The 72,089-nt window shown below is 44.2% G+C and overlaps 2 protein-coding genes across 2 annotated transcripts; one reads left to right on the plus strand and one right to left on the minus strand.

The window, feature by feature from the left end:
• The first annotated feature begins 19,447 nt into the window (after positions 1-19,447).
• LOC127332852 (probable amino-acid acetyltransferase NAGS2, chloroplastic) lies at positions 19,448-31,354 on the plus strand. Its single transcript, XM_051359191.2, has 10 exons — positions 19,448-19,854; positions 20,734-20,821; positions 25,321-25,529; positions 27,358-27,509; positions 27,747-28,134; positions 28,761-28,858; positions 29,367-29,478; positions 29,612-29,771; positions 30,550-30,622; positions 30,939-31,354. The coding sequence occupies exons 1-10, from the start codon at positions 19,546-19,548 to the stop codon at positions 31,090-31,092; spliced, it is 1,743 nt and encodes a 580-aa protein (XP_051215151.1). The 5' UTR covers positions 19,448-19,545; the 3' UTR covers positions 31,093-31,354.
• Positions 31,355-34,419: 3,065 nt separating this feature from the next.
• LOC127332853 (uncharacterized) lies at positions 34,420-36,023 on the minus strand. Its single transcript, XM_051359194.2, has 3 exons — positions 35,866-36,023; positions 35,569-35,758; positions 34,420-34,668 (listed from the first exon to the last, which is right to left on the minus strand). Exons 1-3 carry the CDS (start codon positions 35,900-35,902, stop codon positions 34,623-34,625), a joined length of 273 nt encoding a protein of 90 aa, XP_051215154.1. The 5' UTR covers positions 35,903-36,023; the 3' UTR covers positions 34,420-34,622.
• Positions 36,024-72,089: the final 36,066 nt, after the last annotated feature.

Consider the following 72,089-nt stretch of genomic DNA (forward strand, 5'->3'; position numbering starts at 1 on the left):
ACAATTTTAATTTTATAATGTCACCATCTACATCTTTATACTTTTGCATTTCACATAGTTCAACAAAATTATTGAGATGGGCAGCAGCATCATCAGAACTAACACCAGAAAATTGCTCTCGCATAACAAGATTCAAGAAAGGTGTTTAATTTCAAAGAATTCTGCTGTAGTAGCAGGTGGAGCAATAGGTGTGCATAAGAAATCATTATTATTTGTGGTTGTGAAGTCACACAACTTAGTATTTTCAGGAGTACCCATTTTAGCAGTAGTAAATAAAGCAAACTAGATAAAGTAAATGCGAGTAACTAATTTTTTGTGTTTTTGATATAGCAAACAAGATAGAAAATAAAGTAAAACTAGCAACTAATTTTTTGTATTTTGATTTAGTGCAGCAAACAAAGTAGTAAATAAAGCTAAGCAAGACAAAAACAAAGTAAAGAGATTGGGATGTGGAGACTCCCCTTGCAGCGTGTCTTGATCTCCCCGGCAACGGCGCCAGAAAAAGAGCTGCTGGCGTGTAGTTGACGTGGGAGTCAGAGATCTTTGTGATGTAGCTTTTCTTCAGATCCCCGGCAACGGCGCCAGAAAAAGAGCTTGATACGCGTACAGCACGCGTCCGTTGTGAACCCCAGGAGGAAGGTGTGATGCGTACAGCGACAAGTTTTCCCTCAGTATGAAACCAAGGTTTAATCGAACCAGTAGGAGTCAAGAAGCACGTTGAAGGTTGATGGCGGCGAGATGTAGTGCGGCGCAACACCAGGGATTCCGGCGCCAATGTGGAACCTGCACAACACAAACCAAGTACTTTGCCCCAACGAAACAGCGAGGTTGTCAATCTCACCGGCTTGCTGTAACAAAGGATTAGATGTATAGTGTGGATGATGATTGTTTGCATAAAACAGTAGAACGAGTATTGCAGTAGATTGTATTTCAGTATAGAGAATTGGACCGGGGTCCACAGTTCACTAGAGGTGTCTCTCCCATAAGATAACAACATGTTGGGTGAACAAATTACAGTTGGGCAATTGACAAATAGAGAGGGCATGACCATGCACATACATATTATGATGAGTATAGTGAGATTTAATTGGGCATTACGACAAAGTACATAGACCGCTATCCAGCATGCATCTATGCCTAAAAAGTCCACCTTCAGGTTATCATCCGAACCCCTTCCAGTATTAAGTTGCTAACAACAGACAATTGCATTAAGTATTGCGCGTAATGTAATCAATAACTACATCCTCGGACATAGCATCAATGTTTTATCCCTAGTGGCAACATCACATCCATAATCTTAGAGGTTTCTCTCACTCCTGCATTCACGGAGACATGAACCCACTATCGAGCATAAATACTCCCTCTTGGAGTTACTAGCATCAACTTGGCCAGAGCATCTACTAATAACGGAGAGCATGCAAGATCATAAACAACACATAGATATAAATTGATAATCAACATAACATGGTATTCTCTATTCAACGGATCCCAACAAACACAACATATAGAATTACAGATAGATGATCTTGATCATGTTCGGCGGCTCACAAGACCCGACAATTAAGCACAATGAGGAGAAGACAACCATCTAGCTACTGCTATGGACCCATAGTCCAGGGGTAGACTACTCACACATCACTCCGGAGGAGACCATGGCGGCGTAGAGTCCTCCGGGAGATGATTCCCCTCTCCGGCAGGGTGCCGGAGGCGATCTCCTGAATCCCCCGAGATGGGATTGGCGGCGGCGGCGTCTCTGGAAGGTTTTCCGTATCGTGGCTCTCGGTACTGGGGGTTTCGCGACGAAGGCTATTAGGCGGAAGGGTAGGTCAGGGGGCGTCGCGAGGGGCCCAGGAGACAGGTCGGCACGGCCAAGGGTGGGGCCGCGCCGGCCACCCTCCTGGCCACCTCGTGGCCCCACTTCGTTGACTCTTCGGTCTTCTGGAAGCTTCGTGGCAAAATAGGACCCTGGGCGTTGATTTCGTCCAATTCCGAGAATATTTCCTTACTAGGATTTCTGAAACCAAAAACAGCAGAAACAAAGAATCGGCACTTCGGCATCTTGTTAATAGGTTAGTTCCAGAAAATGCACGAATATGACATAAAGTGTGCATAAAACATGTAGATATCATCAATAATGTGGCATGGAACATAAGAAATTATCGATACGTCGGAGACGTATCACCCCACAATACCTGAAAATGGGTAAGCTTAACTAGAAATTTATGTATTTTAGTATGGGTTCCCTCTAAGCAAGCGTCATAGAGGTTACGCCGAGGCTGCCTCCGCGAAAAGTGAAATGACGTGAAAAAGAGATGAATGTCCTACCCAAACCCTGTGCAGTTCCTAGGAGGGCAGATTGCCATCACTAGGAGGCCAAACTCATAGAGGAGGTGCCTATACTGGATATGTAAGTGAAAGGTTAATGGTTGATGATCCGCATATTGAGTATGATGATTCAGGGCTATCCCTGACGGATGTAATCAAAAGTTGTGGCACAAGAGTACAACCTCTGCAAAGTGTTAAACTATTCGAATAGCCGTGTCCGCGGTCATGGACGTTTGGATGGCCATACTATTCCGTTGTTAGGTGTTTTCTAAAATGACTTGTGACTTGAAAGGTGAATTTGACTTGATCACAAGAGTTGTGGGAATGACACTAATGTTCCCACTTGAGTAAATGCTAGGTAAATAAAGAGTCGTTACTATTAAGTGTTTATGAAATAAAACTGGTTTTGTGCAAATAAACCTAGAAGCTTAGAATACCTATTAGAGCTACTAGTACTTCTATTAGTGTAGTTTGCGAGTACTTTATAAAGTACTCATGGCTTTGTCCGTGGCTATTCAAATGGCCAGACTATGAAGAGGAGAACCAGTACCAGGAAGATGGACATGAGTATGTCTATGATAACTAGGATCACCTCCCAACGTCAAGCGTTGCCTGTGGAACAGATGGACCGCTACTACGTATCTTCAGCTATGTGTTTTGTATCTGATCTTTAGATCAATTGTTGTTTTAAGATTGGATCATGAGATCCCTTGTTGTAAGACTATCATGGTTTGTAATGAATAATGTCATGTGATATCGACTGTTATGTCTCGCAAAAACAATCTTCCTGGGATTGCGATGTATGGTATAATAGGCATCTGGAATTAAAAATCCGGGTGTTGACAGAACCCGCACAAAGCTTGAAGCTATCTCCACAACATAATTGGAGGCTCCAAATAAATCGCCACATAATCCTTTCCCTTGAAGAATCCCCAGAACTTACTTGGAGTCCCCAAGAACACCACAAAGACCGCTAAGCCGTATAGGGTCCAAAGACCTAAGGGAAACAAGCTCCCGAAGTGAATATCTCACGAACTTTCACCTCAACGTATCACCGCAGAGAAGTCAAACCAATGCACCAAATGCAATAGCAAGAACATCACAAAGATGCCCTAATCCTTCACTCTCGAATCCCAACAAAGCTACTAAAGATATTGGCGGAATATGAGAGGAAAAGAAGAACACAAAGTTCCCCAAGATCTAGATCCCAAAGATTCACTCACAAAGAGGTGATTGTGTTTGGTCAAAGAGTGGATCTAGATCTCCTCTATATTTCTCTCAAAAGGATGCTCAAATCATTGGAGAGGGAGAGAGATTGCAAGATCGCCAAAAAGTTCACAATGGAGGGAGCCAAGAGAAAGAAGAAGCAACAAAACTAGAGGAAGAAGACTATTTAAGGGCTGCCAGGAATCTGCCCGTTGGGGCTAGCCAGCTTGGGGCCGGTAGTACCGGCCAGGTGGGTGCGGTACTACCGCACCGCCCGTGATCGAGCAGCACGGGGACACGGGGCAGCAGGCGCGGGATGCGGGCCTGTACCACCGGCCAAGGTGGCCCGTTACCATCAACCGAGTGTGGCCGGTGCCACTGGTGCCGGTACCGCCCTTGGTACCGGCAATGCTGCGGCGGCTACTGCAAGCAAGCGCGCGGGAGAGGTAGCGCGGGCGGCACGAGGGCGGTGGTGCCGGGCGAAAGGATCGTATACCGCACCTAGAGGGGGGTGAATAGGTGCTAACCAATTTTAAGTTCTTTTTCAATTTAGGCTTGACACAAAGGTAAATTCTCTAGATATGCAACTAAGTGAATTTACCTATATGACAAGGTCAACGACTAAGCAAGATATATCTACGCAATATATAGGGGGAGATAATAGGATAGAGGTAACTGAGAGTGGAGCACGCGGAGACACAGAGTTGATTCCTGTAGTTCCCTTCCTTTGCAAAAAGGTACGTCTACGTTTAGAGGAGTGTGGTTGCTATGAAAGCCAAACCAACACCACGAAGGCTTCACTCAGGTCTCCGGTGAGCAACGGCACGAAGGCTTAATGATATGGGCACGGAGGCCTATGTGGAGCCCAATTTCAAGACTCCACCAAGCTAGGTGGTACGCCATCGAGGATTCAGGAGTGACACGCTAGGACGACCTACGCCATGTAATAATTAAGTCTAAGGTTCTGTCATCCATTCTATGTTAGGAAATAATGTAGCCAGGTCATGTGGTGGGCCAATTAGGGTTAAATTAGTGTTGTGTTTGGCTTTGGGCCTGTCCAAGCCAAACCAGATCGGCCCATCAAGTGGGGCGCCCCAGCCTAGCAAGGCTGGCCGGCCACCTCCCTCTCATATAAGGTGGAGGCACGGCTAGGGTTTAGGATAAGAACAAGTTTAGTCTAAAGTTTAGGTTTTACCTAGTTGCGTGTGTTCACGTGTATCATCCCTCCGGGGGTACGGCGCTGCCGTTTATCTATATTATCTGCTACGAATGTTCTTGTGTTCATCAAGGATTGTCTAGCTCTTGGTTTGAGGCGGTCGTTCATCGATCCGTTGCTTGCTGGATTTGTTCCCTCTTCTCCAGGCTGCGTTCATCGCGTTTTTGGGAGGATTCTCTACCCCAGGTTCTCGCTGTGAAAGATCGGGCATCAACTAAGGAAGATCCAGTGGGTCGTTCCCTTATCATGTGGTATCAGTTTTCTGGGTTGCTCACGGCGAGGTGTTGTTGATCGATCTCTTTGATCGGTTTGCATCGGAGAAGATTAGCTCTAAGATCGGAGGAGTTTGGTTCTCGGTCGAAGGAGGTTGGTTGGAGGAAGTTTGGCGTTGTTTGGTGCAGTTTGGAGGTCATCCATGGCTGTTTCGGAGGTCAAAATGACGAAAAATCGCGACCAGAATCGGGAAGAAGACGAAATTTCGCGACCAGGAAAAATCCGGTCTGGAATCCGGTCAACCGGGCCAGTGACCGGGCCGGCCGGCGTGGCATCCGGTCAACCGGGCGGCAAACCGGAAAGTTCGCAAAATTTTGTCCGGTTTGGCCCCGGTGCGACGCATCCGGTTGGCGCCCGGTTAACCGGGCCAGGGACCGGGCTGGCCGGTCTGGAGGCCGGTCTAACCGGGCCCTGGGCCGGGCCAGCTCAAACTGCTGCGGTTTTTCCTCCGGCGGTTTCTCCTGTTGCTTCGGTGGTTTCTCCGACGATGCTCCTTGATGCTACTACCATTGTTGCTTCGTTTTCCGACGATGTAGCTGGCATACGGTGTTCACGTGGCACGAAATCCATTGATGTGATGTTTTCAATGATTACCTTGATATCCGCCGTTGGGAGGAAGTACCGCGTCCCGTGTCAGGACTAAAGTGGTATTTACGCTGTTCCGCGACAATTGAGCAGTACGAGGATTGGGAGAAGTACATGGAATTGGGTTTCCAACGATGTCGTCGCTACAAAGGGAAGTTCACTGGTTATGATGCCTGTCTTCTAGCTCACCGGCGTGTGGATGCGGAGTTGGACATATATTGGTATGATGCAGTTGATAGAGGCGAGTATGCTTATACTTGGGCGGACTTCAAAAAATTTCTTCGTGGTGGTTTCGGGTTACCATTGCAGGAGCGTAAGCAGTCATCCAGAGTTGTACATGCAATAGAGGAAGTGGACAAGTGCATAGTTCCGATTCAGTAGGTTGTTCCACTACCAACAGTCACTCCGGTTGAGGTGAAATCTTCAGAGAAGAGGAAACCTGGCTCTGATACCAAGAGCGCTACTGTGACTGTTGAGGCGGATGTACCATTGAGCGGGCTGAATATGCAACTCAAGAAGGTACAAGGTGATGCTTGCAAGACAGTTGACAAGGTTCAACGATGGAGTTTGTTTCAGACTCAGTGCTTTATCAAGGGCAAGGCTTGCAAGTTGATGATTGATGGTGGTAGCTGTACTAATGGCATTAGCAAGGCGATGGTGGCAGCATTGGGGTTGTCTACATGGCGTCTTCCTGAACCTAAACGTCTTGAGTGGTTGAATAGCTGTGGTATCAAGATTACTCATAAGGTGCGTGTGCCATTTACAGTTGATGATTATGTTGATGAGATCGATTGCGATGTGTTGCCATTGGAGGTGTGTGGATTGCTACTTGGGCGTCCTTGGCAGTATGATCGTAATGTGACACATGCTGGGCGAGCAAATACATATTCTTTTATGCATGGTGGCAAACAGAGGACTTTGAAGCCTATGGGTGATGATCATATCAAGTCCGATGTGGAGTGTAATTTTCCAGGTTTAGAGACGATCGAGGGGTAGATTTTAGAAAGGGATGTGCATTGCATCGTAAATTCCGGGGAAATTTCGCGCTTTTAAAACAAAACTGCATCGAAGGGGGACAGGTTTCTCTCTCGACATCTTACAGGGTTAGGGTTTCGAGAGTGCGACAAACTTGTTCCTACTCAACTACATTAGGGTTTTGAGAAGAGAGAAGAGATATTACATCACAATCTTAAGCTGCATGATTGAATTCCAAATTAAGTTGCAAGATTGAATTCAAACCAAATTTGAATTTGAATTTCAAATTCAAACATCAAATTGATATTCCATGATTCAAACTTAAGATAATTCAATACACAATAATAAGTAATCAAGATTATAAATAGTACAATACTTAATAAAGCTCATTAAGGAAAACTTGAGCTTTATTGATAATCACACATAATACAATGCCATTTACAATATCCAGAATAGTAATATGAAATATTACAACACATTACATAGATTGGCAAAATGGAAGAAAGAAAATAAAGAAAAATTACAAGAGAATGATTCTATCCTAAATACTACAAAGTAGACTCCACTTGATCTTGGACTTGATAATCTTCAGGTCCATCTTGATCAATTGCTTGATCCCTGCACACAAACAAAATTAACACCACATTATGCCAAGTGGCAATGCCACTTGGCAGGTTAGCAAAGAAATGAGAAATTGAGAGGATATGACCAAAGCTGTCGAGCTGATCCATCTCACAGCCAAGTCCCAGGCCTGATGCAAAGCATCAGGTTACACACACACATAGCCTGCTGACAAGGCTGTGTGCATGCAGCACACACACACACAGTGAGTCACCAAAGTGAAATGGTGGAGCTGTCGACCAGAGAAGCAAGGGCCAGGCATATAAAACCTTTTCCACAGTAAACCCTAGCTCATTCATCGACAAAGCAGCAGGGTAAGTCACCAGATAGCAAGAACACCTCAAGAACACCAAGAACAGGTGAACAGCTAGAGCTGTTTCACCTTTTCCCCAATCACCAGAAAGTAAACCAAGATATCAAGCTTGCAGGGAGGAGCAGGGCAAGCCAAGAACTCAATCAGCAGCTGAACCTCTACACCAACACCATTTCTAGGAGCTGGAGTGAGGTATACCCAAAGAATCATGAGCAAGCATCTGTCTTGCTCATAAATAAGCATGAGCGTCAATCACACACAAGCAAAAGGGTGTGAGTACCTAGTTTGTATCATCATCTGGCTACTAAGCCTTTTGGTGCAAGCAAACTAGAGAACAGTCAGAGGGAAATTACCAAGGGAACATTGGCATGTCAACAAGGTGACATACCAGAGAAATCCAACCTGGATTAATCCCTAACTAGCCATTCAAAATCATCTAGCACCTAAAGCCAAGCAAGCCATCAGACATTAGACAGATTATGTCTATTCTTGTTGTCAACAGCAAAGGTAACTGGAAAGCCAACATGGTTTCTTCCAGTGAGATATTCACCAAATCACAGCAAGCCAACAAAGGTGGGAGCTACCCTAACAGCAAAGCATGGCTGTCAGGGCCACCTCAACCACTATACCAAACCCAACAGAGAAGCCAAGCACAGATATCATCACCCGGATGGGTTCAAAAAGAAGCTAGGGACGTGATCAAGGTGGGCAACATGTACCTGTCGAAGTTTACACCAGTATCCCGAGATCATGTCCAGGGACGTGATCTTGAAGTAGGTTTTTGCGGATTGCCACTAGAGCAGTTAACTAGTACCTGATCCGTCAGATGAACTAGCCCCAACTACCATTATCCCTGTACAATATAGATATCAATGTCAAATAAAAATTGCAACGGCCTGGATTCGATAAAAAGAGGGGCTGCGCCAAGTTGTTTATCGAGTAGTACAACTTGAGCCTATGCCTAGGTGCAAGCACCTGCTCATAGGCTCGGGGGCTACTCTTATCGAGAGTATTGTTCACCCTCCCGATAAGAAAGAGGAAAAATTGTGGAGTCAATTACAAGCAAGTTGAGCCTACACCCAAGTGCAAATACTTGGCTGTAGCCTCGGGGGCTACTCCCATCGGGAGCGCTGGTCGCGCACCCGATAGAAAAATAACTTCGACATCATCTATGACAATCAAGGTTTGTGGACTCAACTCGATTCTACGACTCGAGTGGAGCCTACTCCCATCGGGAGCACATGGATTTCATCAAATCCTCCAGAAATATAGTTAAGTTCTTTATCGAGTAGTACAACTTGAGTCTATGCCCAAGTGCAAGCACTTGCCCATAGACTCGGGGGCTACTCCCATCAGGAGCGCTGCCGCGCACCCGGTAATTTCAAGAATCGTCGACATCATCTACGCTACACATGATCTATGACATGGACCTCGCCTTGTATTTTCTTCGACTCCGGAGATGGTTATGCTTGGAGTTTCTACGCAAGTCTTCGACTTCCCTATAAACTCGGGGGCTACTGACATGGGCATACCCTTCGGGTACCCATTATTAGTATACCTGGCTCGGCCCAATATGGAGAAGACCAAATATGGAGAAGGCCCAACAAGGCAACCCGAAGAAGTAGTCGACTAGGACTCTTGTAAAACCCTAGGCTGGTTGCATATATAAAGCTAGCCAGGGCACCCGAAATAGAGAGGCGAACATGTAGACAGAATATAGACAACATAGCTCCGCCTATGGCGACACGATGTAAACATATTATGCTCATATACTGGATTGCTAGCAGCACGTAGGGATCCTCCACCGAGGGGACCCGAAGCTGGGTACGTCGTGTGCCTAATCTTGCTCCCTGAATCTCCATCGTCGCTCTCTCCCGAAACCCTAGTCTACAATATGTAGGCATTGCCGAGGTGATCTCTCGTCACTAGGGTTCCCAACAGATATTGGCATCCCTCTAGCTAAATCAAATTAATTGTTAGATGATCACAACTGCAAGCAGTTCACATCATTTATCCACTTAGCCAAGCAAGACAACACAGATAAATGAATATTCAAGTAATCAATACAACAGAGCCTTGCAGTGGATCCAATGGATCACTGCAAGCAACAGCAATTGCTTGAGCCAACCACAGCACACACCAGTACTAATCTGTAACCACACACAGCTCAAATTGAGCACTGGTAAGGCACAAGATGGAGCACTACAACTTTTACAAGCAACTGATGATCACAGGATCATCAGCAGCTTGCTAGAACATGCTAGGGCATCACTGGCATCACACAGGAACTATATAAATTAAACAGCCACAGTTAAGCAACAATTGAATCACAGACTAGCACATAAACCATTTTTATGATTGTATCCAGAAGCATATCATCAAGGAATTGATGTATATGGACAACAATTAAGCAAGGCCAAGCCTACCATGAGCCAGAACTCAATAATCATCACACAAATAACACTATCTCTTGCTAAACAGCAAGAATCACTCACAGTAATGAACCAGGGGAGCCAGAGCATATCACAGCACAAGCAAGCAAGCAACAGCAATGGCTAGTGATGCTCAGATGAGCATCTAGCCAGATAATAGCATGTATAACCACAAGGGTGAGCAGAGACTAGAAACAAAGGAAGCACACGCCACAGTAAGATTTACACACGAGCATAGACTAGGGCAAGCTTGGCAGTAGCAGCACAGCAAGCAGCATACGCACAGCAGTAGAGCTCGGCATAGCATAGGCACAAGGAACAGCAGGCCAATGGCCAGAGCTAGCTCAGAAGGACAAGAGAGGAGGAAGAACAAGCAGTAGAGCAGAAGGGAGGCGGTGAGCACTTACCAATTAGACGGAGAAGGGCACGGCCATGGCGGCACGGCGGCACACGCCGGGCGAACGGCGGCGCCAGGCCATGGCCAAGCCAAGCTAGATCATCACCGAGGCGCAGGGGCTCCAACGCAACCACGGCGGGGCACGAGGCCACACCACGGCGCCAGGCTCGTCGGCAATGACGAGATCGCCGCACGGCCATGTCGCAGGAGGGTTGGGGAAGAACGGTGGCGGCGAGGGAAAGCAGATCGGCGCGGATCAATCGAAGCGCCGTCGAACGGCGGTTCGATTGGCACCAATCTCGCCGCCGGAGTTGGCCGGTGGTGGTCGGATTAAATCGGCGACGGCGAGGCGACCACGGCATCGCCAGAGCGTCGAGGAGGGGTTAGGGTTTCTGCGCGAAGGGGAGAGGAAGGAGCGAGTGGGCCGACCGAGCCGAAAGGGTGGCTCGGGTTCGACCTAACCCGCTGGGCCACCCTGACAGGTGGGCCCAGGGGCATTATTGTCATTTCACAAAATCACTTAATTACAGAAACTTTAAAATTACATAAGAAATGTTTAGAAGCTCTAAAAAATAAGTAAAAATATGAAAATTGATCAGCATAAAATTCTCTATCTGAATAAAATATCAAAGAGAATTTTTGAAGACAACCAAGAATAAGTCTTAATTTGATGATTTAAATAATCATTTAGATCACACATAATATTTTCAACAATGAAAATAAGTCCATTAATGCCTTTGGACTTTAAAAACACCTTGACAACATTTCAAGGTTGTATTTTACTTTAAATAGAGTATCTCCAATCCATTCTTAGTATTAACCTCTTACATGAAATAATACTGTCATCGGAAGGGGGAACAAACCCTAAAAACTGGAATCATGCATAATTGCCTCTTTAACCATTGCCCTTATCGGACAATGATGCTATTTTTCAGAAACAGAGGACAAGGGTCAGTCCACACCATCCAACTGCAAAACTTTGCAGTGTTCAGGCAAGCTCATCACTTGCTCATTTCATTTGAGCATCTTTATCAAATTACTTGCAAAGTACTATGATTATCACTATTGCATAAAAACCAAAACCACTACTTTCATAACTATGAATATGACTATGTGGTGGGCAATGGAACCATGGATTGTGTTGATATGGTGGAGGTTCCATTGCAAGGGTTTATATCCATCTAGGATTAAACAACAAATGTCGTCCAGTGATTCTTGTGCCGTAATATCCGTGTTAACCATAAGATCTGAAATGGGACGGACTAGTCAATCGTATTTCCACCTCTTGTACATCAATGGATGCACTTACCATAGCAGTTGTATCTTGCGGAGCAACTTGAGGGTGGGGATCCCACTCTAATTCCCCACGGTTATGCTGTGCATACCGTAGCGGTTGCGGCTTGCGGAACAACTTGAGGGTGGGGATCCCACTCTAATTCCCCACGGTAATGTGGTCTATGATGGGTTGCAGCTACCGGCGAAGGAGTTTGGTTCGATCCCGGCATCGTTGTCGTGGTCGGGGTCCGTCCTTAAGTGGTGTAAGTGGACCGACGAGGACCCAGGGTCGGGGTTTGCAACAAAGGGTGGGTGTGCGAGGTAGCGGAGGAATATGATTGGCTATGACCTTATACCGGGCCTCACACCATAGGAAGTGTGGACGGGAAAGCTGCCCGGTTGGCACCAAGGTTAAGATCTCTTATGGGTAAAGCAACACACCTCTGCAGAGTGTAAAGAACCGTGACCTGTCACTCCCTGTTCCGGGATATGGAACTGCGAACGCGGCCGGAAAGGAGCTCCATGAAGTTCTAGTAAACCGGTGAAGGCTGACGGACATAGCTCTTTGAAATAAAAGCAACCTCTTGAAGAAATGTTTATCAAAACCTGCATTGGTATTAGACTTTCTGGTCTAATATCGTAGCTAGTGCATTAAACACCTCTTATCTATAATGAACTTGTTGAGTACGCTCGTACTCATCCCACTCTTAAATCCCTTGCTTAGATTGTCTGAACCGTCTGGAGGAGGACTACGACAACCCTGAAGGAGCCGAGATCATCGGCTATGAAGAACCAGACCTCTCAGGAGGTGTTGAAGGCGTAGACTACCTTATAGTCTACGGAACCGGGGAGGCTTCCGGAGGAAATCAAGCCTAGAAGCACTGAGTAGTAGTAGTAGCCGAGCAGTGCGAACTCTTAGTACTTAGCTGCTCGACGAAATAAATGTATAACCTAGTGAAACTTCTATATTGTAAGCTAAGGTGGGTTCGCCTCGAACCCAGGAGTATACCTCTTAGGACCCAAGAGGAGCTCCGAGACGATATGTGTATTATGCTTGTAATAATAAATGAATGAGTTATGGACCTGCTATGTTCTGTTGTACTACTCTGAGGGATGTAATATTTGCGGAATGGTACTTCGTGAATGTTATATCAACGACTGGCATACTACAACATGCAGTGGTATGCAGGGTCACCACATGGAGTTAGTGGTGCGTAAGGAGAAGTTGCACAAGCCTAAAGTGCAGCTAGAGGTGCATGTTCTTCCGAGCATCGATGTTGGTGATGTTTCAGCCATGCCTGTAGATGACAAGCCAGTTCTTGTTGGTGACAAGCCAGATGAAACTACACTTATTGTTGATGTAGATGTTGCAGCATGTGCTACAGTTCCAGTTTGTGTTGATGCCAGTATACAGACTGATGATGTTTGTGCTGATGGTGATTCAGTACATGTGGCATAGATGCGCGTGGGAGGAGTGGGAGGTGAGCGCGTCAGTGGAATGGTGGACAGCGGCACTACCGTGCTAGGAGTACTGTCCAGTTTTCCGCGACACCGCGGATCCATCGAGGCAAGGATGGACGTGTGAGACATCTACGTGGCCCAGGAATTACACATCTTGTGCAGGGTCATGTGCAGCGACATAGGGGTCCATCAAAACCTCGCAAGAAGAAGGAATTGGCGCCGAAGTCCAAGCTCATGTGGAGAAGAAAGGAGGCGCCAAGTGCTGTATCAAGTCGAGAAGGCCGCGAGGGAGGATGTGGTGTGGAAGGCAAGCAAGACTTGAGGACGGCGAGGACGTGTCATGTTCATATCACGTCACCTTTTCCAGAAGACCCTCACGCATTGGGGACAACGCTTCTTGAAGGGGGGGGGGAGGATGATATGGGCACGGAGGCCTATGTGGAGCCCAATTTCAAGACTCCACCAAGCTAGGTGGTACGCCATCGAGGATTCAGGAGTGACACGCTAGGACGACCTACGCCATGTAATAATTAAGTCTAAGGTTGTGTCATTCATTCTATGTTAGGAAATAATGTAGCCAGGTCATGTGGTGGGCCAATTAGGGTTAAATTAGTGTTGTGTTTGGCTTTGGGCCTGTCCAAGCCAAACCAGGTCAGCCCATCAAGTGGGGCGCCCCAGCCTAGCAAGGCTGGCCGGCCACCTCCCTCTCATATAAGGTGGAGGCACGGCTAGGGTTTAGGATAAGAACAAGTTTAGTCTAAAGTTTAGGTTTTACCTAGTTGCGTGTGTTCACGTGTATCATCCCTCCGGGGGTACGGCGCTGCCGTTTATCTATATTATCCGCTGCGAAGGTTCTTGTGTTCATCAAGGATTGTCTAGCTCTTGGTTTGAGGCGGTCGTTCATCGATCCGTTGCTTGCTGGATTCGTTCCCTCTTCTCCAGGCTGCGTTCATCGCGTTGTTGGGAGGATTCTCTACCCCAGGTTCTCGCTGTGAAAGATCGGGCATCAACTAAGGAGGATCCAGTGGGTCGCTCCCTTATCACCTAGCCCACTTCCACTAAGGAATTTTCTCGAGGCGGAAATCGGGCCTTTACAAGGTACTTGGGGCACACATCCACAACCAAATTGGAGGCTCCCAAATCTGTAACAACAACAAGAACAGGAACAATATCAATTACAAACAACTAGGGTTTCTCAAAAGAGGAACAGTAGCACAAAGCATATGAGGGGGAAATGCAAATCGCTTCGGTGAAGATGTAGATCGGGGTCTTCTCCTTCGAATCTCCAAAGATCAAGAACTTTGGTTGGGTGGAGGAGGAGATCTTGTGATTCTTGTGTTTCTTGAGGTGGCTCTAATGGTGATGAACTTGTGGAATGATTGAGCAGGTTGGAAGGAAGAAGAAGGGGGGGTATCAATACCCCTCTCAAAATCTAGCTGTTGGAGCTCTTCGAGGGCCGGAAAATCCGGCCTTGGGGAAAATCCGGGCAAAAGTCCGGCCCCCTATCCAGGGGAATACTGATCCGCATCGCCAAAAGTCCTTAGCCGATTTTGGGGGCCCGGATATTTTGCAAATATCTGGCCCGGATTATCCGTCCTGGTGAAAACCAGCCTGCATCTTTTTGTCTCCTTTTTCCATACAAATCATCCATATATATGTGTATATATATTCTCTACATCAATTCAACAAACATTAGAGTATCCCATATATTGATATCAAACAAACCAAAACATAATGTGAGAGATGTTCTTTCAGCGGGCTGGGCTTCGCGATGGTACCGGCCCAGCTAGGGTGGTACTACCGGCCAGCCCAAACTCCCCCATTTAAACCAAATATGGCAATTTTGTAAAATCAAGAACTTAAGATTGGGAGCTCCAAATTGAGTGAAGCCAATTTTGTTAGAAAGAGAACGACAATAGCTATCCCAAAAATGGAAACTAGTGGTGGATGAGTTTCTATGAATTTTAGAGGGACAACCCCTCAATATAAGAAACCAAGAAAACCACCCAACTTGAAAATGCAACAAGTGATATACGCGAAATTCGTTTTCGATGAACTAGAGCTTGTCATGGAAATAACCACAAGCTCTAAAACACCACATGGATAAGATCCAAATAACAACCAAGAAAGATGATGCAAGGATGCAAAGGTTTGGCCGCACTCCAAACGATACGATCGAGTTACTCACTCGAGAGCCCCTTGATAGTGCGACTATTATCCTATAAACCGATCTCCCAACTAAACCACGAGACCGGTAAGATAGAAACCCTATCAAGAGAAAATCTTAACCTTGCGCCTTCCACTTGAGCTCGATGATGACGATATTGACCGCAACAAGATGGAACACTTCTTGATTGTGCTTGCTTGATGAAGTCTTGCGGATTGCTCCCCCATACTCCACTATGGGAGAGCTTCTTCTTTGGTGCATCTTCACATATCCATGAACACCATAAGAATGGAAAGCTTCAAGCATATGATCTCTTCAACTTGATTCATCTTGAATTTTCACTTTACTTCTTCTTATTGCAACCTTGAAGCCAACACATGGTTGAAGCATTGCCTATGGACAACTCCTACAAATATAACTAAATGCAAACATTAGTCCATAGGGATTTTCATTAATTACCAAAATCACACATGGGGGCTCTAAGCACTTTTAGTCGAGGCATCCCATTCCGCGCCGTTCGAGCTCCCGCCACTCCACCAAGGGTTCAGGGCGGGGATATGGAGGGGCAGACGCGGAGAAGGGGGAGGAGGGAGGAGCTCAGCGAAGAGGGAGAGAACGGCGGAGCTACGCAGAGGAAGGCGGAGGAGGGAGAGGCTCACCGCGCCGCCGTGGCAAGCTCCAATTCGGGAGACTCTGGTCGAGCGGAGAAAGGCTACAAGAGGTACAACTTCACGATTCTAGGACAATACGGAGGTGTGACCCTCCGAATTGGTCAGCGTTAGAAAATGTTTCGGACGGGTGCTCGCTGGAATTGGACCAAACTTCCACACCATGATTCTACGAGCACCCAAACAACGGAATTCGGGCCTTAAATTCCAATTCCTCAATTTCAACTCCAATTCAGTGCATCCAAACACATAGTAAATCTAGGACGGCATGACTGCCCGTAGATTTTTTTTTGAGAGGAATGATTGCTCGAAGTTTTGTTTTTTTGGAGCTTAGACTGCCTGTAGATTTTATTTTTTGAGCAGAAACCGACTGCCTGTAGATAACAACACGCTAACCGATCGTAGGCTAGTTCTGAATGGCCCGTTTAGTTAACTTTGGGCCTGATAAAGGTGCAGACTGAGCCGAGCAAACCAGCTCCTCTAAAAAAACAAAGCGGCTGAGCCGCACGTGGTGGTAGCTCGTGTTTCTTTCCAAGCCCAAACTGTGTGCTGGTCCGCGAGTACGCGCCAATCCGCTTGCCGGAACGACGACCTACTCTACTCGCAGCTGTCCCCTCCGCGGGCCCCAATTCCCTAGGGTTCCTACTTCCTAGGCCGTGCCCCGTCGCCATTTGCTTACATGGCCTCATCGGCCGCCGCCGCGCGCCTCGCCGGCGGGGTATCGCGGCCTGCGTCTCGGGATGCAGCCGCCCGGGGCCTTCCGTCGAGGAGCCAGAGTCTGCCTCTGCCCCTGCCGCGCCGGCGTCCGCGCAGCATCCGGTGCTGTGCCGTTCGCCATCCCGGCGGCGGCGGCGTGGACGCGGGGGAGGAGTTTGTCGGGTTCTTCCGGGAGGCGTCGCCGTACATCCGGGGCCACCGCGGGAGCACCTTCGTGGTCGTCCTCTCCAGCGAGGTCGTGTCAGGGAGATATATCTACGCAATATATAGGGAGATAATAGGATAGAGGTAACCGAGAGTGGAGCACGTGGAGACACAGAGTTGATTCCCGTAGTTCCCTTCCTTTGCAAGAAGGTACGTCTACGTTTGGAGGAGTGTGGTTGCTATGAAAGCCAAACCAACACCACGAAGGCTTCACTCAGGTCTCCGGTGAGCAACGCCACGAAGGCCTAGCCCACTTCCACTAAGGAATTTCCTCGAGGCGGAAATCGGGCCTTTACAAGGTTCTTGGGGCACACATCCACAACCAAATTAGAGGCTCCCAAATCTGTAACAACAACAAGAACAGGAACAATATCAATTACAAACAACTAGGGTTTCTCAAAAGAGGAACAGTAGCACAAAGCATATGGGGGGGAAATGCAAATCGTTTCGGTGAAGATGTAGATCGGGGTCTTCTCCTTCGAATCTCCAAAGATCAAGAACTTTGGTTGGGTGGAGGAGGAGATCTTGTGATTCTTGTGTTTCTTGAGGTGGCTCTAATGGTGATGAACTTGTGGAATGATTGAGCAGGTTGGAAGGAAGAAGAAGGGGGGTATAAATACCCCTCTCAAAATCCAGCTGTTGGAGCTCTTCGAGGGCCGGAAAATCCGGCCTTGGGGAAAATCCGGGCAAAAGTCCGGCCCCCTATCCAGGGGAGTACTGATCCGCATCGCCAAAAGTCCTTAGCCGATTTTGGGGGACTGGATATTTTGCAAATATCCGGCCCGGATTATCCGGCCTGGTGAAAACCAGCCTGCATCTTTTTGTCTCGTTTTTCCACACAAATCATCCATATATATGTATATATATTCTCTGCATCACTTCAACAAACATTAGAGTATCCCATATATTGACATCAAACAAACCAAAACATAATGTGAGAGATGTTCTTTCACCGGGCTGGGCTTCGCGGTGGTACCAGCCCAGCTAGGGTGGTACTACCGGCCAGCCCAAACTCCCCTATTTAAACCAAATATGACAATTTTGTAAAATCAAGAACTTAAGATTGGGAGCTCCAAATCGAGTGAAGCCAATTTTGTTAGAAAGAGAACGACAATAGCTATCCCAAAAATGGAAACTAGTGGTGGATGATTTTCTATGAATTTTAGAGGGACAACCCCTCAATACAAGAAACCAAGAAAACCACCCAACTTGAAAATGCAACAAGTTATATACGCGAAATCCGTTTTCGATGAACTAGAGCTTGTCATGGAAATAACCACAAGCTCTAAAACACCACATGGATAAGATCCAATAACAACCAAGAAAGATGATGCAAGGATGCAAAGGTTTGACCGCACTCCAAACGATACGATCGAGTTACTCACTCGAGAGCCCCTTGATAGTACGACTATTATCCTATAAACCGATCTCCCAACTAAACCATGAGACCGGTAAGATAGAAACCCTATCAAGAGCAAATCTTAACCTTGCGCCTTCCACTTGAGCTCGATGATGACGATATTGACCGCAACAAGATGGAACACTTCTTGATTGTGCTTGCTTGATGAAGTTTTGAGGATTGCTCCCCCATACTCCACTATGGGAGAGCTTCTTCTTTGGTGCATCTTCACATATCCATGAACACCATAAGAATGGAAAGCTTCAAGCATATGATCTCTTCAACTTGATTCATCTTGAATTTTCACTTTACTTCTTCTTATTGCAACCTTGAAGCCAACACATGGTTGAAGCATTGCCTATGGACAACTCCTACAAATATAACTAAATGCAAACATTAGTCCATAGGGATTTTCATTAATTACCAAAATCACACATGGGGGCTCTAAGCACTTTTAGTCGAGGCATCCCATTCCGCGCCGTTCGAGCTCCCGCCACTCCACCAAGGGTTCAGGGCGGGGATATGGAGGGGCAGACGCGGAGAAGGGGGAGGAGGGAGGAGCTCGGCGAAGAGGGAGAGAACGGCGGAGCTACGCAGAGGAAGGCAGAGGAGGGAGAGGCTCACCGCGCCGCCGTGGCAAGCTCCAATTCGGGAGACTCTGGTCGAGCGGAGAAAGGGTACAAGAGGTACCACTTCACGATTCTAGGACAATACTGAGGGTGGAGGTGTGACCCTCCGAGTTGGTCATCGTTAGAAAACGTTTCGGATGGGTGCTCGCTGGAATTGGACCAAACTTCCACACCATGATTCTACGAGCACCCAAACAATGGAATTCGGGCCTTAAATTCCAATTCCTCAATTTCAACTCCAATTCAGTGCATCCAAACACATAGTAAATCTAGGACGGGTGGCTGCCCGTAGATTTTTTTTTGAGAGGAATGATTGCTCGAAGATTTTGTTTTTTTGGAGCTTAGACTGCCTGTAGATTTTTTTTTTTGAGCTACCGACTGCCTGTAGATAACAACACTCTAACCGATCGTAGGCCAATTCTGAATGGCCCGTTTAGTTAACTTTGGGCCTGATAAAGGTGCAGGCTGAGCCGAGCAAGCCAGCTCCTCTAAAAAAACAAAGCGCATGTGGTGGTAGCTCGCGTTTCGTTCCAAGCCCAAACTGTGTGCTGGTCCGCGAGTACGCGCCAATCCGCTTGCCGGAACGAACGACGACCTACTCTACTCGCAGCTGTCCCCTCCGCGGGCCCCAATTCCCTAGGGTTCCTACTTCCTAGGCCGTGCCCCGTCGCCATTTGCTTACATGGCCTCATCGGTCGCCGCCGCGCGCCTCGCCGGCGGGGCATCGCGGCCTGCGTCTCGGGATGCAGCCGCCCGGGGCCTTCCGCCGAGGAGCCAGAGTCTGCCTCTGCCCCTGCCGCGCCGGCGTCCGCGCAGCATCCGGTGCTGCGCCGTTCGTCATCCCGGAGGCGGCGGCGTGGACGCGGGGGAGGAGTTCGTCGGGTTCTTCCGGGAGGCGTGGCCGTACATCCGGGGCCACCGCGGGAGCACCTTCGTGGTCGTCCTCTCCAGCGAGGTCGTGTCGGGACCGCACCTGGACCGCATTCTGCAGGTACTGCATTGCTAAATTGAGTTGAGCTGGTGGTGTTCGGATTTGTTCCAGTTGTTTGTTCAGATATAATGTACATGCCGCCTATTTTAGTACTGTCCTGCTGGCTCCATTATTGAATTTGTCCTTCTTCCATAACGTTGGGTTTGTTCTATAGCTGCGCTTAGTAGTTGCCCAACATAATCACAAATGATCCAGGCAAAGTAGTCAAATTATAACAGCCATTGTGATTGGCGATATGCCCGCAGTGGTTTCACAATAAAGCACTCTGCGATTTTGACATATGAAAAGAGATTGTAAGACTGGGTCATTAGACTTTATTATTGGGGATAAGAATTGGGGAATAGAACGAAGAGTAAGGCACTGACTGAGATGGTGCAGGTCTTACAACCAAAACATCAAAGGGAAAATTTAAGCTAAAGCCAAAGCGAATAAAGAGAAACTATGAAGAAGAATTGTACAGCTATGCGACACATTACTGGGAATAGAATGAAAGTAACTTTGTTTTCTGGTAGGTAAGAGATTGTAAGCCTTATTATCGATATGCTTCGTTGGACTTTAGTGGGGATAAGAATTGGTAAACAGAATTAAGAGTAACTTTGTTTTTTTTTTGGTACGTAGGAAGGCTGAGGTTATGATTCTGATTCAGGACTGTAAATCATGTCAATTTTAGTACATTATTGGGAAAAAGGAGTAGAAAGCATCGATTTTCCTGCAAGGAATCTGGAAAAATGTTGCACTCATGTGGCACAGGAGTTTTTTATGTGATATTTATCTTCTTTCATGGCCATCGAGTTTCACAGGGCTATGGATTCCTAGTTATCAACTGCCCTACATTTTTGCATTTTTTTAAAGGGAAAATTACATTTCTATCACATGCAGGACATTTCACTTCTCCATGGTCTGGGGGTAAACTTTGTTCTTGTTCCAGGGACACATGTTCAGATTGATAAGCTCTTGTCAGAAAGAGGTCGGTTCTGCACACACAGCACACATCCTTGTTGCCGTACTTGTCACTCATTCTTCATCTATCACTCTTAAAATTGGCTGTGCCATTGAGGCATTGACACAACACTAGAAAAATGATTAGTATTTCTCTTGTGTGGATTCACTTAGTTTGCAAAGACCGTGACATGAGTTGTATTTTTTTTATGTATAACTTAATCTGCCAAGCACATGAGCAAGCTGCATGACTAGAAATACATCAGAACCCATTTTGCTACTGCACATTGATACCTTGTAGTGAACAGCATCTCATTAGGAAGTGTAGCTGTTAGTTCGTCAATGTCTGCCCTACTCCCATGTAAACTCTTCCATGGAATTATATCCGAATGTGATTTGCGGAGGAACTCTTAAACCAGGACTAAGGTTAAAAATAGAGGCAAAGCTCTCTCCTGGTCCCGGGCATTCGGTTTTAACCGAAATTTCGGTTCGGTTTTTTCGGTTTTTCTATAATTCGGGTTATACAATATAGGCACCGAAATAACATCGGTTTCCTAGTTAATAGATAGTTCGGTTAACCAATAATTCGGTTCGGTTTTCGGTTTTAAACCGAAATACCCTGATGACATGGAAATAAAATAACAACACAAGACGCCAATATACTGTATGTATGCAAGTCGTCAAGTCCACGCCACGGCAGCAAGACACATAACACGCTGAACCATATCCTACCTGCATGCACTAGTCAATAAAATGCATACCTTGATGAAGCAGCGTCAATGCATATGCTCAAAAAAGTATCACACGATTGAAGGTCTTGCACAAGTCATTCACACACACTTGACTACTTATAGTTTACACCAATAGAGCTTCAAAATAAAATAGTTCACACAAACAAACGAAGTAACACTGATAAACCGCAATGATCTGAAGTGCAAACAGCAGCAACTCAAAAAGTTCTACTTTTTCTTGCGACCAGTCCTAGACTTGGTTGTACCAGATGGTCCTGTTTTGCTAGTTCCTGCATTGGAAGGTTCAGTGATTTTGCTTTTGCTAGAAATTGCTGCTTTGTTTTTGAATTCTTGAATCAGCTCTGAAATAAAAAAAATACAAGGGAACCATTCGTTATTGCAGGCTTTTAGTAAGTAACTAATTAAACAAAATGAGTAAATTATTGACATGTTCTATTGACTCACCTTCCTCAAGCTTGGCTAACTCTTCTGTGTTCTCTTGAATGTTGATGGGGGTGGACCTTCGAAGCCAATCTTGCGTACAAATAATAGCTTCTACCATGAAAGGAGTAAGTGATGTCCTGAAGTCATCTAGGACACGTCCACCAGTGCTAAATGCACTTTCAGATGCTACGGTTGAAATTGGAATCGCAAGGACATCACGAGCCAAATGTGCTAGTATTGGAAATCTAGAGGAGTTCGTCTTCCACCAAGCTAGGATATCAAAATTCGTGCTATCAATATCTTCACAATCTTCACCTAAGTATTTCTCTAGTTCAGATTTGCTATTGTTACTTGCACCAGTATTTAGCCTCATCTTCTTGGCAACAAGTTCCTTCATCATACTTGCAGTACCTCCTTTTCCACCTTCTTTACGTGGCACATCACTTGATTGAGGAGCTGAATCGCTCGCTACAGGAGCATAGTTTTTCCTATATTCCTCAAACAACTCATAAAGGCACTTGTTTATTGCAGACCAAACTTTCTGGCCATTTCCCTCACCATACATTTCTCCAATGGCTATCTCTGTGTACTCAGAAAGCTTATACCTTGGATCAAGAAAAGTAGCAATAAAGATCATCAGGTTGATGTTTTCCTTCTCTTTTGTCTTGTCTTTTCCCTTCCCTTTCTCCTTCTCCGGGTCATTCTCATGCCACTTCCCCCAATACTTGTCATATTTTTCCTTCATTCTCTTCCCCATATCTCTTTGGAGAGAATCCTCACTCTCAAGCCAGCTGCGCACCAAGAGGTTGACTTCTCCAATCTCATGAAAGAATGTGTTAGCAGTTACATTAAGTGATGCCGAAACACGTACAGTGAGATCAGAAAAATGTCTAAGGAATTCGGCCATCTTCTTAGAATTATCCCAATCTTGCTCATCGGGAACACCTGGACCTTTGACGCCGCTACTTTTCTCACATGTTAGATCAATAGTATAATAGGGATCTTCTTCTGCATACCTTGCAAACACCTTTTCGTAGATGATTGCAGCCTTCAACATGTCATGTGTGGAGTTCCACCTGGTGCATACATCAAGGTTCAAAAATGCTTTGGTGTCCACTTTCTCTAGATCAGCACATTCCTTGAATTTATCCAACCTGATACACAAATGCAAGCATCCAGTAAGTAAACTATTTATTCATAATAATTAACAACTCCTAAGAATGCAAGAATGAAATAATAAATCACCTTGTTGTTCCATTCTTGATGTATCTCACAGCAGCACGTACACGCTTCATCGAAAGATCAACCTCTTTCAAACCATCGCTAACAATCAAATTGACAATGTGGGCAGCACATCTCATGTGAAGATATTTGCCTCCTGCTATTAAAGTTTTCATATGCCTCTTTACATAACCAATACCACCATCATTTGAACTAGCATTATCAACTGTTATTGTCATGACTTTATCTAATCCCCACTCCATCAAACATGTAAGCAAGTGTTTCCCAATGTCCTCTCCTCTATGACCCTTTACCTTGAAAAAACCAATGATCTTCTTATGTAATTTCCATTCTTTATCAATAAAGTGTGAAGTGACAGTCATGTAACTATCTTGCTGTTGCGAAGTCCAGCAATCAGTTGTGATGCAAACTCTTTCACATTGCTCTTGGAAAAACAATTTCAGCTTGGCTTTCTCCTCATAATAAGTGCCAACTGCGTCCCTAGTACAAGTCCTTCTAGATGGTGGTTTGAACCTTGGGCAAGCTACAACCATAAACTTTCTAAAGCCTGACTTTTCACCAAATGCAAATGGGAGCTCATCTTCTATGATCATTTGAGCAAATGCAGCCCTAAGTTTATCAGGATCAAATTTCCAGCAGCCTACAAAATCAGTTACTTGCAAAACACCTTGCTTTGGATCTTTAAGATGTATGTGAGGATTTCTTTTGCAAATGTTAAAATGGTTCCTGAGGGCAGTGGTACCATTTTTAACTGAGTGTGCTTTGATTTCACGCTTGCAATACTTACACTTGCCCTTCCTCAGAATACCTTCCAGAAAGATTTTGGTGAAGTGATTCCACATATCCGATCTAGCTGCCATCTCTTTTCTTCCTGTCTGAGCATCACCATCCTCCTTATCCTTGTTAGCAGCAGCCGCTTCCTCTTCCTTCTGTAACCCCTCCGTTGCCTCATCATCGACCAGCACAATCTCCTTCCCATCGTCATTGTCCTGTACGATAAAGGTAAGGCACACTTGTTTGACTAATGGTCATATACAGAGGGCACAACAATACTATTTAGTATTTGAAAACTAGTTTATAAATTCTACCTCAGGAACCTCATTCTCCTGGTTCTGGACGTGAATGTCATGGTCGGACTCACTCCCGTTTCCCATCTCCATCTCTTCACTTGACATCTAAAGAAATATGTATTCAAAATAGAAATGGTTACCACTTCGTAATCATCTACTTAAACACCCGATCGCCAGTGCCGATGGACACATCGCCGGCTGCTCCCCGGACATATACCTATGCAGCCGTGCCGAACAACAGAGAGAGACCAAGCGAATGAAAAGAGCAGCACATCCGCTGGCTACTGGCTACAGAGAATTACCTCGATGTATTCGACTCACTGCGTCGGCCGGCCGGAGTCGACAGAGATGACGTTGCACGCCGGCCAACTACGGTACCAAGATGCGATCTGGCGGCTGTACCTCTAGTCTGCAGATGAGAATAGGGAGAGTATGGAATTACGTCGGATATTCAGGAGATTAATTAGGGATGGAATCAGAGGGAGATGTGAGCTTTTACGTGCGTGGGGCTGGAGCTGGACTGCTGCATAGTACGTGCAATTGTAGGCTTTGTGAACTGTTGGGCTTTTGCGTGTTGGGCTTCCTACAAACGAACGACATGCGAGATTGAGAGGTCTGGAGCTCTCGTGTCGTTCAGGTTTTTGTCTGTGTCACCTATATCTCGGTTTATACGGTTATTTCGGTCAATCGGATGTCAAAACCGAATTTAAATTATAAAAATCGGTTTATCATATTTACGCACCGAAATTAGTCCCGGTTAATTCGGTTTCGGTGTATTCGGTTTCGGTTCCGGTTAATTCGGTTTCGGTGTTCGGTTTCGGTTTTTTATGCCCACCCCTAGTCAAATGTTAAATGCATGAAAACATAAAGTTATTAGTTTCTTTGGTAGGTGACAATGATGGGGAGAATGATTCTTTTCTGCACTATTGTATTGTCCTTACTCCTTAGCTTATGCTAATTTTGGCAGACGTTATTCTTCTTGTAACTTATTTATAATATTTTTCTGGTAGTGCAGTTGCTCATCTTATGAATTTCTGTAGGAAGGAAGGCTAAATATGTTGGTCAGTACCGAGTTACTGATTCTGATTCATTAGAGGCTGCAATGGAGGCAGCTGGCAGAATAAGGTTAACAATAGAGGCAAAGCTCTCTCCTGGTCCTCCAATGTTAAATCTCCGTAGACATGGTGTTATTGGACATTCACATGGTCTTGTGGATAATGTCGCAAGTGGCAACTTCCTTGGTGCTAAGGTGAAACTTAACCTAGCTTCCTCAAAAATAAGCAGTCTTCACAATATTATCTTGCAACTTTCAAGTATTCTGTAACATGTGTGCTCGGTGCAGATTTATACTTGTAAATAGCTCCATACGTGAGTAAACGATAGGTTTTTTCCTTTCACCCTGGTACCTCAAAATAGAGATGTACTGTGGAATTTTTACTTAGAAGAAATAAAATTCGCTTTTGGACCCTGAACTTTGCCCCTCCTTTACTTTTCGTCCTAAGACCTCATAACCTTACGTTTTGAGCTATGATGCTACTGGTGATAATAAGTTTACACAAGTTTGGAAATTCAGATAGATAAATAATACTCCCTCCGTCTCAAAATATAATGCACACATTTTTTGGCACGGTCTTTGATGCACAACTTTTACCACTAATGTATACTACCAAATTATATGGATTTAGAATGTATAAATGGTATCGTTGCATTCGTCTCGCAAATCCCTTTCATTTCATATATGATTATACAAATTTTGTGGACATATTATAAGTACAAATCATAGTCGAACTTGCAGGTTGTTGACCAGCGAAATTTATGGGCGCCTTATATTTTGGGACGGAGGGAGTATGTACTGAAAAATCGCTAAAGAATAGAGTTTGTTGTCCTCGTGTAATTTATACATAGTTCTGATTAACAGACACTTTCTTTAGCATCTAGTAATTGGGTTTTGTAAATTTGTGTAGTTCCATGATAATTGATAATGCGATACTTAAGTAGTTATTAACTTGGTCTATTTGAATAATGTTCTCCATATATGTACTTCATGATAACAGGGATTTCCTTATTATTTTCAAAGAATGTTTAATTATGCCTGTGTCCAAAGGACTCATTTCACTTTCCAACTATTTTACATTTCTTTTGCTTCATGTTCACTCTTAAATTTTGGATGCAGAGCCTTACATACTAACAGTTAAGTAGTTAACCACCCGGTGGATTTGTTCAAATGACAAGTGTCGTAAATATTAAATTGCTCTAGCACTAAAAGCCGGTCCATGCTGACAGTAATTCCATGTTCTAGTTACTGAGTTACTTGCAGCATGCAAACAATTGCCTTCGTAATTTATTACCAGGGTTACCTTATGACACAGATTCGTGGTTAAAAATTAGTTTTTCACGTTGTTGTAAATACCCTTCAACCGTCATTCTGGTGAAGCTGGAATATTTGCGTCAAAGGCGTGGATCTCCACCCTTAGCCCAATTTAGAGATAATTGTAGTACATTACTTAGTCAGTAAGGATATCTATTTATTTAGGGCAGAGGTCAGTTTAGATAGGAAGATAAATGTATGGTTTGTTAGGAAGTTGGGGTTCTATTCTTAGGCATCAAATTGACCCTTTCCCGTCCAATGAGTAAATATAAACTAGTAAAGATCTAATCCCTGCCCCAAAACTTTTTTTTCCCTTTCATCCCCTGCACCATGGCCGGTGAACAGTTGCTCCTTAGGACCGATACCAATCTTAGCATGTGAGGTTTTAGGACCGGTACCAATCTTAGCATGTGACAAATTTGCTCTTATAAACCGACGTGCTTAGAACAGTGTGAAGAACTCTAGGGTCGGGAGTTATGATCTGGAATCGGCAGGCATATGTTCTTGACTTGTAACTTTAAGGTCCTGGTTATGCCTTTATAAAAACGTTATATATCGGAGAACAATTGTAATACTGGGAACACTATGTGTCTTTCTTATAGCGTGCATGTGTTTGTCTGCATGGTATTTCTCCACTTTATTTTGTCTTGTATGTTCCACTGAACTTCAGTTTGCTGGAGGCCCTAAATTTATGAACTACTTTTGACAGAGAAGAGGGGTAGTTAATGGTATTGATTATGGATTCACTGGTGAAGTCAAGAAAATTGATGTTTCACGGATAAAAGAAAGGCTTGATAGTGATAGCATAGTTGTTGTGAGCAATATGGGATACTCGAGCTCAGGAGAAGTCTTAAACTGCAAGTATGTAGTTTTTCCTATCCTTTACTCATTTTCATGACATATTAATGATTATATGCTTATATTGTTATTTCCCACCTCGTAAGTTATGAATGTATGGTATATAAAGTTATATGTGAATGCCCTTTCTTATTTAAGATGCTAATAACTTACAAAAACTATGTCGATGTTTATAACTTGTATATATATTGTGGCTAGCCTACTAAACAAAATTGGTTTATTTTGCTTGCAAACATTCAGCACTTATGAAGTTGCCACTGCTTGTGCTTTGGCCATAGAGGCAGACAAACTTATCTGCGTTGTGGATGGTCAGATATTTGATGAGCATGGACGAGTCATTCATTTCATGTCTCTTGAGGAAGCCGACATGTTGATCAGAAAGCGTGCTAAGTTAAGTGATATTGCTGCAAATTATGTCAAGGTTGTAGATGAGGAAGAACATGAACCACCTTTGAACCGAAGGGGTCATCTTAATGGTTATGCTCCTTCTTTTCAAAACGGGTTGGGCTTTAACAATGGAAACGGTATTTATTCTGGCGAGCAAGGGTTTGCTATTGGTGGTGAAGAGCGATTAAGCAGGTCAAATGGCTACCTTTCTGAGTTGGCTGCAGCAGCATATGTGTGCCATGTAAGTGTTGTGCCTTACATATGGCATTCTTCTGTTAAATCCAGTTCTGGTTCTAGATTACTAGCTTTCCACAGAGCATACCATGTACATCTAATTCTTTTGGAAATTGCATCCTCTGTGAAACAACATTACTGTTCTGAATTTGCTAGCTTTGTGTTGGGTTTTCTTGATCAATGTTGTAGTGTCATGCTGCTATGTACCTAAGGCTTGGATCCGTATGTTTTTGAGGTAGCTATAGAAGTTCTGATGAAGCAATACTCATATTGCCTGCGATGTTCACAGGTCTAAAAAGGCTGGTACACTGAACCATATATCAAGCCCTTCATTTCATGCATGTATATTCTCTGTTGTAGTTGTGCTAGATATGTATAACCCTGCTCAGAACTACATTACAATAGTATAAAATGTATGTGAAGCTGACCTGTATATAATTGTATTGGAGATGAGTGCAGTTTGAGCAGGTGACATGTCGTAAGACACTTGCATGTTCTCTTTCAATGAAATGAACAATATTTTTGCAAATCCTGACGTACTGAAACCACATTCTGTATGGAGTTTAAGCTTGAAAGTTTCATGACAGTCTATTACTTAGACTTGACTATGCATTTGTTTCTTCCGTATGTCAGGGTGGCGTTCAAAGAGTTCATATCATTGATGGAACAGTTGATGGATCACTGCTGTTAGAATTGTTTACAAGAGATGGCGCAGGGACAATGATAGCAAGGTATCCTGAAGGTCAATTCTTGTAAATTTTATTATAAAATTATATGTTCAATACGTAAGGCAATGCTTCAGGCCTGCTTTATCCTTCTATCGAGTATCGATTTAGACACATCTCTTTAACTGATTAATATCATGCTGTTTACCTTTTATATTCCTGAACATAATATAGAGTAATACTGTAACAGATCTGCAATTTGTAACTAATGTGCTTATTTGAATTGCTTACTAAGAACAGAAGAAAATGAAACCGTTTACCATGGCTAAGACACTACAGCTTGCATGCTGCTATCTACATAAGTAGATTCTTTCTGGATTTTGTTTTATAATGGTAGCGTTGCTCAATAATGTATGTCAAGGCTGACGATATATCATTGTTTTGAACTCTAGCTGTAGTTCCGCAATAAATATGTTCACCATGATATTGTCAATATATGAATGCCTTTTGGAATCTAATAGCTTCTTCAAAATATTATGAAATCATAGTATATATACCCCACCACATGTTTCAGGGATGTTTATGAAGGAACAAGGATGGCTACCGAGGAAGATCTTCATGGCATAAGAAAACTCATTCATCCACTGGAAGAATCTGGTGTTTTAGTGCGAAGAACAGATAAAGAGGTGTGCTAAAACTTTGAAAAATATATATTGAGTGCTTAAGTGTTAAGCCAATTGGTATTTTTGCCTCTGTTTAGCTTTATCTTTGTACTTAGTGGCACTAAATAAGTATGCCTTGTTTCTCACTTCTCTTCAGCTTCTTGAAGCTCTGTATTCATTCTATGTTGTTGAAAGAGATGGTTCAATCATTGCGTGTGCTGCTCTTTTTCCGTTCCCTGAGGACAAATCTGGTGAAGTTGCCGCAATTGCTGTATCTGAAGAATGCCGAGGGAGAGGTCTAGGTGACAAGTTGCTTGGTATGTTCACTGCCTATTTGGTTTTCTGAAAGTAGTCATCAATTTTTGTCCACAAGAAAACCTCAAAGTGACACCTTAGTACATTATAATTTCATAAACGGGTCGATTCACCAATATCACTTTGCATCTGGTGGTGTTGAGCTGTGAAACAGCTAAGAAATACAGGGTTAGACAATTCTTTTTGTTTGATAATGTACCTTGCTTTCTATCGCAGTGCATACTCTGTGGTCTGATTTTTCACCATTCCAAGTGTCTTTACGTTAATTTGATTATAAATGCATGGATCTGAGGGATGCATGTGTCTGCTTCTCCGCACAAACAAGGATTTTGTTTCATTGGGACGAAACTGAAAATGGTACCGCTGAGTTAGGAGCATTTTTTTTTTCCAATTGGTGTCATCCAGTTGGCTGCTTTGCCACATGCACACAAAGAACCTAACAGGTTAAATAAATGAGTAACAAGAAACCACCAATGAAAGAAATTAGTGGTAATGAGGGGGTCCCTTGATAACTAACTAGCCTACTACTAACCATCTGATTGTAAGAGCAAGAAATCAGAATGTTATTTTTTACTCAATGTACCAGTTTCCAGTTTATGACTGCTCTCTTAATGTGACCTCAAGGTTGTCCTGTAACTTAAACTGTTCTCTTTTTAATGAATGAAAAAGAGCTCACATGCTGTTATTCGTTTGTATTAGAAGAGCTCTCACATGCTGTTATTCGTTTCTACTAAAAAGGATAATACAGATCTTATTTTTCTTCTGGTTATGGTTCTTCAGATTACGTTGAGAAGGAGGCATTATCCCGTGGTCTTAGGAAACTATTCTTGCTCACTACGCGGACGGCTGATTGGTATGTTCCTATATCCTTGTCTTGTCTTGTTATATGGATGGTCTGATAGTTTATTATCCCATGATTGATCTTAGTGTAGACATTGAGTTATCACTTTGCTCTAGTTCAAATATTACGGGCTGGCGATACTCAATTCCAAGTTCCATATTATGTGGATGGTCTGTGTTGAGTGTAGAGTTTGTCCCAAATCTGGTTGACGATTTGACATGTTGCTTTGGCATGGCTTCACTAGGACCTGCTGCATAGTGAATATTGAACTGCAATGATCACACCTTAGTTTACTGCCTTGCTGGTGCTTATTTTTGAAATGGCGCAGGTTTGTGCGACGTGGTTTCTCAGCGTGCTCGATTGAGTCTATTCCTGAGCAGAGGAGAAAACGTATCAATCTGTCGCGTGGATCAAAGTATTACATAAAGGAGCTCCAGCCAAAGCATGCTGGTGTCACAGTCAACAATTTTGTTGGCAGATGACAGGACTCGCAAGGACTTTGGTGGAAGTCGACGAGATATAGCCTCTGATTATATCAAAATTCCGCTCTGGTTATATCGAAATTCAAGGTTTTTGGTGTTAATTATAGTCTTGAGAAATAGAACTGCAGTTTGTGACGGTGCTTTTAAAATACTTCTTTTTATTTACATGGATGTAAATGAGCTTTGTGCCATAACAGAAACAAATAGCAGAGGAAATTCTATACAAACACCATGACCAAGCAATGCAGGTGTTCATATGCTACCCAATTGAGTCTACCTGTTCAGTGAAGAACAGAAAATAATGGAAAGTAAGCTCTTCGTGGCATATCACTCACTATGCTTCAGGAAAGATAGGGGTTTGCAGATCTGCACATGGCAGCTAGGTTGGCATTTTTGCTTTTCTGTTTGATTCCTATGATGATTTCCTTTTGCCTGGATTGAGATTTGAGAGACAACCGGCATTTCTCCCTTTTGCTGCTTCAGATAACAAATCAAAGGGAATACTTCGTGTCAAGGTTTGCTATTTAGAAGGTGCCGCACATGCATGCTTGATGGAATTATATCGCGTGTAGCAGCACACCATCCTTTGGGAGTTTGGGGCCGGTAGCGAGCTGGCGAGGAATAAATTTCATGGTTTGGATATACCGGTAGAAGACTGGTAGCCACTTGCATGCTGCTGCAGTGGGCTGCCGAATCCAGTGGTCATCTGTGGGCGTGGGGGATGGATTTATGCAACGTCGCGTCATCATCAGGTGACAATATAAAGCAAACTGTCATCATTCACCAACACGTCGAACTGAGCCGTGTGGCTTGCGAATTTGCGATGCGTGCTTCATTCCTTTTCCAGAATCGACGATAAATAGATAGCTGTCTGCTGCCAAACTATCACTACAGTCTTTACAATCATAAAAGATGGTTACATTTTTATATGATATGAACGTGAATGCTTCCCGACGGCGGAAACCTCTTTTTGGTGAAAGCACGATGGGGACCAGAAGTTACCCGTCCAAACTTCGGCACCAAGCATTGAAACGAAAAACTTTGGCACCAGGGACGCGTTTGTTTGCTTGCAATAGATTTTGGGCTTGGGGAACTTTATCTGGCTAAGGTGCCTGGACGCATGCGGCCTCCAAGAGCATGTGTTTCCCAAATAACGTCCGGTAAAGCTCCGGATCAGTCGATTGGGGAACGTCGCCGTGTGGTGCCATGTTTCTGACGTGTGCGTTTCCAGCCACGTCCCCTAATAGTGCTTCCAAATATTTTTTTCCTTTTGTTTTTATAAATTTTAGTCTTTGAACATGCAAGCAATCTCTAGTCTTTCAACACATAAATAAACCCGAATTTATACAACAGGTTTTGTCAATGGAAATAAAACATACTACCTGTGTGCATAAATAAATCTCCGAATGGATGGAGGGAGTACAACAAATCCAATAATTTGAAGCAACTTGATAAAGGCATCGGCACAAACTATCCTTTGACCCTCCAAAGATGCTAGGTTACTTTGCAGTTGGGCATGCGTATCTGGGTCATAGATTTCTGCATGCATAACGAGAAAATCAGTAAAATCTGTGGACACTTGATGATCAACAATTGGACCTGACACTCATAGTGATCCACATGGGCATTCACTGGAGATTTGCGCCCACTCTCGATGATTATATTGTGCATGATCACACATGCATTCATCACCTTCAACATTCGCTAGAAACGGCCGATTCAGATATTCCTCTTCGTACAGGCTCAAGGTTACTTTATGAAGTGTGAGATGCAGAAAAGCTTTTCTCGTGGGCAACCAAATACCAGTTTTCTGGCCCGCTGAAGCCAGAGAAACCACTCCGCAAGCAACCAAACATGCTCCAAGTGATGGAACGAAAACACACTTCGGTTTATTGGGAGTTGCACAATGCCACGAGACAATCTGTAAGAGGTGACTTGTTTCTTGTGTCTAATACTGACTTGTTGTCAGCATCTATTACTAGTGTACTACAGTGAGAGGACTCAAACAGTAAAATGGAACCTGTTGAATCAATGCCAGTATGGAAAAAACACAACTCCCTCTGATCCATAGAAAAATGTTGGGGCTCTAGGATTGGAGGGAGTAATATATACTCCCTCCAGTTTGATTTAATTGACGCGAGAGTGCACATGTAATAGCTCAGTATATACTGACGCCCACGTTGATTAAACACGTACAAAGGTAGTACTCTATATTTCAAGATATAGTGCATGCTAGTTTTGTTGAAAGTCTAACTTTGTAAGCTGTGACTGAGTTCATAGCTAGATAACTTCATCAACATAGACAATACCAAATCAATACTACTAGATACATTATGATACATACATTTCCATATAGTATGTATCCAGTATTGTAGACGTCTATTATATCTCTAAATTTGATCAATCTTTACAAATTTCAACTTGGAAAAGGTCAAGCCTAGCTGGAATTGTTAGATCAATTTAATGATTAGGTTTAACCAAGGACTATTAAGTAAGCACAAGTTTTTTCCAATTGAAATATGACTTCACTCACTCCTTAAGTCTCATAGAGAGTTTGGTCCTAGACTCCTAGCTAGAATGGCGCACAACAAAGCCCAACGTTGCGCTCTTTGAAGGTATGAAATTTTAGGATGGATTGCAGGGTAACCTTGCAATTATCCCAGTGTAACTAGGAAGTGGAAGAAGACGTACAAACTGTAAAGAGAAAGAAAACACCATGCTATCAAGGTTCAGGGATCCCTGCAGCCTGCTACCAGCTGGAACGTTGACTGGAAGATTCGAATATAACACGGTGCAGTCAAGAATACAAGCGTACCGGCGGCTAATATACTGGTAAGATCTAGTTTGAGCAAGGAATGTACTCCTATTTAGTTAGTGTTCAAGTGGAGTATATGTATTACTCTTTCGTTAATTCTGATTGTCTGAAATTTGTAAAGTCTCGACCACCTAACTAGAATTCCAGTTCCAGTTGAGAAGTCTGAAATTTGCACTAGCGAGCTTGGACCTAATAGAATGGCTCACTACTACTAAGCCTGTCAATTTTAGTATGACTTGGAAGCATAACGTTGCAATCACCCCAGTGTATTACTAGAAGAAGACGGACAAACTGTCAACAAAAAGAAAAGACCAAGCTACTATATCAAGGGTCCGGGATCATTGCAGGCTGATGCAATTACTACCTTGAGCGTCAGGTGGAAGATTCGAATAGAAACACACGCATGACCGGCGGCTAAAAGAAGGACAGCGCAAACGTGACCCATCATTGCAGATGTCCTACCAGAAAAGATCAAATTGGACACCACACGAGAGCACAGAAACGCACATAACTCACATGGAAAGCACTATAGGCTTAATCATCGGTCCATCGACACCAACCGAACAATTCCATTGCAGAGGTTCATGAACATGGAGTAATAATAAACAAAGAGAGCGATAGGGCTCAACACGAAATAATTAAGCTAGCAGCATCTTCTCCTGTCAAAGATCACTCAGTTCCAGTTGATCGACTCCGCCGTCGTCTTCCTCGCTCCTCAGAAGCAGGCGTCCAGGAGACAGCAGCAGCAGAGGGCGGCCAGGCTGTTGCAGCAAAATATCAAAAGAGAATGATTACACAGAACACCAAAAGCAAGAAAAGTGCTAACAGTTCCTCTCTAATATATTTCGAAAAAAGTTCCCCTCTAATATAATAATACTGTCATTTGCAAGAAGTATATGCCTGGCATGATGATACATTACGATTCATTGAAGTGCCCAACGCATACAGTTGCATATTGTAATTCTAAAGCTGGTTTAGTAGAATTGTTGGTAAGCGTAAACAATTGAGCGTGATCTTAAGCTAATTAGTGGTAATCTTCTAGGGAGAGGACAGCCGTTCTTTGGTAGTCAACGGAAAATTTGATTGTCAGGTTTTGCTTCTTGGCTAAGGAATCTATAAACGTACTAATTTGAAACTTTGGTCTTATCTCAATGCCGGTCCAAAACAGATACTACTACCGGGCGCATGTGAAACGCCTCCCTAGAATTCATGACTGCCTTTGACCCATCTCTTTCAGTTGGTGTCTGCTGACGCTACGCAACAGATACTCTGGTTTTGCATCTAGCCGTGCATCTAAGATCGGACGGTCGCTGCGACCAGAGGGTCGCCGCGGGGAATACGTGTGCGCTCAGCGCGGAGCGACCGACACGTCGTCGGGACGGCGACGGCTCTCGCCTTTTCCCGAGGGTTCGCTCACGCGTCAAGTCACGGGCCCCCAACCAAGCAAAAATCGTGGGAGCGACGGCTACGGCGACCGGCGGGGAACGCCGCCCGGTGGCGTGCGTGCCGTCGTAGATCTGAACCGGGAGATCCAAATTTCGTAAACTCTGAACTAGAACTGAACTTTTTGGTTCTAATCTATTACGGTGAACATGCTACGGAGACGTATGCAGGCAGAAAAGGAAAAAAAGTGGAGCAGAGGCGAAGAGGATCGATCGTACCATCCCTCCATGAAGGAAGGGCCGCTGCTGTGCTGCTGTTGCTGCTGCTGCTGGTAGGGCGGCTGCTGCGGGTACTGCGGCGGGTAGCCGCCCTGCTGCGGGTAGCCGGCGGGCGGGTAGCCCTGCGCCGGGGGCGGGTAGCCGGCCGGAGGGTAGCCCGCGGGCGGGTAGCCGTCCTTCCCCGGGTAACCTGAGATCCAGACGGCGGAGATTTGAGTCGTCAGTCGGCCACACAGAAAATAGGAAAGGAACGGCAGGAATAAAAGCAGATGCACGGGGCTGGACGGGAATCGAGACCTTGCTGCGGCGGCGCGCCGACGGGTGGGTAGCTCATCTTCTGCTCGGACTGCTCGCTCCGGTGGGCTCTCGCTGGTTCGTTGCGGCGATCGGAGCTCTGCGAGGTGCGTTGCTTTGCTTCTGAGATGTTGGGGTTTGGATGCGCGTCGGGTCGGGTAGGTTTTATATAGGCGGAACCAAACCGCGTCCGGAACGTGGGCGGGCGATGGGCCTGGGTGGGGCCGCGTCACGCGTCTCGGGAATTTCGGGAAGGACCAGACCAGCCCGGCCCGGCCCGGCCCGGCCCGGGCGCTTTGCCTGCCTTGTGCGACCGGAACGCGTACCGATGTGTATGGGGGTGCATTTACGCTTTACCTGATTTGGGTCCCTGTTTTCTCCGGAGTCCTATGGCGTGTGCACCCGCCTAATTTTGGTTCGGGAACATGCATTTGCTGTAGCAGAGTTCGGCACAACACACGCGGTTTCGAAATATCGTTCTCTCTAATATTTGTTCTGTATCATCGATGGAGAGTCCAGAGCTTTCCGTGAGATCAAATTCTCCGATCTCCTGAGTACACGCGTGTCTCCACTTTCTCCCGCTAAGCTCCATGTGCGCGTACACATGAAAATGGCCTATGTTTCCAAAAACGACACAACCTCGCATTAGAAACTCCAGCGGTCCCCAACCTAATGAGAGGCCCGCCTGCCGGAGAGGATGCCACTGGAGAAGGTGTCGATGTAGTTTCACCGACCGTTCGCAACATCTTCTTCCGCCACTCAGAGTAAGCAGGAACAACGCCAAGCGCTATGGTTGCAATCTCTATCAGATTGTGGGCAAGAGCAACCTAAAATTCTGGGAGAGGTGAAGAGGGTTTGCACATCCCCATCTAATGCCCGGCCTCACATCTCGACGCCTCTTCCCGGACCTTGCGGCACACGGTGCAGTGGTTTTGATGGTGCATTGTCATACCATCTCGACTTCTAGACATTGGTAAACGCATTCGACGGTCTTCTGCTTACAATCTGGTCTTAGGAGGCACTATGATTATCTTCACTGACACCATCCATTTGTGCCGCCTGGATACAACATCAGTTCTGACCATGGCACAGCTATTCTCGAGATATTCTAATATCAGCATTACTGCGGATAGTTGTCAATCTGCTCAACTTACCATGCGTCCCAGGAGTTCATGGTTTGATGGCCGTTGAAAGCTTCATTAAGAGGTTTGCTGATTCTCCAATTCTTAGAAATGGCAGTGTCCATGAAGCTGACAATAGGAGCTGTCACTTGGAGAACTTGCATATGTGTTCAATGCAACCCGTCATGATTTTAGTGGCTTTCAACGAGGTAGATATCTGTAGGGACATGTCGTTTTCACTTACGGTGTATTTGTTTTTGTGTCCAAGCATATTGCAGTGCCATCTCTCCGTTGTGAATATAGGGGCATGTGAAGGTTTTTTTGTTGTTGGTGTTAACAATATACTGCTTGGCTTAAATTTGACACGATGACTGAACCTGACCTGAGATTCACAAGAAGTGCTTCCAAATTGTTCGCTGTATAGTCCACAAGTTAATTTGCAGAAGAATGTACCAATTTACAAAATGGGCATCCAATTGGCATCCAGGATGCTATGCTACTATGCCTAATACTGTTACAGCAGCAGCTTGGTGTTTGGTTTGAACCCAGGACGACTTTCCTGATGTCTTTCAGCTCCACCAGCTTGGTGTCTGTTGTCTCAGCACAGACTTGAATTCAGCTGCTGCCACTTGTTAGCCGATATTACCTAGACCATATCTTGACGTTTTGGCATTCTGGGGTTGTAAAAAGTATAGATTGGATCGAACTGCCGTACCTCTCAAGGGTAGACGTATGCTCTTTATATATAACAACACATATAATCTAGGGTTTACAATTTGGTTAGGATTACAACTTCTACCGCAAGACTAGTTAGCCTGACGTGACAGGATCGTACCCGCTCAGGTGTCATCCTACTCCGTTTAACAGGCCCCCTCGATCCAAACAAGGGCTAACTACATTCAATCCATACTTCATTCGATCAAACATCTCCTTGCCAAGGGCCTTTGTGAATATATCAGCAATCTAGTCACGTGTAGAGATGAACCTCACCTTCAGTGCTCCAGCTGACACCTTCTCTCGTACAAAATAAAAATCAATTTCGATATATTTTGTTCGAGCGTGAAACACAGGATTTGCTGTGAGAAAAGTTGCACCGAGATTGTCGCACCACAGAATTGGAGCTTGAGCCTGAAACACACCAAACTCTCGAAGAACTGACTGCAACCATGATACCTCTGCCGTGCCATTTGCAATGGCTTTATACTCCGCTTCAGTACTCGAACGACTGACAGTACGTTGTTTCCGAGAGCTCCAAGATATCAGATTGGGTCCATAGAACACTGCTTAACCTCCAGTTCATCGGCGATCATCGGGACACCCCGCCCAATCTGCATCCGTATATACACTTAACTCTGTGGACTGCGAACGCCGTATACTGAGTCCAACCTTCAGAGTTTCTTTCACATACCGTAGCACCCTTTTTAACTGCAGACCAATGCACATCTGTAGGAGCAGAAAGGAACTGACATGCCTTATTTACCGCAAAAGAAATGTCTGGCCGTGTCAAGCATAGATACTGCAAACCTCACCTTGCTCCTATAAACGAAGGCCTCTGCTTCAGTGAGTATGGTGCCAGCATTCTTGCTGAGCTTGTCAGATGACGATATGGGCAAACTACCCTTGCAATTTTGCATATTGACCTTCTGAAGCAGATCAGTAGCATACTTGGTCTGAGTTAGTGCTATTCCATCAGACATCTTTGTCACTTCAACTCCCAGAAAATAGGAAAGTTCTCCAAGATCCTTGACAGCAAAGGAGACACGAAGCTGCTCCAGAAGCTTTTCTACAATGCGTCGACACGAGCCAGCTATGATGATATCATCCACGTAAATCAACATATAAACAGTGTTTGAGCAGAATAAAAAATATGGTTTTGCTAATTTTCACTCAACTTAGAATTAACTTAATTTGCAGTTAACTCCTAAACCATAGGATTGTACCATAGTACGTGCTAAAATCAGTTGCAAGATGGATTGCAACTGAGATTTCCTAGTTACACGTGGGATAACAAAAATTAATAACATCACTTAGTCTTACTTCCTAGAGAATTGGTCACACCTATGAAACGAGGTTCCTAGTCCGCTTAGGTGTTATTAGCTTTACATGGGTATTACGCATTTCAAGACAAAACTTTGACTACTAATTTAGTTAATAAAATATAAAATATATATCACAAAAATTACACTATTGAAAACTTCTTTTAAATATGAATCCAATGGTATAATTTTTGTGACATATATCTCATATTTTGTTGATCAAATTTATAGTCAAATTTTCTTCTCAAAATACGTAATACCCCTGAAACCGGTATGGAGGTAGTATGTGTTGAATGTAGATGGGCTGCAGCCCAGTTAGGCAGCCCATATAGTCTACAATTCCTGAAATCTCAAGGCCCATCACGTTGGCAGCTTGGGACAGCTTTGGGGGACAAAGTTTAGTCCCACATTGCTAGTTGGGAGAGAGTTGGAGTGGTATATAAGGGCTGTTGTTCTAGTCATTCCAAGTGAGTGAGAATAGAAGGAGCCCTCGCGCACTCCTCCTCCTCCGTCTGCCCCGCCTCGGCTCGGCACGGCACGTCACGACACGACACGCACGTCGCGTTTTGTGACTCGAGTTCAAGTTCGAGACACACTCAAGGAAGCCTAAATATTTGCTTGGTGCACCAACTGAGTTGGTGTAATATCCCAGGTAATGGGGTTACAAAAATAGAGGAAACAGATGTGTGCATTGCATTCATGCATAGAAAATCTGGGAAATTTTCGCGCTTTAAAGTAAAACAGTCACAGTAACTGAAGTTTCACTTGACCTTGGTGGAATTGAAGTAGCTCATCAAGTCAAGCGCTATAAACCTCAATGTGACTTTGCTAAAACCTTGTTTTGGGTAGAGATAATTTGATCTAAGGGATTAGATCAAATGGAACTAATAATCAACACAACAACACTTTACTCAATGATCAATTGCTTGTTCATATAAAAGACTATAATATGGTAATCCTTGCCATAGCATATGAACATCTATTCAATTACAAACCAAGTAATAATAAAATGGAGAAACCATTCTTGACTTATCTTTTCCATGTCTTAAACTAATCCATGATCCTACCATGAAACCTCATGGTATTCATTCCACATCAACATTGGAGTTATAACAAGGAGATCCACTCAAGAAGTATATATTCTTCTATATTCCAAATTATCATGCATCAAACCTAGAGAGGTGAGAGTTCTATATTACTTATTAGAGGAGCAATAACAAACTTTGAGTTAAACCTTGGATATAAATCCATGAATTCGAATCATTATCTTTGAGAGAAACCCTAGGATCTTATTCAAGATATTCCCTAGAGAGAGAATCCATTTATGTTAACCATAGATATTGGTGACCACATCATTCTCTATGGAGTCTAACCTTAGGATAGTATTAAAGTCCTTCCCAAATGAGAGAGACCATTTATAATAATCCTAGATCTGTCTATTTAAGAATAAAGAACAACCTTTGAACTAAAGTATTAGGTTGTAAACCATTTCCTCTTGGAGTGGTGAGATAACCTAATATCAAGTGAAACAAGATTATGTCCATGAATTAGGAAAGTAAGAATAAGACTAATCCAATCAAGATAGCCAAATGGAGTTTTAGACTTGACACCTATTGAGATATTGTGAGTACACCATAAACCCTAGAATAATTGTTCCTATGAGAGAGTTCAACCTATGGTGTTATACTCAAGATAGTTGAGGCAACACTTAACCTAAGGGAGAGAACTATCCATATACCCAGATGATTATATCATCATTCCCTGTAAAGAAATCTAAGTGATTATCTCAGGCATTCTCCTGGGATATAATTTATTGAGACAACCATAGCCATGAACAACCAAGAAACTATAAGAGAGATATAATACCCTAGTTGATCAAGACAATACTTGATCTTAGAAGTGAGAAACCTAACTCGGGAGAGATATACTTTAGGAAGCCAAACCTTGATCATTATAAATTAAGTAATAATCATAAACCCTAAGAACTTGAGGTAGATATATTAAGAACAAGTTGATCATGCCTAATCCATGATCATGTTCTTAAGGTATTGAGGATAAACCCTAATAGGATAAGTAGATATCATTCACCACATGAAATCATAGGGAGGTAACTAGTAAGCAAACCTAGGCTTATGTCCCAATCTTTACTTATGAACCATTTGGTGATCATAAGTAGAATCCCACCATATCTATATTTCATAAATTAAGGAACCTAAGAAAACCTTAGAGTAAAACTCTATATTATACATAGTGAGAAACCATTCATCCATATAACCAAAGTTAACTATAAAAAGAAACATCACTACTTTAGTTACTAAAATAATAATTAAGGATAATTATAGAAGTTAACTTGTAGAAGATAAAACCAATTCACAAATCCTTAGTAATTAGAGAAGCACATAAGATATGAAATAACCATCTTAGTATGGATAGGGAGACTAAACCCTAATTGGTGCATCATTTGGGTGATCACAAATATAACCTAGTTCACATTTGAGCTCCAAACCATAAGCCATTAGGTAAATATGATTGGAATCATAGAATTGCTCAGTAGTTAAAGCCTATGCTCATATATAGAACTTATGAATAACTTTGTGCTAAATCATGTGATTAAAACCATATGTGGATAAACCACTTATTCTTATAATTAATTAAGACTTCATAATAATCCTTAAAATACTTTGAGTAGAAATTATCCATTTTAAATGATTCAAAAGAGAGATGGGTTCCAAGGAGAAAAAGGAATTTCATATAACACATGGAGTCATGGCAAAATTGAAACTTAAAGGGAAATCACAAGGATACACATAAAATCAAACATTACACAATTGTCTTGGGCAATAAAATAATTCAATGACCATTGTTATCAAATTCTAAATCAAATAATTATAAACCTGCAAGAGTAATACAGTTCAACTTTGAAGTCAATTGAACAAAACCAGAAATGGAAATTTAAAACAGAATTGAATTCAAATTTGAATTCAACAAATAAGAATACAAAACAGAAAATAAAGAATAAAAAGAAAAGAGGAGAAAACCCACCTGGAGCTTACCTGGCCGAGCAGCCCACCAGCACAGCCCAACTACTGACCCAACAGCACCAGCCCAACACAGCCCAACGTAACCTTTTGTTGAAAAGATCTGGAGGAGTTCATCCTCATCTTCTTCTTCCGGCATGCTGGACAGCACGACGCCGTGGATTTCCTCCTCTCTCTCGCTGGCGACCTCCCAGCAATCGTATTCGTGACGAGGCACACTCACAGTCGCCGTATAAATACCCTGGACAAACCCTAGTTTCGTTCTTCTTCCTCTGCTCTATTTCCTCTTCACACCGACACCCTGGTCGCACTACTCCCCATCATCGCCGGGGAATGAAGCCCTCCCAAGCTGAGCTGAGCACACCACCGTGACCGTCGTCCTCGACAAGCTACGACCACGGGAGGAATCGAACCGAGATGCCCTAAATTGACGCCAACGAGCTCGTCTGCTCCGACACCAGCGACACCAAATTCCGGCAAGCCGGACTTCCCCGAGCTTCGCCGACCAGTACACCGTCGCATTCCTGGTGAGCTTGCGATAGTTTAGAGCTTCATTTCGCGTCCTTTAGGCCCCTGTAGCCCATAATCGATCGATGGCCGGAGCCCGCCGCCGCAGGTGGTGATCTCCGGCGATGCTCCGGTGATTCGTTGGAAAAACCAACACCACCAGGAGGACCTATCCGCGCGTCCGGGGGCGCCAGAAATCGGCGGCGCTGCCGCACACGGACTCGCCGGCGTTTAGCCGTCGGCAGGGTCAAGCGTTCGGTCAAACGTGACCAGTCGTCGCTTGCGTGGCAGCCTACGTGGCACTGACCCCACGGGTCAGTGTCTAAACCTAGGGCCTGCCACGGTAACAAAAGTATTGTTCAGTTATATTTAATTCCAGAAAATAACTGCAACTTCAAATAATTGTAGAAAATTCATAAAAGCTCAGAAAAATTCAAATGAGGTATCAAAATTCTTATAAAAGAAAAATCTATCCAATAAAAATATAATATGAAAATTTTATTTTTAATAAAAATTTAATTATTTTAAACTCATTAATTAAGTCTTTTCTTTTATACTTAATTGAATTAAAATTCAATAATTAGGGAAACTTTACAAATTAAATAAAAAATAGTAAATAAATAAAGAAAACTTAAAAAACTAATTTTCTTTATTTGTTATTTTATTAAATCCTTATTAAAAGGATTTAAACCCTAATTGTCCTAATTATTAATTGTTCTAAAATAGAAAAATGACAAATCCAATATTATTTTATTTAAAAATTATTAATAACTTTAACTTTGCAAACCTATCATTTCATAAGGGAGAAAATTAGAAACCTATCATTTCATGAGAAACCCTAAAACCCTAACACCATTAGGAACCCTAGCTCCATTAATTCATATGAACCCTAATTTGTTTCTAACCTAAACCCTAGGTTAGGAGATGTGAACATGATAGTTTCCTTTTGATCCATAGAACCATAATTGGCAATTAAATACTTTCCATGTCCAAATAAAATGTAGGAGCCCTATTATCCATAATTCAGTATCCCATGTATGCACACCTATCTTACCTAGATGATCAAATAGGATCAACCTTAGTCCTTATTACCAAGAATCTTATCCTTACTCATCCTAATTTAGCATCACACCATTGTGATGAACCATAGTAGCAACCATACCAATTATTTACTGTTACATCACTATAGTCCACTAAACCCTACTAGTGTTGAATACTTATGAACCATCCTATGTAGAAACTAATTATTACTTACCTAAGGGAGCCAATAGCAAAACCTCGTACCTATAAACCCTAATTGCTATACTTCTTATTATTTGAGAAGTATGTTCTTCAAAAGTTATTCTTTTGAAGAAAATAAGGAATCATCATCAACCCTGCTTATAAGGACCTATAAACCCTAGCTAACTATTACCAACAAGATGAACCAATCTTGATAGCAACCTTGTATGAATAATTGCTTCGAATGCCAAGCTTAACTCAACCTTACAAGCCCTTGGTGTTGATGAATCCAACTAGGTTGTGATCCATCTACTACTTACTCCAGAAACCAATTAGAACCATAGAAAACCATAGAACTCCACTAACCTAATTATCATACTTGTTCTTCATTAAAGAACACGTTCTTAAAAAGTTATTCTTTTGAAGTATATGATAATTAATCATTAACTATGCCATATAGTACTAAAACTGACAACTGTTCTTTACATGTTAACATTATGCCAAATATCATTCTTTGTGTGCTCAATTGATTACTATGCTTTATTATCTACCTGTCCATGATACCAAGTAATCCTACCTGAATAAGAACCTTGTTTGTGAATCACTCTAAAAGTGCAACACACCCTAAACCAATCATTACAACTCACTGATCCTAAATCATCGGGGTTAGGTCCCGCTTAGAGCGATTGCATCTCATTCTTATGCATTATTGCATCATTGCCAATCTTTTAAACATCGTCCTTACCGGATGATGATGCTATTTCAGAATTTGGAGTTATTGCGTATCGAAGACCTTGCCTGCATAATCTTGCAGTCAAGAAAGGCAAGTTCATCACTTGCTCATGCCATTTGATTATTTTTACCAAATTACTTGCAAAGTACTATGTTTATCACTATTGCATATAAAAGCAAAACCACTATTTTCATAACTATGAATATGACTATGTGGTGGGCAATGGAACCATGGATTGTGTTGATATGGTGGAGGTTCCATTGCACGGGTTTATATCCATCTAGGATTAAACAATAAATGTCGTCCAGTGATTCTTGTGCCGTAATACCCGTGTTAACCATAAGATCTGGAGTGGGACGGAATAGTCAATCATATTTCCACCTCTTGTACATCAACGGATGCGCTTACCGTAGCGGTTGTATCTTGCGGAGCAATTGGTGGGTGGGGAGCCCCTTCTAATTCCCCACGGTATAGCTGTTGCTTACCGTAGCGGTTGCTGCTTGCAGAACAATTGGTGGGTGGGGATCCCCTTCTAATTCCCCACGGTAATGTGGTCTATGATGGGTTGCAGCTACCGGCGAAGGAGTTTGGTTAACGAGTCCCAGACTGTCGTCGTGGTCGGGGTCCATCCTTAATTGGTGTAAGCGGACCGGCGAGGACCCAGGGTCGGGGTATGCAACAAAGGGTGGGTGTGCGAGGTAGCGGAGGAATATGATTGGCTATGACCTTATACCGGGCCTCACACCATAGGAAGTGTGGACAAGCCTGCAGCTTGGTTGGCACCAAGGTTAAGATCTCTTATGGGTAAAGCAACACACCTCTGCAGAGTGTAATGAATCGTGACCTGTCACTCCCTGTTCCGGGATATGGAACTGCGAACGCTGCCGGAAAGGAGCTTCATGAAGTTCTAGTAAACCGGTGAAGGCTGACGGACATAGTTCTTCTGAATAAAAGCAACCTTTTGAAGAAATGGTTATGAAAACCTGCATTGGTATTAGACTTTCTGGTCTAATGCCGTAGCTAGTGCATTAAACACCTCTTTCCTATAATGAACTTGTTGAGTACGCTCGTACTCATCCCACTCTTAAATCCCCTGCTTAGATATGGAGGCATCGAAGGAGGATCTACAGTGCAACTCGAAGATCGAGGAGTCAACAACTACTTCAAGGGACAGGAATCTGTCAGAAGAGTCAATCACCACATCCAACAAGGATAAAACCTAGCTTAGCAATAGAAAGGAACCAGTTTCCTAAACCTAGCTCCTACTTAGTTAGAATCTATTCTTAGCCTCTATAGCTAATTAAATACTCTATAAATAGAGTTCGTGATAAGACTAGACTACGAGTCGTTCTTCTGGAGTTTATTTGCAGTTTTACCTCATTGTAAAGTAGGAGGCTATGCTGATCTTATGTAACAGAGTCTGTATGTAATTCTATAGACATACCTTGGACCCGCATATGTTTCTGTTGTACCACTCTGAGCGATATAATACTAGTGGAACGGTGTTTCATTGGTGTTATATCAGACTTGCATACTACACCATGCAGTGGTATGCCGGGTCACCACAGTTGGGTACGTGTCGACCTGCATGTGCATGCTCGCCGCGTGTCCATGGCTTCCTACGCGTGTCAACGCGGTCGGGGCGGCTCTCCTCCCAGGCTATACAAGGAGACCGATCAGATCTGGAAAACAGTGCTCTTAGATCTCTCTCGCGAAGTTCCTTTTGCTGCGCTACTCTCTAGTCTTCCCCATCCCGGCGACTGCGTGCACGGCCATCCGGGAGAGCAGGCCTCCGAAACTCCGTCCGTTGATATCCTGCACCGGGAGACGGGCGATAAGCTTTTTGGGGAGCGTCTCGGCGCGACTGCTCGCTGCTGTTCGTGCTCTTCTTCGACGGTTCTGCTGCTTCATCGACAGATCCGACTACACCATGGGCGACAACAACAATACCCATGGTGGTCGTGCTGCTGCTGCTAGTGCGACCTTCCCGGTCGCGTTGTACGTGCTTTTCCTCTCCTACCTTGCACTGCTACTTGTTTCATGTTCAGATCTGATGCATGTGCTTAGTCTGATGTGTATGGTTAAGTATGCTTGTGCATCTATAATGCTGCTTTCGGTAATTAAACTCACACGGAAATTGCCTAATAATCCAACAATCCAAAAACCTTATTTGCTTAGGCAATTTTCACCATCTTGTTTTGCTGCTGCGCTCAAACTGAGCCCGTTTACGGGTTCTCATTTCAAGAGATGGCAGAGTAAGACCCTCTTGTGGCTCACTTCTATGGGCGTGCACCGAGTTGCGGAAGGTACTCCCGGAGGTCCGCTTACTCCTGAAGAGGATAAAGCGTTCGGGGATGCCACCGTAATCTTTGTGGGTGCCGTCCTAAGTGTGCTTGGAGACAAGTTGCTTGATGCTTATCTGCACATCCGAAATGGGAAGGAACTGTGGGATGCACTGGACGCTAAGTTTGGTGCTGCCGATGCCGGAGGTGAACTGTATGCTATGGAGCAGTTCAATGACTACAGAATGGTTGAGGGAACCGATCTGTGGTAGAACAGGCTCATGAGATACAGATCATGGAAAAGGAACTTGAGCTCCTCAAGTGTGTGCTACCGGACAAGTTTGTCGCGGGATGCATTGTCGCCAAGCTTCCCCCTTCATGGAGGAACTTTGCCACTTCTCTGAAACATCAGAGGCATGAGTTCTCTGTTGAGAATATCATGGGATCTCTGGATGTTGAGGAGAAGGCGAGGGCAAAAGACAAACACACTGGAGGAACCGAAGGACGTTCTGCTGCCAATATGGTACAGAAAAATGCCCACAAGTCCAAGGGAAAGAACAAGGGAGTTTCCCAGACCACCAACTTCAAGAAGAAGGGGAAAACGAAGAAGAAAGATCCTTGCTGGGTGTGTGGCGAGACAGGCCATTGGGCTAATCGCTGTCCACAACGCAAAGGAAAGAAAGGTCAGGCTGGACAGAACTCAAATTCTGTCAACATGATAATTGGCAACACAGAGGAAGGAACTATAGGGTATGGTAATATATTACCTACTGTTCTTTCGGTGTTTCAGCCCACGAAATGGTGGGTTGATACAGGTGCCAATGTTCATGTGTGTGCTGACATCTCCATGTTTACCTCTTATCAGGCCTGAGATTCCTCAGTAATGATGGGGAATGGGTTACATGCTACTGCTCGTGGTGTTGGCACGGTAGATCTGAAGTTTACTTCGGGAAAGATCGTGCAACTGAAGAACGTGTTGCATGTCCCTTCTATCAAGAAGAATCTCGTTAGTGGCTCCCGTCTTATGAAAGATGGGTTTAAGTTGGTGTTTGAGTCCAATAAAGTTGTACTGTCTAAGTGTGGAACTTTTGTTGGAAAGGGATATGAATGTGAGGGAATGTTTCGCTTCTCTCTAGAAGACTTCTGTGATAATGTTGTGAACCATGTAAGCACTAGTGTTAATGAAACTAATGTTTGGCATTCACGACTTTGTCATGTTAATTTCGGTTTTATGATGCGGCTTGCTGATATGAGTTTAATTCCGAAATTCACCTTTGTCAAAGGTTCTAAGTGCCATGCTTGTGTACAAGCAAAGCAGCCTCGCAAGCCTCACAAGCCTGCGAAGGAAAGAAACTTGGCACCACTAGAGCTCATACATTCAGATCTATGTGAAATGAATGGTGAGTTGACAAGAGGTGGAAAGAAATATTTCATGTTTGATTGATGATTCCACTAGGTACTGTTATGTGTATATACTGAAAACTAAAGATGAGGCTCTTGATTTCTTTAAAATCTATAAGGCTGAAGTTGAGAATCAACTCGAAAGAAAGATAAAAAGGGTTCGGTTCGATCGTGGTGGAGAGTACTTTTCTAATGAGTTCAATTTATTCTGTGCGGAACATGGTATAATCCATGAGAGGACGCCTCCCAATTCCCCACAATCCAATGGGATTGCGGAAAGGAAAAACCGTACCCTAACTGATTTGGTTAACGCCATGTTAGATGTTTCGGGTTTATCCAAGGAATGGTGGGGGGAGGCTATATTGACTTCGTGTCATGTCCTAAATCGTGTTCCAACCAAGAATAAAGAGATTACCCCCTTATGAGGAATGGGAAAAGAAAAGACCAACACTCTCCTACCTACGAACTTGGGGTTGTTTGGCTAAAGTGAATTTGCCAATCACCAAAAAGCGAAAGCTTGGACCAAAAACCGTGGACTGTGTCTTTCTTGGCTATGTTGCCCATATCATTACTTATAGATTTCTTGTGGTGAAATCTGGAGTGGACGACATGAATGTTGGCACCATCTTTGAATCAAGAGATGCTACATTCTTTGAGGATATATTCCCTATGAGAGATATGCATGTCATGTCTAGTTGGGAATCTGATCCAATATATGAAACTCCTATGGAGTCTGATAAGGAATCTGATGATGAGAGTTCAGATTCTGATGAAGATGACAATGAAGCTCCCAGAAGGAGTAAGAGACAAAGGACTGCAAAGTCTTTTGGTAATGATTTCATTGTGTATCTTGTGGATGATACTCCCACTACCATTTCAGAAGCTCTCGCATCTCCTGATGCAGACTACTGGAAGGAAGCGGTTCAAAGCGAGATGGATTCCATATTGGCTAGTGGAATGTGGGAGTTATCTGAGCGTCCTTATGGGTGCAAACCTGTAGGATGTAAATGGGTATTTAAGAAGAAGCTTCGAGCTGATGGTACTATTGAGAAGTACAAAGCTCGGCTTGTAGCCAAAGGCTGTACCCAAAAGGAAGGCGAAGATTTCTTCGATACCTACTCACCTGTGGAGAGATTGACCACCATTTGAGTACTAATGTCATTGGCTGCCTCACACAGTCTTCTCGTTCATCAAATGGACGTTAAGACGACTTTCCTAAATGGAGAGTTGGACGAGGAAATTTACATGGAACAGCCTGATGGTTTCGTACTAGAAGGTCAAGAAAGAAAGGTGTGTAAATTAAAGAAAATATTTGTATGGTCCAAAACAAGCAGCCAAACAATGGCATGAGAAGTTTGAAAGAACTTTGACATCTGTGGGCTTTGTTGTTAATAAGCCGACAAATGTGCGTACTACCGCCTTGGTGGGGGTGAGGGAGTTGTCCTATGCTTGTATGTGGATGACATACTAATTTTTGGGACAAGTCTCAAAGTGGTTGAGGAGGTAAAAACCTTATTATCTCAGTGCTTCGAGATGAAAGATCTTGGAGAAGCTGATGTTATATTAAACATCAAGTTATTGAGAGATGAGAATAATGGGATTACACTTGTGCAATCTCATTATGTTGAGAAGGTGTTGAACAGATTTGGCTATGCTGATTGCAAATCTTCTCTCACACCTTATGATTCTAGTGTCTTGCTTCGAAAGAATGAAAAGGCAACTAGAGATCAATTGAGATACTCTCAAATAATTGGTTCACTCATGTATTTAGTTTGCGCTACGAGGCCTGATATCTCATTTGCTGTATGCAAACTTAGCCGGTTTGTGGACAACCCGGGAGATGATCATTGGCATGCTCTTGAGAGAGTGATGCGCTATCTAAAGGGAACCATGAGTTATGGAATTCATTATACCGGGTATCCAAGAGGACTTGAAGGGTATAGTGACTCCAATTGGATTTCTGATGCTAAAATGAAGGCCACAAGTGGATATGTTTTCACTCTTGGTGGTGGCGTTGTTTCCTGGAAGTCTTGCAAGCAGACCATCTTAACGAGGTCAACTATGGAAGCAGAACTCACAGCATTAGATACAGCTACTGTCGAAGCGGAATGGCTTCGTGAGCTCTTGATGGACTTGCCTATGGTTGAAAAACCAATACCGGCCATCCTCATGAACTGTGATAATCAAACTGTGATTATCAAAGTGAAAAGTTCTAAGGATAATATGAAAAGTTCCAAACATATCAAGAGGAGGTTGAAGTCTGTCAGAAAACTGAAAAACTACGAAGTGATAGCATTGGATTATGTCCAAAGTGCTAAAAATCTGGCAGATCCTTTCACAAAAGGACTATCAAGAAATATGATAGACCTTGCATCAAGGGAGATGGGTTTGAGACCCACTTGAGTTACCGAGGGGGTAACCCAACCTATGTGATCGGAAATTCCGTGAACTAGGATTTGGGAAAACAAACCGGAGTAACTGAGTTGAGAGAAAATTTAATACTCCCACTCCGGTGCAGATGCAATTCTCTCATAGCTACTGTAAGGCAGGTTGACAATGTCTTAATGTGTTCTGAGCGGCTCTTGATGAGCGAAGACGCCGTCCTACAGGGCGATCTTTTGAAGAACACACCTATATGAGTGACACTACTGGTCATAGTGTGGGAGATTTGGGTGAATCTCTAGTAAGCTCATGAAGGGCCGAGGAGTATGACTTATAAGCTCCACCCGAGGGGAAGGCTATGGTAGCCTAGTACCGTGCCGGCATTGAGCGAAACTTGCTGCACAAAGACTGACAATTCAAGGCATAGTCCATTGTTCAGTTGTAGTCAAGCGTAGCACCTTGCCTAAGTGGAAGTTCAACTTAACAGTCTCCACCGAAGAGCAGGTATATTAAACAGTGAATGGAACTAATGTGTCATCTGATGTGCATATGAGATCTGGTGGGGGATTATTGAATGTAGAAGGGCTGCAGCCCAGTTAGGCAGCCCATATAGTCTACAATTCTTGAAATCTCAAGGCCCATCACGTTGGCAGCTTGGGACAGCCTTGGGGAACAAAGTTTATGTGGTGACCCTGCATACCACCGCATGTTGTAGTATGCCAGTCGTTGATATAACATTCACGGAGTACCAATCCACAAATATTGCATCCCTCAGAGTAGTACAACAGAACATAGCAGGTCCATAACTCATTCATTTAATATTACAAGCCATATATACATGTCATCTCGGAGTTCCTCTTGGGTCCTAAGAGGAATACTCCTGGGTTCGAGGTGAACCCGACTCAACTTACAATATAGAAGTCTTACATGTTTTATGCGTCGATAATTTCTTGTGTTCCATAATTTCTTGTGTTCCATGCCACATTATTGATGATATCTACATGTTTTATGCACACTTTATGTCATATTCGTGCATTTTCTGGAACTAACCTATTAACAAGATGCCGAAGTGCCGATTCTTTGTTTTCTCATTGCTTTTTGGTTTCAGAATTCCTAGTAACGAAATATTCTCGGAATTGGACGAAATCAACGCCCAGGGTCCTATTTTGCCACGAAGCTTCCAGAAGACCGAAGAGGAGACGAAGTGGGGCCACGAGGCGGCCACACCCTAGGGCGGCGTGGCCCAAGCCCTGGCCGCGCCGACCTGTGGTGTGGGGCCCTCGTGTGGCCCCCTGACCTGCCCTTCCGCCTACTTAAAGCCTCCGTCGCGAAACCCCGGTCATCGAGAGCCACGATACGGAAAACCTTCCAGAGACGCCGCCGCCGCCAATCCCATCTCGGGGGATTCAGGAGATCGCCTCCGGCACCCTGCCGGAGAGGGGAATCATCTCCCGGAGGACTCTACGCCACCATGGTCGCCTCCGGAGTGATGTGTGAGTAGTCTACCCCTGGACTATGGGTCCATAGCAGTAGCTAGATGGTTGTCTTCTCCCCATTGTGCTTAATTGTCGGGTCTTGTGAGCTGCCGAACATGATCAAGATCATCTATCTGTAATTCTATATGTTGTGTTTGTTGGGATCCGATGAATAGAGAATACTTGTTATGTTGATTATCAATTTATATCTATGTGTTGTTTATGATCTTGCATGCTCTCCATTACTAGTAGATGCTCTGGCCAAGTAGATGCTTGTAACTCCAAGAGGGAGTATTTATGCTCGATAGTGGGTTCATGTCTCCGTGAATCTGGGGAAGTGACAGAAATCTCTAAGATTATGGATGTGCTGTTGCCACTAGGGATAAAACATTGGTGCTATGTTCAAGGATGTAATTCTTTTGATTACATTACGCGCAATACTTAATGCAATTGTCTGTTGTTAGCAACTTAATACGGAGGGTTCGGATGATAACTTTGAAGGTGGACTTTTTAGGCATAGATGCATGCTGGATAGCGGTCTATGTACTTTGTCGTAATGCCCAATTAAATCTCACTATACTCATCATAATATGTATGTGCATGGTCATGCCCTCTTTATTTGTCAATTGCCCAACTGTAATTTGTTCACCCAACATGCTGTTTATCTTATGGGAGAGACACCTCTAGTGAACTGTGGACCCCGGTCCAATTCTCTATACTGAAATACAATCTACTGCAATACTTGTTTTACTGTTTTCTGCAAACAATCATCTTCCACACAATACGGTTAATCCTTTGTTACAGCAAGCCGGTGAGATTGACAACCTCACTGTTTCGTTGGGGCAAAGTACTTTGGTTGTGTTGTGCAGGTTCCACGTTGGCGCCGGAATCTCTGGTGTTGCGCCGCACTACATCCCGCCGCCATCAACCTTCAACGTGCTTCTTGACTCCTACTAGTTCGATTAAACCTTTGTTTCTTACTGAGGGAAACTTGCCGCTGTGCGCATCACACCTTCCTCTTGGGGTTCCCAACGGACGTGTCAACTACACGCATCAAGCAAATTTCTGGCGCCGTTGCCGGGGAGATCAAGACACGCTGCAAGGGGAGTCTCCACATCCCAATCTCTTTACTTTGTTTTTGTCTTGCTTAGTTTTATTTGCTACTTTGTTTGCTGCATTATATCAAAACACAAAAAAATTAGTTGCTAGCTTTGCTTTATTTACTGTCTTGCACTTTATATTAAAAATACAAAAAAATTAGTTACTTTTGTTACCATGTCTAGCTCTGAACCTGTTACTTCTTCGCCTGAAGAATTAGTCTTCACTTTTAAACAAGGGGATGAGGAGAGTTTTAAGGATGCTTGGTCTAGAATTTTTACTTCTTATCGTAAAACTGAACCTCAAATGACTCTAAGTTTGCTCCTTAGTAATTTTTATTTTGGTCTTATGATTCGTTATAGATATGCTTTGGATGCTTTAGTGGGAGGAGATTTCCTTCATTGCAATGGGGATCAAGCTTTTAATGCCATAAAGAAGTTGGTTGCATCACATGATTCAGCTAATAACTTTGATTCAGCCCTTACTAGCATTTATAATAGATTAAACAATCTCGAGATAAGTACATCTCGCTTGGATGACAACTATCACCATGTTCGTAATCGTCTTGAACAAGTTTTAGTGAACTCTAAACTTTCATTATGGGATCCTACTGTTAAAATTGTTATCGGTGATCGAACTCTTCGTGCCAACTGTGATATTATGTCTGAATTTTGCCTTATACCTGAGAGCATTTATAAATCTTTGAAACTTTGGGGAGTTGATGAAGGAGGAGAAGAAATAACTCTCATTGATAACTCTGTTATAATTCCTAAGGGAATAGCCGCAGGTGTGCATACAACCATTCTTGGAAGAACAATATCCATTGATTATCTTGTTATTGAATGTGTAGGGACAGGAAAAATCACACTCGGAAGATCCCTGCTAAAACTATTGGGAGCAGTCATAGATGTGGGAGAAGGCACCCTGGAATTCACCTCTATACCGGGGGGTAATCATATATTTCCTAAATCAAAGAGAAAGAAAAACAACAAGAAAGGTAAGGGTAAAGCCCAAGGTAAGGTTGATGCACCACCCTCCGATAATACTTGATACACACTTTCTGCGCCTAGCTGAAAGGCGTTAAAGAAAAGCGCTTATGGGAGATAACCCATGGTTTTTACTACAGTACTTTGTTTTTATTTTGTGTCTTGGAAGTTGTTTACTACTGTAGCAACCTCTCCTTATCTTAGTTTAGTGTTTTGTTGTGCCAAGTAAAGTCGTTGATAGTAAAGTTCATACTAGATTTGGATTACTGCGCAGAAACAGATTTCTTTGCTGTCACGAATCTGGGCTGTTTTCTCTGTAGGTAACTCAGAAAATTATGCCAATTTACGTGAGTGATCCTCAGATATGTACGCAACTTTCATTCAATTTGAGCATTTTCATTTGAGCAAGTATGGTGCCTCGATAAAATTCGTCAATACGAACTGTTCTGTTTTTGACAGATTCTGCCTTTTATTTCGCATTGCCAGTTTTGTTATGTTCGATGGATATTTCGATTCCATTGACTTTCAGTAGCTTTGTGCAATGTCCAGAAGTGTTAAGAATGATTATGTCACCTCTGAACATGTTAATTTTTATTGTGCACTAACCCTCTAATGAGTTGTTCTAAGTTTGGTGTGGAGGAAGTTTTCAAGGATCAAGAGAGGGAGATGATATAACATGATCAAGGAGAGTGAAAGCTCTAAGCTTGGAGATGCCCCGGTGGTTCACCCCTGCATATATCAATAAGACTCAAGCGTCTAAGCTTGGGGATGCCCAAGGCATCCCCTTCTTCATCGACAACATTATCAGGTTCCTCCCCTGAAACTATATTTTTATTCCATCACATCTTATGTGCTTTTCTTGGAGCGTCGGTTTGTTTTTGTTTTTGTTTTGTTTGAATAAAATGGATCCTAGCATTCACTTTGTGGGAGAGAGACACGCTCCGCTGTAGCATATGGACAAGTATGTCCTTAGGCTCTACTCATAGTATTCATGGCGAAGTTTCTTCTTCGTTAAATTGTTATATGGTTGGAATTGGAAAATGATACATGTAGTAATTGCTATAATGTCTTGGATAATGTGATACTTGGCAATTGTTGTGCTCATGTTTAAGCTCTTACATCATATACTTTGCACCCATTAATGAAGAAATACATAGAGCATGCTAAAATTTGGTTTGCATAATTGGTCTCTCTAAAGTCTAGATAATATCTAGTATTGAGTTTTGAACAACAAGGAAGACGGTGTAGAGTCTTATAATGTTTACAATATGTCTTTTATGTGAGTTTTGCTGCATCGTTCATCCTTGTGTTTGTTTCAAATAACCTTGCTAGCCTAAACCTTGTATCGAGAGGGATTACTTCTCATGCATCCAAAATACTTGAGCCAACCACTATGCCATTTGTGTCCACCACACCTACCTACTACATGGTATTTCTCCGCCATTCCAAAGTAAATTGCTTGAGTGCTTCCTTTAAATTTCTATTCTCACCTTTACAATATATAGCTCATGGGACAAATAGCTTAAAAACTATTGTGGTATTGAATATGTACTTATGCACTTTATCTCTTATTAAGTTGCTTGTTGTTCGATAACCATGTTTCTGGGGACGCCATCAACTATTCTTTGTTGAATATCATGTGAGTTGCTATGCATGTTCGTCTTGTCTGAAGTAAGGGAGATCTACCACCTTATGGTTAAGCATGCATATTGTTAGAGAAGAACATTGGGCCGCTAACTAAAGCCATGATTCATGGTGGAAGTTTCAGTTTTGGACATATATCCTCAATCTCATATGAGAATAATAATTGTTGCCACATGCTTATGCATTAAAGAGGAGTCCATTATCTGTTGTCCATGTTGTCCCGGTATGGATGTCTAAGTTGAGAATAATCAAAAGCGAGAAATCCAAAATGCGAGCTTTCTCCTTAGACCTTTGTACAGGCGGCATGGAGGTACCCCATTGTGACACTTGGTTAAAACATGTGTATTGCGATGATCCGGTAGTCCAAGCTAATTAGGACAAGGTGCGGGCACTATTAGTATACTATGCATGAGGCTTGCAACTTGTAAGATATAATTTATATAACTCATATGCTTTATTACTACCGTCGAATTTTTTTTTTCATGTTTTCAAAATCAAAGCTCTAGCACAAATATAGCAATCGATGCTTTTCCTCTATGGAGGACCATTCTTTTACTTTCATTGTTGAGTCAGTTCACCTATTTCTCTCCACCTCAAGAAGCAAACACTTGTGTGAACTGTGCATTGATTCCTACATACTTGCATATTGCACTTATTATATTACTCTATGTTGACAATATCCAATGAGATATACATGTTACAAGTTGAAAGCAACCGCTGAAACTTAATCTTCCTTTGTGTTGCTTCAATGCTTTTACTATGAATTATTGCTTTATGAGTTAACTCTTATGCAAGACTTATTGATGCTTGTCTTGAAGTACTATTCATGAAAAGTCTTTGCTATATGATTCACTTGTTTACTCATGTCATATACATTGTTTTGATCGCTGCATTCACTACATATGCTTTACAAATAGTATGATCAAGGTTATGATGGCATGTCACTCCAGAAATTATCTTTGTTATCGTTTTACCTGCTCGGGACGAGCAGAACTAAGCTTGGGGATGCTGATACGTCTCCGACGTATCGATAATTTCTTGTGTTCCATGCCACATTATTGATGATATCTACATGTTTTATGCACACTTTATGTCATATTCGTGCATTTTATGAAACTAACCTATTAACAAGATGCCGAAGTGCCGATTCTTTGTTTTACTGCTGTTTTTGGTTTCAGAAATCCTAGTAACGAAATATTCTCGGAATTGGACGAAATCAACGCCCAGGGTCCTATTTTGCCACGAAGCTTCCAGAAGACCGAAGAGGAGACGAAGTGGGGCCACGACGCGGCCACACCCTAGGGCGGCGCGGCCCAAGCCCTGGCCGCGCCGACCTGTGGTGTGGGGCCCTCGTGTGGCCCCCTGACCTGCCCTTCCGCCTACTTAAAGCCTCCGTCGCGAAACCCCCAGTACCGAGAGCCACGATACGGAAAACCTTCCAGAGATGCCGCCGCCGCCAATCCCATCTCGGGGGATTCAGGAGATCGCCTCCGGCACCCTGCCGGAGAGGGGAATCATCTCCCGGAGGACTCTACGCCGCCATGGTCGCCTCCGGAGTGATGTGTGAGTAGTCTACCCCTGGACTATGGGTCCATAGCAGTAGCTAGATGGTTGTCTTCTCCCCATTGTGCTTAATTGTCGGGTCTTGTGAGCTGCCGAACATGATCAAGATCATCTATCTGTAATTCTATATGTTGTGCTTGTTGGGATCCGATGAATAGAGAATACTTGTTATGTTGATTATCAATTTATATCTATGTGTTGTTTATGATCTTGCATGCTCTCCGTTACTAGTAGATGCTCTGGCCAAGTAGATGCTTGTAACTCCAAGAGGGAGTATTTATGCTCGATAGTGGGTTCATGTCTCCGTGAATGCAGGAAGTGTGAGAAATCTCTAAGATTATGGATGTCTTGTTGCCACTAGGGATAAAACATTGGTGCTATGTTCGAGGATGTAGTTACTGATTACATTACGCGCAATACTTAATGCAATTGTCTGTTGTTAGCAACTTAATACGGAGGGGGTTCGGATGATAACTTTGAAGGTGGACTTTTAGGCATAGATGCATGCTGGATAGCGGTCTATGTACTTTGTCGTAATGCCCAATTAAATCTCACTATACTCATCATAATATGTATGTGCATGGTCATGCCCTCTTTATTTGTCAATTGCCCAACTGTAATTTGTTCACCCAACATGCTGTTTATCTTATGGGAGAGACACCTCTAGTGAACTGTGGACCCCGGTCCAATTCTCTATACTGAAATACAATCTACTGCAATACTTGTTTTACTATTTTCTGCAAACAATCATCTTCCACACAATACGGTTAATCCTTTGTTACAGCAAGCCGGTGAGATTGACAACCTCACTGTTTCGTTGGGGCAAAGTACTTTGGTTGTGTTGTGCAGGTTCCACGTTGGCGCCGGAATCTCTGGTGTTGCGCCGCACTACATCCCGCCGCCATCAACCTTCAACGTGCTTCTTGACTCCTACTGGTTCGATTAAACCTTGGTTTCTTACTGAGGGAAACTTGCCGCTGTGCGCATCACACCTTCCTCTTGGGGTTCCCAACGGACGTGTCAACTACACGCATCACCCGACTCAACTTACAATATAGAAGTCTTACTAAGTTATACATTCATTCTCATCGAGCAATTAAGTACTAAGTGTTTGTACTGCTCGGCTACTACTACTATCCGATAGGTCTACGGTTGTTCTCCTCCGGGACCCTCCCCGGTTCCGTAGACGATGAGGTAGTCAACTCCTTCTATACCTCCTGAGAGGTCTGGTTCTTCATAGCAGATGTCTTCTGCTCCTTCGGGGTTGTCATTGTCCTCCTCAAGTCGATTAAGACAATCTAAGCAGGGGATTTAAGAGTGGTATGAGTACGAGCGTACTCAACAAGTTCATTATAGAAAAGAGGTGTTTAATGCACTAGCTACGATATCAGACCAGAAAGTCTAATACCAATGCAGGTTTTGATAATCATTTTCTTCAAGAGGTTGCTTTTATTCAGAAGAACTATGTTCGCCAGCCTTCACCGGTTTACTAGAACTTCATGGAGTTCCTTTCCGGCAGCGTTCGCAGTTCCAAATCCCGGAACAGGGAGTGACATGTCACGATTCATTACACTCTGCAGAGGTGTGTTGCTTTACCCATAAGAGATCTTAACCTTGGTGCCAACCGGGCAGCTTTCCCGTCCACACTTCCTTTGGTGTGAGGCCCGGTATAAGGTCATAGCCAATTATATTCCTCCGCTACCTCGCACACCCACCCTTTGTTGCATCCCCGACCCTGGGTCCTCGCCGGTGTACTTATACCAATTAAGGATGGCCCCCGACCACGACGACAGTCTAGGATAGAACCAAACTCCTTCGCCGGTAGATGCAACCCCTCATAGACCGCATTACCGTGGGGAATTAGAGTGGGATCCCCACCCTCAAATTGTTCCGCATGCCGCAACCGCTACTGTAAGCACTGCATTACCGTGGGGAATTAGAGTGGGATCCCCACCCTCAAGTTGCTCCGCAAGATACAACCGCTACGGTAAGCGCATCCGTTGATCTACAAGAGGTGGAAATACAATTGACTAGTCCGTCCCATTTCAGATCTTATGGTTAACACGAGTTTTACGGCACAAGAATCACTGGACGACACTTGTTGTTTAATCCTAGATGGATATAAACCCCTGCAATGGAACCTCCACCATATCAACACAATCCATGGTTCCATTGCCCACCACATAGTCATATTCATAGTTATGAAAATAGTGGTTTTGCTTTTTATGCAATAGTTATAAACATAGAAATTTGCAAGTAATTTGGTAAAAATACTCAAATGACATGAGCAAGCGATGAACTTGCCTGAAGACTGCAAAGTGTTGCAGTTTGATGGTGTGGACTGACCCTTGTCCTCTGTTGCTGAAAAATAGCATTAGTGTCCGATAAGGGCAATGGTTAAAGAAGCAATTATGCATGCTTTCCATTTTTAGGGTGTGTTCCCCCCTTTCCAATGCTTATTATTTTATGTAAGAGGTAATTACTAAGAATGATTTAGGGACACTCTATTTAGGGTAAAATACTACCTTGAAATGTTGTCAAGGTGTTTTTAAAGTCCAAAAGTATTTATGGACTTATTTTTATCATAAAAAATAAGGGTCTAATTTTTAATGATTAATTCCTTGCATTTAATATGCCTCATTTTTAATTGGCTCAAAAATTCCATTTCATATTTTATTATGATAGAGAATTTTATGCTGAGTGATTTTCATATTTTTATTTATTTTTTTAGAGCTATATTTATTTTATGAAAATTTGGGGAAGATTCAATTCAATGGGCATTTTTGAAAAGACATAAATGCCCCTGGGCCCACCTGTCAGTGGAGCCCAGTGGGTTGGGTTAGACCCGCTCGGGTCCAACCGACCCGTGCGGTCGCTCACACTTCTCCTCCACTGCGCCGCCTCGATGAACCCTAATCCCCTCGCGCTCTAGCGACCCGCGTCGCCCTCGCCGTTGCCGGTCGATTCCGGCGAACTCCGGCGGTCTTGGCCCTCGCCATTGGGCGCAATCGAACCGCCCCACGACGCCGGTCATGCTCCTCCGCGTAGATCTGGAGCTGGCGTGGCTCCCGCTCGTCCCCGACCCCCTCTCTGTGGCTAGGGTTACGGGATCCGCGGCGATCTCGCTGCTCCTAGGTGTTCGTGGCGCTATGGCGCCACCGTGAGCCTCGCCGAAGTGGTGCGGGGTGCTGCGGCGCTGGTCGAGGCGTGGCTTGGCCTGGCCTGGCGCTGCCGTGCGCCCGGCGTGTGCCGCCATGGCTGCGACTGCTGTCTGCTCGCCCTAGTATGTGCTCCACCCTCTCTCTCTCTTGAATGTTCTTCCTCTTCCTCCTCTAGCTTGAGCTGCGGCTGATCCTCCTCATGGAGAGGCCATGCCGTGCTACTGCTACTGCTAATGTGCTTGCTGTTGATGTGCGTATGCTGCTGTGCTCTCTGCTGCTGCCATGGATACTAGCTGCTGCTGCTCTACTTGCCCTGTCCTATGCCCTGCTGTTGCATGTTCTATGCCCTGGCTTGCTGTCTTTGTTCATTCATGTGGTTGTGCATGGTACTGTCTATCTAGATGCTCACCTGACCAGTCCTTGCCATTGTTGTTGCTTAATTCTTGTGCTATGTCCTTGCTCTGGCTCTCCTGGCTCACTATTGTGAGTAGTTCTTGCGTTTAGCAAGTGCCAGTGCCCCTGGTGTGTTTGTTCATTGTGCTCTAATTCATGGAAATGCTCCATTGAGCATGGTTGTTGGCTAGACAGCTCCATCCCTTGATGGTGTGCTTCTGGATACAATTATATATGATTTATTTGCTTATCTGTGATGCAATTCATATGAGATGTGGCTATTTAGTTAATATGGTTAATGTGTTGGTGCTAGGCTTGGCTCTAGCATGCTCTTGTCAAGCCCTGATGATCATATGATCATCAGTTGCTTGGTAATTGGCTGCTGTTCTATGCCTGTGTCTCACTGATTCTCTTCCTTGTGTCTGTGTGAAACACTGGTCTGTGCTGGTGTATGCTTGTGCTTGCTTAAGCCACTGTTATTGCTTGCAATGATCCATTGGATCATCTGCAAAGCCTGGTGCATGGTTTACTTATTGATATCATTTATCTGTGTTACCTTATTTGATTTAGTGGATAAATGATGTGAACTGCTTTGCAGTAATGATCATATAAGTGGATTTAATAAAGCTAAAGGGATGCCAATCATTTATTGAGGACCCTAGCTCCCTTTGAACCCTTCTGGGTAATGATATGCTATTTGGCTTAATGATTTTGTGGTTGAGGTGGCCTCAACAGCAATTCCTTGCTGTTTTGGTAGCTCCCACCTCAGATGGCTTGCTGTGTATGGACAAATGCTCTCTGGCTGATCATGTTTGATTGCCAGAAGCTTTTTGATGTTGACAATACTTGCAGAAAACTTATATTTCTGCCATTCTGATGGTGTAGCTAAACTGTTAGGTGCTTGGTGACTTTGAGTGGCTAAATAGGATTAAATCCTTGCTGGATTTCTCTAGTTGTGTCACTGTGTTGACACAACCAGTGTTCCCTTGGTTGTTTTCCTTCTAGCCTTTGTTTTATTTGCTGACACCAAATGGTTTTGCAACCAAGTGATGATACATCCAGGGTTTCCTACCCTTTTTGCTTCTGTGATGCATGTGTATGCTTATTGATGAGCAAAACTATTGCTTGCTCATGATCATCTGTGTATACCTCACTCCAGCTCCTAGAAATGTGTTGGTGTAGAGGGTTTGGCTTCAGGATTGTGGTGTGAGCTTGCCCTGCTCCTCATGGCTAGCCTGTGCTTGATTTCCTGCTTGTGCCTTGTTCTACAACAGTTCCAGTGGAGCTGTTTTGGATGGTTTGGCTGGTTGGGAAAGCTTGGTGTTCTTCCTGTTCTATCTGTTCTTGGTGTTCTTACCCTGTGAAGTCCTGTCGATGGAATGGCTAGGGTTTGCTGGTGTAAAGTCTTTATACTGGCCCTCTCCATGCCTCTCTGGTCGACAACCATGCTGTGCTGGTGCTCCTCCCCTGGCTGTGTGTGTGTGGAGTGCATGCAGCACTCTTGGTGTGCTGTTTAGCATGCACACATGCAGTGTGAGCTGCCTGTGTGTGTGTGCTTGGTACTTGGGCTCTGGAATGGATCAGCTCGGCTGATCTTTGATCATATCCTCTCCATTACATTGTTTTTGCTAACCTGCCAAGTGGCAATGCCACTTGGCATAATGCTATGTTTGTTTTGTGTGTGTGCAGGGATCAAGAAAATGATCAAGAGAAGCTCAAGATCATCTTGAACAAGAATTTCATGAAGATTAACTTGTGTAGTTTAGAACATTTCATTTGTTTGTAATTTTCCTTTTTCTTTTTTCCATTTCTTCAATTTTTGTAATGTGTTGTAATTTCCATAATTCAATCTGGATATTGTAATTGACAATGTATCTTGTTTGTGAATCAATAAAGCTCAAGTTTTCCTTAATAAGCTTTATATTTGTGTTATGTTATTTTCTATACTTATTACTTATCTATTTATTTAATAATTGATCTCAATTTGAATTATGACATGATCAGTTGATGTTTGAATTTTGAAATTCACACATACTTAATTGAATTCAATCATGCAACTTAAATTGAGATGCACTATTCCCCTCTCTTCTCGAAAACCCTAATTGAGTAAAGTTAGGTCCAAGTCTATCGCACTCTCGAAACCCTAATCCTGTAAGGTGTCGAGAGAGAAACTTGTCCCCCTTCGATGCAGTTTTCTTTTAAAAGCGCGAAATTTCCCCAGGTTTTACGATGCAATGCACATCCCTTTCTAAATTCTACCCCTCGATCGTCTCTAAACCTGGGACATTACAGTTTAGTCCCACATTGCTAGTTGGGAGAGAGTTGGAGTGGTATATAAGGGCTGCTGTTCTAGTCATTCCAAGTGAGTGAGAATATAAGGAGCCCTCGCGCACTCCTCCTCCTTCGCCCGCCCCACCTCGGCTCGGCACGACACGTCACGTCACGCACGTCGCGTTTCGTGACTCGAGTTCGAGACACACTCAAGGAAGCCTAAATTTTTGCTTGGTGCACCAACTGAGTTGGCTACGTGTCGACCTGCATGTGCATGCTCGCCCCGTGTCCCTGGCTTCCTACGCGTGTCAACGCGGTTGGGGCGGCTCTCCTCCCAGGCTATACAAGGAGACCGATCAGATCTGGAAAACAGTGCTCTTAGATCTCTCTCGCGAAGTTCCTTTTGTTGCGCTACTCTCTAGTCTTTCCCATCCCGGCGACTGCGTGCACAGCCATTCGGGAGAGCAGGCCTCCGAAACTCCGTCTGTTGAGATCCTGCACCAGGAGACGGGCGATAAGGTTTTCGGGGAGCGTCTCGGCGCGACTGCTCGCTGCTGTTCGTGCTCTTCTTCGACGATTCGGCTGCTTTATCGACAGATCCGACTACACCATGGGCGACATCAACAATACCCATGGTGGTCGTGCTGCTGCTGCTAGTGCGACCTTCCCGGTCGCGATGTACGTGCTTTTCCTCTCCTACCTTGCGCTGCTACTTGTTCCATGTTCAGATCTGATGCATGTGCTTAGTCTGATGTGTATGGTTAAGTATGCTTGTGCATCTGTAATGATGTTTTCAATAATTAAACTCACACGAAAATTGCCTAACAATTCAACAGTATGCACTCTTGTAAATCAATTAGTAGTCAGGAAAAAAGGACAAGGCTCGATCCGTTTGGTTAGGAAGCGTTTTGCGTGTGAGTACGTGGTGTGCATCACCGTCTGATCAAGTCGAGCTAGCAGCTAGCTTGTACGTGCGTTAGAGCATCTCCAGGCGCGTCCCCCAAAGTGTCCCCCGAACCGCGCCGGATTAAGCGTTTGGGGGACGTGTTTCGTTCGTGTCGCGTTTAGGGGACGTCGCTCCCTAGTCGCGTCCCCCAAACAAAATTTCGCAAATTTTAAACTTAAGCGAGATTCATCCAAACTTGCCATATGTTACATAGATTCGAACGAAATTTGACTAAATTTAAACTAAATCTAATCTAGAACCACTTGCGGCGGCCGGAGGTGTCGTAATTCTGCTGGAAGTTGTACATCTCGTCGGTGACGACCTCCTGCTTGGCGCGCTCATCCACGGGCTTGTCCACGGGCTCGTCCTTCACCAAGCCGCTTGGTCCTGCCTCGCCGTCGTCGGTGAGGTCCACCAGCGGCTTGCCGGAGTCGCGGATGGACAAGGCGATCGCCGCGTCGAGGTCGCCCCTCTAGGCGTCCTTGTCGTTCATGGACGCCAAGAACGCTGCCCGCAGACCTGGGCAGTCCTCGGGGTCGTCGCTGCTGGCGATGAGCCGATGCTGCCGCTCGTACTCCGCCAGCAGCGCCGTCTGCGACGCTTCCTCTGGCTCCTCCTTCACCTCCGGCTTCGGGATGAGGAGGGCGCCGCCGCGCCTCCCTTGCTGCCGCCGGCTGCCGCTGCCACCACGCCTCGTGTTGACGGGCGTCGCCGGCTCCTCCTTCACCTCCCGTTTGGGGGCGGTGTACGGCGCCGACCGGTAAGACGAGGACGACGTCGATCGCTCCGGTCCTAAGGAAGAAGAGTGCGAGGAGGACGAGTACGTCGTCCTCCTCGGCTGCCATTGAGGAGACGGCGGCGGTGACGACGACATCTCCAGCCTTGGAGCGCCGTTGCGGATGCCGCGGATGACGTTCTCGAGGGTGCGCCCCGGAACGCCCCAGAACAGGGCGCGGCCTTCCTTGTTCCAGCTATTGGGGCCGCCGACGAGCCCGTCGGTGCTGTGCATCTCGACATCGTACTTCGCCTGGAAGTACGACGTCCACCAGGCGTCGTTGTTGTTGGCCGTCCACGTCGGATCCAACCGCTCCTCGGCGGTGTGTTGAGCCCGACTGGCCTTGATGGCGTCCCTCCATTGGTCCGTGCGCGGCTTCGGCGGTGGCAGAACGCCAATGCCATTCACGGCCATCTTCCAGCCGCCGCTGCTTGGCAGCCGCATGTCCGGCGGGACGGGATAGCGGGCGTTGTACAGCGCCCACGCCTCCGCCACGGTGAGGCTGCCGCGGCCGAAGCCGTTCGCCCCGGCGATCTTGCGGGAGGACGAGCTCGACATTTTTGGAGCGGCGAGGAGAAGATCTGGGAGGGGGGAGGCGGCGGCGACGAGATGGTTTGCGAGCGGTGAGAACTGTAGGGCGTCTTTAAACAGCGGCGGCAGCGGGTGGTTGCACGCAATAACGCCGGCGCGGACGGCCACGCGGCCATGCACGACGAGACGCGTCCCTGCGTCGCCTGGGAAAACAGGGACGACATTAACGTCGCTTGACCAAAGGTAGGTGACGGGGTTTTAGGCTTCCGAGCCGCTGACGCATCGGGCCCGCGTCGGTTCGCCTCGCTTTTCGTTGTGTCCGACGTGCCCGGAGCGTCCCCTGTGGGACGGGGACGGGCTCGGGGCGCCGGACACCGTATGGGGGCGTGCCGGACAAAAATAGGCTTTGGGAGATGCGACTGGAACGGTTTTTTGGTTCGGCGCGCTCCAAATCCTTTTGGGGGACGCTTTGGGGGGACACGGCTGGAGATGCTCTTATGTCCGCAAGCTAAACATATCAGCGAGTCGTATCTGCCGGGGAAGGAGCTAGCTTATTTTGCTAGTCAGCCGCTTCTATACATGCGTGAACAACTCCAGCGAGATGACAGGCTGTACTGAAGCTATACCTATACGTTCATGCAACAACGTACATTGCGCCGCCGAATGACTAGCCATGGACAACGGCGATTACCAACGGAGCGCAACAGAATATCCTCAAGTCGTGTCTCAAAACACGATACTTCAAACAGAGAAACGACCTCAAGGATGTCCTCAGCATGCTAATCCAACTCCAAATCTAGGCTTTCGCCTAGAGACAACTCCCAAAATCACGAGAGAGCTAGGGACACTGCTCGGCGACGCCTCTAAGAAGGAACACGACAACCCATGAGAGCCGTCGCCGCCGGCCCGACGAAGGTCACGCGGAACTTTCATCTATAGTGTCACCATCACCTAGCCTCATAGTATTGGGACAACACTGTCCATGTGGCCTCACACCGACGCCACCACCGCAGCTCCTTGTCATCGTAGTCGTGAAGTCGTGGTCTCCAACAACTCGAACAAACTCTCCACCTTCGTCTTCCACCTACTGCACGACCAATAAACCACATCCTAGCCCATCACCCACCTTCTGCGCAGTCCAAGGCACCACAAACCGTCGCTATCGCGCTGGCATCACTCCACGGTCATGGAGCCGAGTCCTAGATCGGGCCCGCAACGTCACCTCTAGAGCCACCCATGCCGGCAGCCTCCATGCCACATCTAGGAGCCCGGCCCCGGAAGGCCCATCGTGGCGCCATCATCTCTTCCTCCATGGCCCAGGTGAGCCCGCGCCGCCGCCCAGATCTCATGCCGCCACCTCTAGACCCCGCGCCGCATGAAGACCCGTCGCAGCTCCGCAGCTCCTTTCGGCCGAGCTTCGCCGCTCCTGCCACTCTCACCCACCGTGTGCCACCGCTCTTCCTCCGCTTCCATGCGCCGCCCTTGTTGACACCTCTCCCGCGCGCGTAGGAGGCCTGTCGAGGTATGCCCTCCTCGCATGCCGCCTTTGACGGCCAGGCGCGGCAACCACCGCCGGCGTCCATGTTTGCACTACTAGAGAAAGGCCTAGCCGTAGAATGCTACCAGTGGCACACCATTTTATTGGTGCGCCACTGCTACATAGCCGTGGTGCACCAAAAAGTGGTGTTCCACTGCTAGGCAAGTTAGCAGTGGCACACCTGGTGAGCAGTGCGCCACCACTATGTTTGACCAACGTTTGACCCACCAATATACACAGCAACGGCGCACCATGTAGAGGTGCGCAACGCACCTCTATTTGGTGCACCATTGCTATGTATATCAAAAAATAAAATCCTTCCCGATGGCAATGTATATTATGTCATCTAGTTTTAATAATAATTAAAAAACATGAATTTCATTTTTTTTTGCAAAATACCGTCATGTTTCGGTAAAACGGGATTTCTGGTTGCATACGACATCCGATGAAAATCTTTTTTATATGAAAATGTATCTACGCGAAATTTCCTATCTGATTTAAAACTCTCCGGGCGTTAGACAATTTTTAGATTCTCAAGAAATAAAAGAAAACAAGTTTTTTTTCAGGTTTTAGATTTTGGGCAGAAATTTGAAAAAAAAAGAAAAAAATAGTAGTGGCGCACCATGCCTTGGTGCGCCACTGCTAAGCTTGCCGCCTCACAAAATTGAATTGGCTGACCACTTACCCCCTCCTACTCCATCCTTTCTCCTCCCTCGTCCCTCCTCCTCTACACATTCTATTCTCCTCATCTTCTCCTCCTCCTCCTCCTCCTCCTCCTCCTCCTCCTCTCCTCTCCTCTTCTTTCCTCCTTTCCTTCTACTCCTCCATCCAGTCCGGCGACCTCCTCCTCTTCGGTGAACTCCGACGAACCTCCTCTCCAGCGAAATCCGGCGAACCTCCTCTCCGACGACCCTCCGGCCTCCCTCCTACTCTCTGGCAACCTTCGACAACCCTCCAGCCTTCTTCCTCTCCGTGAATCCTCCTCTCCTCCATCGTCACGTCTCTTCCCTCTCTCATCCGTCCTCACCGGTGGCTAGGATATGAAAAATGAGAATGAACACGGGAAAAATAATTTGGGCAACAAAAACGAGAAAAAATAACGAGTAAAAAAGTTCGAAAAAAATGTGCATCCAGAAATTTCAAAATTTAACAGTGGCGCACCACAGAGTTAATAGTGGCGCAGTACTTGGTGAGCCACTGCTAAGCTAGATAGCAATGGCGCACCACTGGTGCACCACTGCTAACAGTTAGCAGTGGTGTGCGCCACTGGTAACCAATATAGGTGTAATATCCCAGGTAATGGGGTTACAAAAATAGAGGAAACAGATGTGTGCATTGCATTCATGCATAGAAAATATGGGGAATTTTCGCGCTTTAAAGTAAAACAGTCACAGTAACTGAAGTTTCACTTGACCTTGGTGGAATTGAAGTAGCTCATCAAGTCAAGCGCTATAAACCTCAATGTGACTTTGATAAAACCTTGTTTTGGGTAGAGATGATTTGATCTAAGGGGTTAGATCAAATGAGATTAAAATCAACAGAACAACACTTTACTCAATGATCAATTGCTTGATCTTATAAAAGATTATAATATGATATTCCTTGCCATAGCATATGAACATCTATTCAATTACAAACCAAGTAACAATAAAATGGAGAAACCATTCTTGACTATCTTCTCCATGTCTTAAAACTAATCCATGATCCTACCATGAAACCTCATGGTATTCATTTCACTTCAACATTGAAATTATAACAAGGAGATCCACTCAAGAAGTATATATTCTTCTACATTCCAAATTATTATACATCAAACCTAAAGAAGTGAGAGTTCTATGTTACTTATTTGAGGATCAATGATAAACCTTGAACTGAACCTTGGATATACATCCATGTATTCAAATCATCACCTTTAAAGAGAAACCCTAGGATATTATTCCAGACCACCCCTAGAGAGAGAAACCCTTTATGTTAAACATAAATATTGATGATCACATCAATCTCTATGGAGCCTAACCTTAGGTTAGTATTAAAGACCTTCCCAAAATGAGAGAGACCATTCATACCAATCCAAGCTTTACCTATTTAAGAATAAAGGACAACCTTTGAACTAAAGTATTAGATGGTAAACCCTTTAATCTTGGAGTGGTGAGATAACCAAATACCAAATGGAATAAGACTATATCCAGGAATTAGTGAAATAAGGATAGGACTAATTCAACTAAGTTAGACAATTGAATCTTTAGCTTACCTACCTAAATAAGTATTAGGAGTACACCATAAACTCTAGAATAATCCATTCCTATATATATAAGAGAGCTCAAGTTATGGTGTTACACTCAAGTTAATGAGGCAACACTTGGACTTGGGGAAGAGAACTATCTATATAATCAGATGATTACATCATCACTGATTAAATAGAACCCTAACCAAACATCTCAGGCATTCTCCTGGGATATAAACTAATGAGGCAACCATAGTAGTCCCATCCAAGAACCTAAATTAGAAGTACTATACCCTAGTTGACCAAGACAGTGCTTGATCATAGAAGTAAGAACCTCATTTAATGAGAGATACCTTAGGAAGCCAAACCTTGATCAATATAAATTGAGTAATGATCATAAACCCTAAGAACTTGAGGTAAAGATATTAAGAATAAGTTGATCATGCCTAATCCATGATCATGCTCTTGAGGTATGTGAGGATAAGTTAGAACCCTATTAGGATAAGTAGATATCACTCACCACCTGAAATCATAGGGAGGTAACTGGTAAGCAACCCTAGGCTTATATCCCAACTTTAACTTGTGAATCACTTGGTGATCATAAGTAGTATCCTACCATATCTATATTCCATAGATTAAAGAACCTAAACAAATCTTAGAGTAAATTCTGTACTTTGTATGGTAATAAACCATTCAGCCATATAACCAAAGTTAACTATAAAAAGAACCATAACCACTTTAGTTACTGTAATAATAAATTGAGGATAGTAATAAAAGTCAATTGGTGGAAGATAAAACCAATTCCCAAGTCCTCATTCACTAAAGAAGCACTTAAACAATTAAGCAAGTAATCATCTTATCATGGTTAGGGGAGACTAAACCCTACCAAATACAATATGGTGCCATCTAATTCCTACAACCTAGAAATATGACTCAACCCTAGTTTGTGTATCATTTGGGGGATCACAACTAAAACCTAAGCCATATTTGAGATTCAAACCATGTGACATTAGGAGAATATAGTTAGAACCCTAATTGTTCATTAATTAAACCCTATGCTTCAATTATTAAACATAAGAAACACCTAATGCTAAATCCCATAATTAAAACCATAGGTAGTGATCAATCACTTATCTTTACAACAAGGACCAAACCATGAGGAGAGTAATATCTACTCTAAGTATTTTAGGGTGTTATTAAAATAGAGTACTAGTGTTAACCTTGAAATATGGTTATAATCAAACCTAAAAGACCTTAACAAATAAGCATTCACATAGAATCATATGCAAGTGATCAAGTTCTCAAATATGATATCAAACCCTACTAACAATATATAACACACTTATAGTAGAAATAGTTAACTCTATTAATATCAAACAGATATAATTAACAAGAAAACCAAAATGAGAGTATCAATTCATGTCTATTTGATATTTTGAAGAAAAATCATAAGTGAGCAATAGCATCTCATATAAAATGCTTGTTCTAATAGAAGCATAACATAATAGTTAGGATATTAAATCTTGATAAAAATTAACACATTTAGAAACCTGCAAAAAGAACAGAATGCAGATATGAAATTCAAATAGTAAATATAAATAGAATTATAAAACAGAAAAGAAAAGAGAAAAAAATAGAAGAGGTGGCTTACCTGCCTCACCTGGACCTTGACAGCCCGAACGAGCCCAACATCACAGCCTACAGAGCAGCCCAACAGCAGCCCAGTCCACCGTCAAAACCCAACCCACGTAACCGTTCGAAATAAAAACAGAAGCCAACCAGCTTCGTCTTCCTCTCCATGGTCGACATGCCGGCGTGGAAGCCTCGCCACCTCCTCATCGAGGATATGGATGCCCCGGACTCCAACGATCAGCCAGAAGTGCATACAAGCCTCGCTGCGTCCGTGCCTATCTCAAACACGCCAAGATACGTGCCGAGACACACTCGCCGACCACCGCATCCCGGCCGTCTCCGAGGTCGTGCCGTCGCCTCAGAGCACGCCGCGGGCTATAAAACCACCTGGAGGAGCGCCGTAGAGTGCTTGATCTTCGACACCTCACCACAATCTCTCTCAGACCCTCAATCCCTCTCAATTTTCTCCACACACCGGGGTCGCTGTCAGAGACTTCTCCAGCTAGCCGTCGTTAGAGGCCTCCCCGGCGACCATGAGATGGACGAGGAGAAGCGCCGTGTCACGGCAAGCATCCTGGTTGCAGGAATCGAGAAGAGAGGATCCCAGAAGCCGCCAATCCTCCATTCCCTTTCGTCGGTATTCCACCGAAAGTTGGAAATCATCGTCAACCTCGTCCCCGATTGACTCCGGCGACCCTCTAGGAAGGATCAGAGTGAGTTTCCGCGTCTCTAGCACCTCCTATTGCATCTTAGGGCCGCTTGTAGCTCGGATTCGTGGTATTGCCGGAGTGCGCCGCCGCAGTAGGGTTCACCGGAGCTACCTCCGGTGACCAATAGGTGGCGGAGACACCACCATCGTACTCGCCCTGGAGAGAGGATTCCAACGCACCCACTTGCGCATCCTATAGACCCCAGAATCGCTGTCGCCGTCGTGTGCAACTCACCGGCAGTGGTTGACCGGCGAGACCGACGTGGCCAGTGGGTCCCCCACGAGGCCTTTGACCAGTCTTTGCCCATGTGGCATCTGACCTAGCCTTGTCCCCACATGTCTGTGACTTGGGGTAAACCCGAACCGGTACAAATTGTGTTTCTATTTAAATTCCAATTCCAGAAAAATGTTGTAACTTTGCAAAAATATAGAATATTCATAAAAGCTCAGAAAAATAAATATAAGATATCAAAATTCTTATAAAAGTAAACTCTATCCAATAAAAATATAAAATGAAATTTTTATTTTTAATAAAAATTCAATTATTTAATACTTGTTATT

The sequence above is a fragment of the Lolium perenne genome, chromosome 2, assembly GCF_019359855.2.
Source record: "Lolium perenne isolate Kyuss_39 chromosome 2, Kyuss_2.0, whole genome shotgun sequence".
NCBI lineage: Eukaryota > Viridiplantae > Streptophyta > Magnoliopsida > Poales > Poaceae > Lolium > Lolium perenne.

Bases quoted from the DNA above. Each gene is read 5' to 3' on its own strand.
- LOC127332852 (XM_051359191.2), top strand. From the start codon at position 19,546: ATGGCCTCATCGGTCGCCGCCGCGCGCCTCGCCGGCGGGGCATCGCGG. The intron at 28,135-28,760 runs GTAAGTGTTGTG...TCCGTATGTCAG, and splicing joins CAGCAGCATATGTGTGCCAT to GGTGGCGTTCAAAGAGTTCA. The intron at 30,623-30,938 runs GTATGTTCCTAT...GAAATGGCGCAG, and splicing joins ACTACGCGGACGGCTGATTG to GTTTGTGCGACGTGGTTTCT.
- LOC127332853 (XM_051359194.2), bottom strand. From the start codon at position 35,902: ATGAGCTACCCACCCGTCGGCGCGCCGCCGCAGCAAG. The intron at 35,759-35,865 runs GTCTCGATTCCC...TCTGGATCTCAG, and splicing joins CGGCGCGCCGCCGCAGCAAG to GTTACCCGGGGAAGGACGGC. The intron at 34,669-35,568 runs GTACGATCGATC...TTGCTGCAACAG, and splicing joins CCTTCCTTCATGGAGGGATG to CCTGGCCGCCCTCTGCTGCT.